A 71,531-nucleotide genomic window follows, 5' to 3' on the forward strand; every position below is an offset into this window, starting at 1 on the left:
AGGGGTGTAGGATGCATTTTTCATGCCCAAAATATTTTTGAGAATTTCAGTGGTCTAGGATGAGGGTTAATGCCCCTTTCAGGCTGCAAATGTTTTTGGGACATTCAGAGCTCTCTGACACAGTTTTTGGGCCACCAATATTTTCTGGACTTTAGGGGCTCTAGGATGCCTGTAAACCCCTTTTTTGGGCATCCAAAGTTTTCAACCTTTTTGCAGGCCTAAGATGCATTTTAAGGCCTTTTTGGGCTGCTAACATATACTGAACTTTCAGGGTGTAGGATGCATTTTCCGTGCCCAAAATATTTTTGGGAAATTCAGTGGTCTAGGGTGCGGGTTAATGCTCCTTTCAAGCTGCAAATGTTTTTGGGTCATTCCGAGCTCTCTGACAGTTTTTGGGCCACCAACATTTTCTGGACTTTAGGGGGTCTAGGATGTCTGTAAACCCCTTTTTTGGGCCTCCAAAGTTTTCAACCTTTTTGCAGGCCTAAGATGCATTTTAAGGCCTTTTTTGCCTGCCAACATATTCTGAACGTTCAGGGGTATAGGATTCATTTTTCGTGCCCAATATATTTTTGGGATTTTCAGTGGTCTAGGATGCGGGTTAATGCCCCTTTCAGGCTGCAAATGTTTTTGGGACATTCAGAGCTCTCTGACACAGTTTTTGGGCCACCAACATTTTCTGGACTTTAGGGGGTCTAGGATGTCTGTAAACCCCTTTGTTGGGCCTGCAAAGTTTTAAACCTTTTTGCAGGCCTAAGATGCATTTTAAGGCCTTTTTTGGGCTGCTAACATATACTGAACTTTCAGGGGTATAGGATTCATTTTTCGTGCCCAATATATTTTTGGGATTTTCAGTGGTCTAGGATGCGGGTTAATGCCCCTTTCAGGCTGCAAATGTTTTTGGGACATTCAGAGCTCTCTGACACAGTTTTTGGGCCACCAACATTTTCTGTACTTTAGGGGGTCTAGGATGTCTGTAAACCCCTTTTTTGGGCCTCCAAAGTTTTCAACCTTTTTGGAGGCCTAAAATGCATTTTAAGGCCTTTTTTGGGCTGCTAACAGATACTGAACTTTCAGGGGTGTAGGATGCATTTTTCGTGCCCAATATATTTTTGGGAATTTCAGCGGTCTAGGGTGCGGGTTAATGCTCCTTTCAAGCTGCAAATGTTTTTGGGTCATTCCGAGCTCTCTGACAGTTTTTGGGCCACCAACATTTTCTGGACTTTAGGGGGTCTAGGATGTCTGTAAACCCCTTTTTTGAGCCTCCAAAGTTTTCAACCTTTTTGCAGGCCTAAGATGCATTTTAAGGCCTTTTTTGCCTGCTAACATATTCTGAACATTCACGGGTGTAGGATGCATTTTCCGTGCCCAAAATATTTTTGGGAAATTCAGTCGTCTAGGATGCAGGTTAATGCCCCTTTCAGGCTTCAAATGTTTTTGGGACATTCAGAGCTCTCTGACACAGGTTTTGGGCCACCAACATTTTCTGGACTTTAGGGGGTCTAGGATGTCTGTAAACCCCTTTTTTGGGCCTCCAAAGTTTTCAACCTTTTTGCAGGCCTAAGATGCATTTAAGGCCTTTTTTGGGCTGCTAACATATACTGAACTTTCAGGGGTGTAGGATGCATTTTTTGTGCCCAATATATTTTTGGGAATTTCAGTGTTCTAGGGTGCGGGTACATGCCCCTTTCAAGCTACAAATGTTTTTGGGTCATTCAGAGCTCTCTGACAGTTTTTGGGCCACCAACATTTTCTGGACTTTAGGGGGTCTAGGATGTCTGTGAACCCCTTTTTTGAGCCTCCAAAGTTGCAACCTTTTTGCAGGCCTCAGATGCATTTTAAGGCCTTTTTTGCCTGCTAACATATTCTGAACGTTCACGGGTGTAGGATGCGAACGTTCACGGGTGTAGGATGCATTTTTCGTGCCCAAAATATTTTTGAGAATTTCAGTGGTCTAGGATGCGGGTTAATGCCCCTTTGAAGCTGCAAATGTTTTTGGGTCATTCAGAGCTCTCTGACAGTTTTTGGGCCACAAACATTTTCTGGACTTTAGGGGGTCTAGGATGTCTGTAAAGCCCTTTTTTGGGCCTCCAAAGTTTTCAACCTTTTTGCAGGCCTTAGATGCATTTTCAGGGCTTTTTTGGCTGCTAACATATACTGAACGTTCAAGGGTATAGGATTCATTTTTTCGTCCCCAATATATTTTTGGGATTTTCAGTGGTCTAGGATGCGGGTTAATGCCCCTTTCAGGCTGCAAATGTTTTTGGGACATTCAGAGCTCTCTGACACAGTTTTTGGGCCACCAATATTTTCTGGACTTTAGGGGCTCTAGGATGCCTATAAACCCCTTTTTTGGGCATCCAAAGTTTTCAACCTTTTTGCAGGCCTAAGATGCATTTTAAGGCCTTTTTGGGCTGCTAACATATACTGAACTTTCAGGGTGTAGGATGCATTTTCCGTGCCCAAAATATTTTTGGGAAATTCAGTGGTCTAGGATGCGGGTTAATGCCCCTTTCAGGCTGCAAATGTTTTTTGGACATTCAGAGCTCTCTGACACAGTTTTTGGGCCACCAACATTTTCTGGACTTTAGGGGGTCTAGGATGCCTGTAAACCCCTTTTTTGGGCCTTCAAAGTTTTCAACCTTTTTGCAGGCCTAAGATGCATTTTAAGGCCTTTTTTGCCTGCTAACATATTCTGAACGTTCATGGGTGTAGGATGCATTTTCCGAGCCCAAAATATTTTTGGGAAATTCAGTCATCTAGGATGCGGGTTAATGCCCCTTTCAGGCTGCAAATGTTTTTGGGACATTCAGAGCGCTCTGACACAGTTTTTGGGCCACAAACATTTTCTGGACTTTAGGGGGTCTAGGATGTCTGTAAAGCCCTTTTTTGGGCCTCCAAAGTTTTCAACCTTTTTGCAGGCCTTAGATGCATTTTAAGGGCTTTTTTGGCTGCTAACATATACTGAACGTTCAGTGGTATAGGATTCATTTTTTCGTTCCCAATATATTTTTGGGATTTTCAGTGGTCTAGGATGCGGGTTAATGCCCCTTTCAGGCTGCAAATGTTTTTGGGACATTCAGAGCTCTCTGACACATTTTTTGGGCCACCAATATTTTCAGGACTTTAGGGGCTCTAGGATGCCTGTAAACCCCTTTTTTGGGCATCCAAAGTTTTCAACCTTTTTGCAGGCCTAAGATGCATTTTAAGGCCTTTTTGGGCTGCTAACATATACTGAACTTTCAGGGTGTAGGATGCATTTTCCGTGCCCAAAACAGTTTTGGGAAATTCAGTGGTCTAGGATGCGGGTTAATGCCCCTTTCAGGCTGCAAATGTTTTGGGGACATTCAGAGCTCTCTGACACAGTTTTTGGGCCACAAACATTTTCTGGACTTTTAGGGGGTCTAGTATATCTGTAAACCCCTTTTTTGGGCCTCCAAAGTTTTCAACCTTTTTGCAGGCCTTAGAGGCATTTTAAGGGCTTTTTTGGCTGCTAACATATTCTGAACGTTCACGGGTATAGGATTCATTTTTTCGTTCCCAATATATTTTTGGGATTTTCAGTGGTCTAGGATGCGGGTTAATGCCCCTTTTAGGCTGCAAATGTTTTTGGGACATTCAGAGCTCTCTGACACAGTTTTTGGACCACCAACATTTTCTGGACTTTAGGGGGTCTAGGATGCTTGTAAACCCCTTTTTTGGGCCTTCAAAGTTTTCAACCTTTTTGCAGGCCTAAGAAGCATTTTAAGGCCTTTTTTGGGCTGCTAACATATTCTGAACGTTCACGGGTGTAGGATGCATTTTCCGTGCCCAAAATATTTTTTGGAAATTCAGTCGTCTAGGATGCAGGTTAATGCCCCTTTCAGGCTGCAAATGTTTTTGGGACATTCAGAGCTCTCTGACAGTTTTTGGGCCACCAACATTTTCTGGACTTTAGGGGGTCTAGGATGTCTGTAAACCCCTTTTTTGGGCCTCCAAAGTTTTCAACCTTTTTGCCAGCCTTAGATGCATTTTAAGGCCTTTTTTGGGCTGCTAACATACACTGAAATTTCAGGGGTGTAGGATGCATTTTTTGTGCCCAATATATTTTTGGGAATTTCAGTGGTCTAGGGTGCGGGTTAATGCTCCTTTCAAGCTGCAAATGTTTTTGGGACATTCAGAGCTCTCTGACAGTTTTTGCGCCACCAACATTTTCTGGACTTTAGGGGGTCTAGGATATCTGTAAACCCCTTTTTTGGGCCTCCAAAGTTTTCAACCTTTTTGCAGGCCTAAGATGCATTTTAAGGCCTTTTTTGCCTGCTAACATATTCTGAACGTTCAGGGGTGTAGGATGCATTTTTCATGCCCAAAATATTTTTGAGAATTTCAGTGGTCTAGGATGAGGGTTAATGCCCCTTTCAGGCTGCAAATGTTTTTGGGACATTCAGAGCTCTCTGACACAGTTTTTGGGCCACCAATATTTTCTGGACTTTAGGGGCTCTAGGATGCCTGTAAACCCCTTTTTTGGGCATCCAAAGTTTTCAACCTTTTTGCAGGCCTAAGATGCATTTTAAGGCCTTTTTGGGCTGCTAACATATACTGAACTTTCAGGGTGTAGGATGCATTTTCCGTGCCCAAAATATTTTTGGGAAATTCAGTGGTCTAGGGTGCGGGTTAATGCTCCTTTCAAGCTGCAAATGTTTTTGGGTCATTCCGAGCTCTCTGACAGTTTTTGGGCCACCAACATTTTCTGGACTTTAGGGGGTCTAGGATGTCTGTAAACCCCTTTTTTGGGCCTCCAAAGTTTTCAACCTTTTTGCAGGCCTAAGATGCATTTTAAGGCCTTTTTTGCCTGCCAACATATTCTGAACGTTCAGGGGTATAGGATTCATTTTTCGTGCCCAATATATTTTTGGGATTTTCAGTGGTCTAGGATGCGGGTTAATGCCCCTTTCAGGCTGCAAATGTTTTTGGGACATTCAGAGCTCTCTGACACAGTTTTTGGGCCACCAACATTTTCTGGACTTTAGGGGGTCTAGGATGTCTGTAAACCCCTTTGTTGGGCCTGCAAAGTTTTAAACCTTTTTGCAGGCCTAAGATGCATTTTAAGGCCTTTTTTGGGCTGCTAACATATACTGAACTTTCAGGGGTATAGGATTCATTTTTCGTGCCCAATATATTTTTGGGATTTTCAGTGGTCTAGGATGCGGGTTAATGCCCCTTTCAGGCTGCAAATGTTTTTGGGACATTCAGAGCTCTCTGACACAGTTTTTGGGCCACCAACATTTTCTGTACTTTAGGGGGTCTAGGATGTCTGTAAACCCCTTTTTTGGGCCTCCAAAGTTTTCAACCTTTTTGGAGGCCTAAAATGCATTTTAAGGCCTTTTTTGGGCTGCTAACAGATACTGAACTTTCAGGGGTGTAGGATGCATTTTTCGTGCCCAATATATTTTTGGGAATTTCAGCGGTCTAGGGTGCGGGTTAATGCTCCTTTCAAGCTGCAAATGTTTTTGGGTCATTCCGAGCTCTCTGACAGTTTTTGGGCCACCAACATTTTCTGGACTTTAGGGGGTCTAGGATGTCTGTAAACCCCTTTTTTGAGCCTCCAAAGTTTTCAACCTTTTTGCAGGCCTAAGATGCATTTTAAGGCCTTTTTTGCCTGCTAACATATTCTGAACATTCACGGGTGTAGGATGCATTTTCCGTGCCCAAAATATTTTTGGGAAATTCAGTCGTCTAGGATGCAGGTTAATGCCCCTTTCAGGCTTCAAATGTTTTTGGGACATTCAGAGCTCTCTGACACAGGTTTTGGGCCACCAACATTTTCTGGACTTTAGGGGGTCTAGGATGTCTGTAAACCCCTTTTTTGGGCCTCCAAAGTTTTCAACCTTTTTGCAGGCCTAAGATGCATTTAAGGCCTTTTTTGGGCTGCTAACATATACTGAACTTTCAGGGGTGTAGGATGCATTTTTTGTGCCCAATATATTTTTGGGAATTTCAGTGTTCTAGGGTGCGGGTACATGCCCCTTTCAAGCTACAAATGTTTTTGGGTCATTCAGAGCTCTCTGACAGTTTTTGGGCCACCAACATTTTCTGGACTTTAGGGGGTCTAGGATGTCTGTGAACCCCTTTTTTGAGCCTCCAAAGTTGCAACCTTTTTGCAGGCCTCAGATGCATTTTAAGGCCTTTTTTGCCTGCTAACATATTCTGAACGTTCACGGGTGTAGGATGCGAACGTTCACGGGTGTAGGATGCATTTTTCGTGCCCAAAATATTTTTGAGAATTTCAGTGGTCTAGGATGCGGGTTAATGCCCCTTTGAAGCTGCAAATGTTTTTGGGTCATTCAGAGCTCTCTGACAGTTTTTGGGCCACAAACATTTTCTGGACTTTAGGGGGTCTAGGATGTCTGTAAAGCCCTTTTTTGGGCCTCCAAAGTTTTCAACCTTTTTGCAGGCCTTAGATGCATTTTCAGGGCTTTTTTGGCTGCTAACATATACTGAACGTTCAAGGGTATAGGATTCATTTTTTCGTCCCCAATATATTTTTGGGATTTTCAGTGGTCTAGGATGCGGGTTAATGCCCCTTTCAGGCTGCAAATGTTTTTGGGACATTCAGAGCTCTCTGACACAGTTTTTGGGCCACCAATATTTTCTGGACTTTAGGGGCTCTAGGATGCCTATAAACCCCTTTTTTGGGCATCCAAAGTTTTCAACCTTTTTGCAGGCCTAAGATGCATTTTAAGGCCTTTTTGGGCTGCTAACATATACTGAACTTTCAGGGTGTAGGATGCATTTTCCGTGCCCAAAATATTTTTGGGAAATTCAGTGGTCTAGGATGCGGGTTAATGCCCCTTTCAGGCTGCAAATGTTTTTTGGACATTCAGAGCTCTCTGACACAGTTTTTGGGCCACCAACATTTTCTGGACTTTAGGGGGTCTAGGATGCCTGTAAACCCCTTTTTTGGGCCTTCAAAGTTTTCAACCTTTTTGCAGGCCTAAGATGCATTTTAAGGCCTTTTTTGCCTGCTAACATATTCTGAACGTTCATGGGTGTAGGATGCATTTTCCGAGCCCAAAATATTTTTGGGAAATTCAGTCATCTAGGATGCGGGTTAATGCCCCTTTCAGGCTGCAAATGTTTTTGGGACATTCAGAGCGCTCTGACACAGTTTTTGGGCCACAAACATTTTCTGGACTTTAGGGGGTCTAGGATGTCTGTAAAGCCCTTTTTTGGGCCTCCAAAGTTTTCAACCTTTTTGCAGGCCTTAGATGCATTTTAAGGGCTTTTTTGGCTGCTAACATATACTGAACGTTCAGTGGTATAGGATTCATTTTTTCGTTCCCAATATATTTTTGGGATTTTCAGTGGTCTAGGATGCGGGTTAATGCCCCTTTCAGGCTGCAAATGTTTTTGGGACATTCAGAGCTCTCTGACACATTTTTTGGGCCACCAATATTTTCAGGACTTTAGGGGCTCTAGGATGCCTGTAAACCCCTTTTTTGGGCATCCAAAGTTTTCAACCTTTTTGCAGGCCTAAGATGCATTTTAAGGCCTTTTTGGGCTGCTAACATATACTGAACTTTCAGGGTGTAGGATGCATTTTCCGTGCCCAAAACAGTTTTGGGAAATTCAGTGGTCTAGGATGCGGGTTAATGCCCCTTTCAGGCTGCAAATGTTTTGGGGACATTCAGAGCTCTCTGACACAGTTTTTGGGCCACAAACATTTTCTGGACTTTTAGGGGGTCTAGTATATCTGTAAACCCCTTTTTTGGGCCTCCAAAGTTTTCAACCTTTTTGCAGGCCTTAGAGGCATTTTAAGGGCTTTTTTGGCTGCTAACATATTCTGAACGTTCACGGGTATAGGATTCATTTTTTCGTTCCCAATATATTTTTGGGATTTTCAGTGGTCTAGGATGCGGGTTAATGCCCCTTTTAGGCTGCAAATGTTTTTGGGACATTCAGAGCTCTCTGACACAGTTTTTGGACCACCAACATTTTCTGGACTTTAGGGGGTCTAGGATGCTTGTAAACCCCTTTTTTGGGCCTTCAAAGTTTTCAACCTTTTTGCAGGCCTAAGAAGCATTTTAAGGCCTTTTTTGGGCTGCTAACATATTCTGAACGTTCACGGGTGTAGGATGCATTTTCCGTGCCCAAAATATTTTTTGGAAATTCAGTCGTCTAGGATGCAGGTTAATGCCCCTTTCAGGCTGCAAATGTTTTTGGGACATTCAGAGCTCTCTGACAGTTTTTGGGCCACCAACATTTTCTGGACTTTAGGGGGTCTAGGATGTCTGTAAACCCCTTTTTTGGGCCTCCAAAGTTTTCAACCTTTTTGCCAGCCTTAGATGCATTTTAAGGCCTTTTTTGGGCTGCTAACATACACTGAAATTTCAGGGGTGTAGGATGCATTTTTTGTGCCCAATATATTTTTGGGAATTTCAGTGGTCTAGGGTGCGGGTTAATGCTCCTTTCAAGCTGCAAATGTTTTTGGGACATTCAGAGCTCTCTGACAGTTTTTGCGCCACCAACATTTTCTGGACTTTAGGGGGTCTAGGATATCTGTAAACCCCTTTTTTGGGCCTCCAAAGTTTTCAACCTTTTTGCAGGCCTAAGATGCATTTTAAGGCCTTTTTTGCCTGCTAACATATTCTGAACGTTCAGGGGTGTAGGATGCATTTTTCATGCCCAAAATATTTTTGAGAATTTCAGTGGTCTAGGATGAGGGTTAATGCCCCTTTCAGGCTGCAAATGTTTTTGGGACATTCAGAGCTCTCTGACACAGTTTTTGGGCCACCAATATTTTCTGGACTTTAGGGGCTCTAGGATGCCTGTAAACCCCTTTTTTGGGCATCCAAAGTTTTCAACCTTTTTGCAGGCCTAAGATGCATTTTAAGGCCTTTTTGGGCTGCTAACATATACTGAACTTTCAGGGTGTAGGATGCATTTTCCGTGCCCAAAATATTTTTGGGAAATTCAGTGGTCTAGGGTGCGGGTTAATGCTCCTTTCAAGCTGCAAATGTTTTTGGGTCATTCCGAGCTCTCTGACAGTTTTTGGGCCACCAACATTTTCTGGACTTTAGGGGGTCTAGGATGTCTGTAAACCCCTTTTTTGGGCCTCCAAAGTTTTCAACCTTTTTGCAGGCCTAAGATGCATTTTAAGGCCTTTTTTGCCTGCCAACATATTCTGAACGTTCAGGGGTATAGGATTCATTTTTCGTGCCCAATATATTTTTGGGATTTTCAGTGGTCTAGGATGCGGGTTAATGCCCCTTTCAGGCTGCAAATGTTTTTGGGACATTCAGAGCTCTCTGACACAGTTTTTGGGCCACCAACATTTTCTGGACTTTAGGGGGTCTAGGATGTCTGTAAACCCCTTTGTTGGGCCTGCAAAGTTTTAAACCTTTTTGCAGGCCTAAGATGCATTTTAAGGCCTTTTTTGGGCTGCTAACATATACTGAACTTTCAGGGGTATAGGATTCATTTTTCGTGCCCAATATATTTTTGGGATTTTCAGTTGTCTAGGATGCGGGTTAATGCCCCTTTCAGGCTGCAAATGTTTTTGGGACATTCAGAGCTCTCTGACACAGTTTTTGGGCCACCAACATTTTCAGTACTTTAGGGGGTCTAGGATGTCTGTAAACCCCTTTTTTGGGCCTCCAAAGTTTTCAACCTTTTTGGAGGCCTAAAATGCATTTTAAGGCCTTTTTTGGGCTGCTAACAGATACTGAACTTTCAGGGGTGTAGGATGCATTTTTCGTGCCCAATATATTTTTGGGAATTTCAGCGGTCTAGGGTGCGGGTTAATGCTCCTTTCAAGCTGCAAATGTTTTTGGGTCATTCCGAGCTCTCTGACAGTTTTTGGGCCACCAACATTTTCTGGACTTTAGGGGGTCTAGGATGTCTGTAAACCCCTTTTTTGAGCCTCCAAAGTTTTCAACCTTTTTGCAGGCCTAAGATGCATTTTAAGGCCTTTTTTGCCTGCTAACATATTCTGAACGTTCACGGGTGTAGGATGCGAACGTTCACGGGTGTAGGATGCATTTTTCGTGCCCAAAATATTTTTGAGAATTTCAGTGGTCTAGGATGCGGGTTAATGCCCCTTTGAAGCTGCAAATGTTTTTGGGTCATTCAGAGCTCTCTGACAGTTTTTGGGCCACAAACATTTTCTGGACTTTAGGGGGTCTAGGATGTCTGTAAAGCCCTTTTTTGGGCCTCCAAAGTTTTCAACCTTTTTGCAGGCCTTAGATGCATTTTCAGGGCTTTTTTGGCTGCTAACATATACTGAACGTTCAAGGGTATAGGATTCATTTTTTCGTCCCCAATATATTTTTGGGATTTTCAGTGGTCTAGGATGCGGGTTAATGCCCCTTTCAGGCTGCAAATGTTTTTGGGACATTCAGAGCTCTCTGACACAGTTTTTGGGCCACCAATATTTTCTGGACTTTAGGGGCTCTAGGATGCCTATAAACCCCTTTTTTGGGCATCCAAAGTTTTCAACCTTTTTGCAGGCCTAAGATGCATTTTAAGGCCTTTTTGGGCTGCTAACATATACTGAACTTTCAGGGTGTAGGGTGCATTTTCCGTGCCCAAAATATTTTTGGGAAATTCAGTGGTCTAGGATGCGGGTTAATGCCCCTTTCAGGCTGCAAATGTTTTTTGGACATTCAGAGCTCTCTGACACAGTTTTTGGGCCACCAACATTTTCTGGACTTTAGGGGGTCTAGGATGCCTGTAAACCCCTTTTTTGGGCCTTCAAAGTTTTCAACCTTTTTGCAGGCCTAAGATGCATTTTAAGGCCTTTTTTGCCTGCTAACATATTCTGAACGTTCACGGGTGTAGGATGCATTTTCCGTGCCCAAAATATTTTTGGGAAATTCAGTCGTCTAGGATGCGGGTTAATGCCCCTTTCAGGATGCAAATGTTTTTGGGACTTTCAGAGCTCTCTGACACTGTTTTTGGGCCACAAACATTTTCTGGACTTTAGGGGGTCTAGGATGTCTGTAAAGCCCTTTTTTGGGCCTCCAAAGTTTTCAACTTTTTTGCAGGCCTTAGAGGCATTTTAAGGGCTTTTTGGCTGCTAACATATACTGAAAGTTCAGAGGTATAGGATTCATTTTTTCGTTCCCAATATATTTTTGGGATTTTCAGTGGTCTAGGATGCGGGTTAATGCCCCTTTGAGGCTGCAAATGTTTTTGGGACATTCAGAGCTCTCTGACACAGTTTTTGGGCCACCAATAATTTCTGGACGTTAGGGGCTCTAGGATGCCTGTAAACCCCTTTTTTGGGCATCCAAAGTTTTCAACCTTTTTGCAGGCCTAAGATGCATTTTAAGGCCTTTTTGGGCTGCTAACATATACTGAACTTTCAGGGTGTAGGATGCATTTTCCGTGCCCAAAATATTTTTGGGAAATTCAGTGGTCTAGGATGCGGGTTAATGCCCCTTTCAAGCTGCAAATGTTTTTGGGTCATTCAGAGCTCTCTGACAGTTTTTGGGCCACCAACATTTTCTGGACTTTAGGGGGTCTAGGATGTCTGTAAACCCCTTTTTTGGGCCTCCAAAGTTTTCAACCTTTTTGCAGGCCTAAGATGCATTTTAAGGCCTTTTTTGCCTGCTAACATATTCTGAACGTTCACGGGTGTAGGATGCATTTTCCGTGCCCAAAATATTTTTGGGAAATTCAGTCGTCTAGGATGCGGGTTAATGCCCCTTTCAGGCTGCAAATGTTTTTGGGACATTCAGAGCTCTCTGACACAGTTTTTGGGCCACAAACATTTTCTGGACTTTAGGGGGTCTAGGATGTCTGTAAAGCCCTTTTTTGGGCCTCCAAAGATTTCAACCTTTTTGCAGGCCTTAGATGCATTTTCAGGGCTTTTTTGGCTGCTAACATATACTGAACGTTCAAGGGTATAGGATTCATTTTTTCGTACCCAAAATATTTTTGGGAAATTCAGTGGTCTAGGATGCGGGTTAATGCCCCTTTCAGGCTGCAAATGTTTTTGGGACATTCAGAGCTCTCTGACACAGTTTTTGGGCCACCAATATTTTCTGGACTTTAGGGGGGCTCTAGGATGCCTGTAAAACCCTTTTTTGGGCATCCAAAGTTTTCAACCTTTTTGCAGGCCTAAGATGCATTTTAAGGCCTTTTTGGGCTGCTAACATATACTGAACGTTCAAGGGTATAGGATTCATTTTTTCGTCCCCAATATATTTTTGGGATTTTCAGTGGTCTAGGATGCGGGTTAATGCCCCTTTCAGGCTGCAAATGTTTTTGGGACATTCAGAGCTCTCTGACACAGTTTTTGGGCCACCAATATTTTCTGGACTTTAGGGGCTCTAGGATGCCTATAAACCCCTTTTTTGGGCATCCAAAGTTTTCAACCTTTTTGCAGGCCTAAGATGCATTTTAAGGCCTTTTTGGGCTGCTAACATATACTGAACTTTCAGGGTGTAGGATGCATTTTCCGTGCCCAAAATATTTTTGGGAAATTCAGTGGTCTAGGATGCGGGTTAATGCCCCTTTCAGGCTGCAAATGTTTTTTGGACATTCAGAGCTCTCTGACACAGTTTTTGGGCCACCAACATTTTCTGGACTTTAGGGGGTCTAGGATGCCTGTAAACCCCTTTTTTGGGCCTTCAAAGTTTTCAACCTTTTTGCAGGCCTAAGATGCATTTTAAGGCCTTTTTTGCCTGCTAACATATTCTGAACGTTCATGGGTGTAGGATGCATTTTCCGAGCCCAAAATATTTTTGGGAAATTCAGTCATCTAGGATGCGGGTTAATGCCCCTTTCAGGCTGCAAATGTTTTTGGGACATTCAGAGCGCTCTGACACAGTTTTTGGGCCACAAACATTTTCTGGACTTTAGGGGGTCTAGGATGTCTGTAAAGCCCTTTTTTGGGCCTCCAAAGTTTTCAACCTTTTTGCAGGCCTTAGATGCATTTTAAGGGCTTTTTTGGCTGCTAACATATACTGAACGTTCAGTGGTATAGGATTCATTTTTTCGTTCCCAATATATTTTTGGGATTTTCAGTGGTCTAGGATGCGGGTTAATGCCCCTTTCAGGCTGCAAATGTTTTTGGGACATTCAGAGCTCTCTGACACATTTTTTGGGCCACCAATATTTTCAGGACTTTAGGGGCTCTAGGATGCCTGTAAACCCCTTTTTTGGGCATCCAAAGTTTTCAACCTTTTTGCAGGCCTAAGATGCATTTTAAGGCCTTTTTGGGCTGCTAACATATACTGAACTTTCAGGGTGTAGGATGCATTTTCCGTGCCCAAAACAGTTTTGGGAAATTCAGTGGTCTAGGATGCGGGTTAATGCCCCTTTCAGGCTGCAAATGTTTTGGGGACATTCAGAGCTCTCTGACACAGTTTTTGGGCCACAAACATTTTCTGGACTTTTAGGGGGTCTAGTATATCTGTAAACCCCTTTTTTGGGCCTCCAAAGTTTTCAACCTTTTTGCAGGCCTTAGAGGCATTTTAAGGGCTTTTTTGGCTGCTAACATATTCTGAACGTTCACGGGTATAGGATTCATTTTTTCGTTCCCAATATATTTTTGGGATTTTCAGTGGTCTAGGATGCGGGTTAATGCCCCTTTTAGGCTGCAAATGTTTTTGGGACATTCAGAGCTCTCTGACACAGTTTTTGGACCACCAACATTTTCTGGACTTTAGGGGGTCTAGGATGCTTGTAAACCCCTTTTTTGGGCCTTCAAAGTTTTCAACCTTTTTGCAGGCCTAAGAAGCATTTTAAGGCCTTTTTTGGGCTGCTAACATATTCTGAACGTTCACGGGTGTAGGATGCATTTTCCGTGCCCAAAATATTTTTTGGAAATTCAGTCGTCTAGGATGCAGGTTAATGCCCCTTTCAGGCTGCAAATGTTTTTGGGACATTCAGAGCTCTCTGACAGTTTTTGGGCCACCAACATTTTCTGGACTTTAGGGGGTCTAGGATGTCTGTAAACCCCTTTTTTGGGCCTCCAAAGTTTTCAACCTTTTTGCCAGCCTTAGATGCATTTTAAGGCCTTTTTTGGGCTGCTAACATACACTGAAATTTCAGGGGTGTAGGATGCATTTTTTGTGCCCAATATATTTTTGGGAATTTCAGTGGTCTAGGGTGCGGGTTAATGCTCCTTTCAAGCTGCAAATGTTTTTGGGACATTCAGAGCTCTCTGACAGTTTTTGCGCCACCAACATTTTCTGGACTTTAGGGGGTCTAGGATATCTGTAAACCCCTTTTTTGGGCCTCCAAAGTTTTCAACCTTTTTGCAGGCCTAAGATGCATTTTAAGGCCTTTTTTGCCTGCTAACATATTCTGAACGTTCAGGGGTGTAGGATGCATTTTTCATGCCCAAAATATTTTTGAGAATTTCAGTGGTCTAGGATGAGGGTTAATGCCCCTTTCAGGCTGCAAATGTTTTTGGGACATTCAGAGCTCTCTGACACAGTTTTTGGGCCACCAATATTTTCTGGACTTTAGGGGCTCTAGGATGCCTGTAAACCCCTTTTTTGGGCATCCAAAGTTTTCAACCTTTTTGCAGGCCTAAGATGCATTTTAAGGCCTTTTTGGGCTGCTAACATATACTGAACTTTCAGGGTGTAGGATGCATTTTCCGTGCCCAAAATATTTTTGGGAAATTCAGTGGTCTAGGGTGCGGGTTAATGCTCCTTTCAAGCTGCAAATGTTTTTGGGTCATTCCGAGCTCTCTGACAGTTTTTGGGCCACCAACATTTTCTGGACTTTAGGGGGTCTAGGATGTCTGTAAACCCCTTTTTTGGGCCTCCAAAGTTTTCAACCTTTTTGCAGGCCTAAGATGCATTTTAAGGCCTTTTTTGCCTGCCAACATATTCTGAACGTTCAGGGGTATAGGATTCATTTTTCGTGCCCAATATATTTTTGGGATTTTCAGTGGTCTAGGATGCGGGTTAATGCCCCTTTCAGGCTGCAAATGTTTTTGGGACATTCAGAGCTCTCTGACACAGTTTTTGGGCCACCAACATTTTCTGGACTTTAGGGGGTCTAGGATGTCTGTAAACCCCTTTGTTGGGCCTGCAAAGTTTTAAACCTTTTTGCAGGCCTAAGATGCATTTTAAGGCCTTTTTTGGGCTGCTAACATATACTGAACTTTCAGGGGTATAGGATTCATTTTTCGTGCCCAATATATTTTTGGGATTTTCAGTGGTCTAGGATGCGGGTTAATGCCCCTTTCAGGCTGCAAATGTTTTTGGGACATTCAGAGCTCTCTGACACAGTTTTTGGGCCACCAACATTTTCTGGACTTTAGGGGGTCTAGGATGCCTGTAAACCCCTTTTTTGGGCCTTCAAAGTTTTCAACCTTTTTGCAGGCCTAAGATGCATTTTAAGGCCTTTTTTGCCTGCTAACATATTCTGAACGTTCATGGGTGTAGGATGCATTTTCCGAGCCCAAAATATTTTTGGGAAATTCAGTCATCTAGGATGCGGGTTAATGCCCCTTTCAGGCTGCAAATGTTTTTGGGACATTCAGAGCGCTCTGACACAGTTTTTGGGCCACAAACATTTTCTGGACTTTAGGGGGTCTAGGATGTCTGTAAAGCCCTTTTTTGGGCCTCCAAAGTTTTCAACCTTTTTGCAGGCCTTAGATGCATTTTAAGGGCTTTTTTGGCTGCTAACATATACTGAACGTTCAGTGGTATAGGATTCATTTTTTCGTTCCCAATATATTTTTGGGATTTTCAGTGGTCTAGGATGCGGGTTAATGCCCCTTTCAGGCTGCAAATGTTTTTGGGACATTCAGAGCTCTCTGACACATTTTTTGGGCCACCAATATTTTCAGGACTTTAGGGGCTCTAGGATGCCTGTAAACCCCTTTTTTGGGCATCCAAAGTTTTCAACCTTTTTGCAGGCCTAAGATGCATTTTAAGGCCTTTTTGGGCTGCTAACATATACTGAACTTTCAGGGTGTAGGATGCATTTTCCGTGCCCAAAACAGTTTTGGGAAATTCAGTGGTCTAGGATGCGGGTTAATGCCCCTTTCAGGCTGCAAATGTTTTGGGGACATTCAGAGCTCTCTGACACAGTTTTTGGGCCACAAACATTTTCTGGACTTTTAGGGGGTCTAGTATATCTGTAAACCCCTTTTTTGGGCCTCCAAAGTTTTCAACCTTTTTGCAGGCCTTAGAGGCATTTTAAGGGCTTTTTTGGCTGCTAACATATTCTGAACGTTCACGGGTATAGGATTCATTTTTTCGTTCCCAATATATTTTTGGGATTTTCAGTGGTCTAGGATGCGGGTTAATGCCCCTTTTAGGCTGCAAATGTTTTTGGGACATTCAGAGCTCTCTGACACAGTTTTTGGACCACCAACATTTTCTGGACTTTAGGGGGTCTAGGATGCTTGTAAACCCCTTTTTTGGGCCTTCAAAGTTTTCAACCTTTTTGCAGGCCTAAGAAGCATTTTAAGGCCTTTTTTGGGCTGCTAACATATTCTGAACGTTCACGGGTGTAGGATGCATTTTCCGTGCCCAAAATATTTTTTGGAAATTCAGTCGTCTAGGATGCAGGTTAATGCCCCTTTCAGGCTGCAAATGTTTTTGGGACATTCAGAGCTCTCTGACAGTTTTTGGGCCACCAACATTTTCTGGACTTTAGGGGGTCTAGGATGTCTGTAAACCCCTTTTTTGGGCCTCCAAAGTTTTCAACCTTTTTGCCAGCCTTAGATGCATTTTAAGGCCTTTTTTGGGCTGCTAACATACACTGAAATTTCAGGGGTGTAGGATGCATTTTTTGTGCCCAATATATTTTTGGGAATTTCAGTGGTCTAGGGTGCGGGTTAATGCTCCTTTCAAGCTGCAAATGTTTTTGGGACATTCAGAGCTCTCTGACAGTTTTTGCGCCACCAACATTTTCTGGACTTTAGGGGGTCTAGGATATCTGTAAACCCCTTTTTTGGGCCTCCAAAGTTTTCAACCTTTTTGCAGGCCTAAGATGCATTTTAAGGCCTTTTTTGCCTGCTAACATATTCTGAACGTTCAGGGGTGTAGGATGCATTTTTCATGCCCAAAATATTTTTGAGAATTTCAGTGGTCTAGGATGAGGGTTAATGCCCCTTTCAGGCTGCAAATGTTTTTGGGACATTCAGAGCTCTCTGACACAGTTTTTGGGCCACCAATATTTTCTGGACTTTAGGGGCTCTAGGATGCCTGTAAACCCCTTTTTTGGGCATCCAAAGTTTTCAACCTTTTTGCAGGCCTAAGATGCATTTTAAGGCCTTTTTGGGCTGCTAACATATACTGAACTTTCAGGGTGTAGGATGCATTTTCCGTGCCCAAAATATTTTTGGGAAATTCAGTGGTCTAGGGTGCGGGTTAATGCTCCTTTCAAGCTGCAAATGTTTTTGGGTCATTCCGAGCTCTCTGACAGTTTTTGGGCCACCAACATTTTCTGGACTTTAGGGGGTCTAGGATGTCTGTAAACCCCTTTTTTGGGCCTCCAAAGTTTTCAACCTTTTTGCAGGCCTAAGATGCATTTTAAGGCCTTTTTTGCCTGCCAACATATTCTGAACGTTCAGGGGTATAGGATTCATTTTTCGTGCCCAATATATTTTTGGGATTTTCAGTGGTCTAGGATGCGGGTTAATGCCCCTTTCAGGCTGCAAATGTTTTTGGGACATTCAGAGCTCTCTGACACAGTTTTTGGGCCACCAACATTTTCTGGACTTTAGGGGGTCTAGGATGTCTGTAAACCCCTTTGTTGGGCCTGCAAAGTTTTAAACCTTTTTGCAGGCCTAAGATGCATTTTAAGGCCTTTTTTGGGCTGCTAACATATACTGAACTTTCAGGGGTATAGGATTCATTTTTCGTGCCCAATATATTTTTGGGATTTTCAGTGGTCTAGGATGCGGGTTAATGCCCCTTTCAGGCTGCAAATGTTTTTGGGACATTCAGAGCTCTCTGACACAGTTTTTGGGCCACCAACATTTTCAGTACTTTAGGGGGTCTAGGATGTCTGTAAACCCCTTTTTTGGGCCTCCAAAGTTTTCAACCTTTTTGGAGGCCTAAAATGCATTTTAAGGCCTTTTTTGGGCTGCTAACAGATACTGAACTTTCAGGGGTGTAGGATGCATTTTTCGTGCCCAATATATTTTTGGGAATTTCAGCGGTCTAGGGTGCGGGTTAATGCTCCTTTCAAGCTGCAAATGTTTTTGGGTCATTCCGAGCTCTCTGACAGTTTTTGGGCCACCAACATTTTCTGGACTTTAGGGGGTCTAGGATGTCTGTAAACCCCTTTTTTGAGCCTCCAAAGTTTTCAACCTTTTTGCAGGCCTAAGATGCATTTTAAGGCCTTTTTTGCCTGCTAACATATTCTGAACGTTCACGGGTGTAGGATGCGAACGTTCACGGGTGTAGGATGCATTTTTCGTGCCCAAAATATTTTTGAGAATTTCAGTGGTCTAGGATGCGGGTTAATGCCCCTTTGAAGCTGCAAATGTTTTTGGGTCATTCAGAGCTCTCTGACAGTTTTTGGGCCACAAACATTTTCTGGACTTTAGGGGGTCTAGGATGTCTGTAAAGCCCTTTTTTGGGCCTCCAAAGTTTTCAACCTTTTTGCAGGCCTTAGATGCATTTTCAGGGCTTTTTTGGCTGCTAACATATACTGAACGTTCAAGGGTATAGGATTCATTTTTTCGTCCCCAATATATTTTTGGGATTTTCAGTGGTCTAGGATGCGGGTTAATGCCCCTTTCAGGCTGCAAATGTTTTTGGGACATTCAGAGCTCTCTGACACAGTTTTTGGGCCACCAATATTTTCTGGACTTTAGGGGCTCTAGGATGCCTATAAACCCCTTTTTTGGGCATCCAAAGTTTTCAACCTTTTTGCAGGCCTAAGATGCATTTTAAGGCCTTTTTGGGCTGCTAACATATACTGAACTTTCAGGGTGTAGGGTGCATTTTCCGTGCCCAAAATATTTTTGGGAAATTCAGTGGTCTAGGATGCGGGTTAATGCCCCTTTCAGGCTGCAAATGTTTTTTGGACATTCAGAGCTCTCTGACACAGTTTTTGGGCCACCAACATTTTCTGGACTTTAGGGGGTCTAGGATGCCTGTAAACCCCTTTTTTGGGCCTTCAAAGTTTTCAACCTTTTTGCAGGCCTAAGATGCATTTTAAGGCCTTTTTTGCCTGCTAACATATTCTGAACGTTCACGGGTGTAGGATGCATTTTCCGTGCCCAAAATATTTTTGGGAAATTCAGTCGTCTAGGATGCGGGTTAATGCCCCTTTCAGGATGCAAATGTTTTTGGGACTTTCAGAGCTCTCTGACACTGTTTTTGGGCCACAAACATTTTCTGGACTTTAGGGGGTCTAGGATGTCTGTAAAGCCCTTTTTTGGGCCTCCAAAGTTTTCAACTTTTTTGCAGGCCTTAGAGGCATTTTAAGGGCTTTTTGGCTGCTAACATATACTGAAAGTTCAGAGGTATAGGATTCATTTTTTCGTTCCCAATATATTTTTGGGATTTTCAGTGGTCTAGGATGCGGGTTAATGCCCCTTTGAGGCTGCAAATGTTTTTGGGACATTCAGAGCTCTCTGACACAGTTTTTGGGCCACCAATAATTTCTGGACGTTAGGGGCTCTAGGATGCCTGTAAACCCCTTTTTTGGGCATCCAAAGTTTTCAACCTTTTTGCAGGCCTAAGATGCATTTTAAGGCCTTTTTGGGCTGCTAACATATACTGAACTTTCAGGGTGTAGGATGCATTTTCCGTGCCCAAAATATTTTTGGGAAATTCAGTGGTCTAGGATGCGGGTTAATGCCCCTTTCAAGCTGCAAATGTTTTTGGGTCATTCAGAGCTCTCTGACAGTTTTTGGGCCACCAACATTTTCTGGACTTTAGGGGGTCTAGGATGTCTGTAAACCCCTTTTTTGGGCCTCCAAAGTTTTCAACCTTTTTGCAGGCCTAAGATGCATTTTAAGGCCTTTTTTGCCTGCTAACATATTCTGAACGTTCACGGGTGTAGGATGCATTTTCCGTGCCCAAAATATTTTTGGGAAATTCAGTCGTCTAGGATGCGGGTTAATGCCCCTTTCAGGCTGCAAATGTTTTTGGGACATTCAGAGCTCTCTGACACAGTTTTTGGGCCACAAACATTTTCTGGACTTTAGGGGGTCTAGGATGTCTGTAAAGCCCTTTTTTGGGCCTCCAAAGATTTCAACCTTTTTGCAGGCCTTAGATGCATTTTCAGGGCTTTTTTGGCTGCTAACATATACTGAACGTTCAAGGGTATAGGATTCATTTTTTCGTACCCAAAATATTTTTGGGAAATTCAGTGGTCTAGGATGCGGGTTAATGCCCCTTTCAGGCTGCAAATGTTTTTGGGACATTCAGAGCTCTCTGACACAGTTTTTGGGCCACCAATATTTTCTGGACTTTAGGGGGGCTCTAGGATGCCTGTAAAACCCTTTTTTGGGCATCCAAAGTGTTCAACCTTTTTGCAGGCCTAAGATGCATTTTAAGGCCTTTTTGGGCTGCTAACATATACTGAACTTTCAGGGTGTAGGATGCATTTCCCATGCCCAAAATATTTTTGGGAAATTCAGTGGTCTAGGATGCGGGTTAATGCCCCTTTCAGGCTGCAAATGTTTTTGGGACATTCAGAGCTCTCTGGCACAGTTTTTGGCCCACCAACATTTTCTGGACTTTAGGGGGGCTAGGATGTCTGTAAACCCCTTTTTTGGGCCTCCAAAGTTTTCAACCTTTTTGCAGGCCTAAGATGCATTTTAAGGCCTTTTTTGCCTGCTAACATATTCTGAACGTTCACGGGTGTAGGATGCATTTTCCGTGCCCAAAATATTTTTGGGAAATTCAGTCGTCTAGGATACGGGTTAATGCCCCTTTCAGGCTGCAAATGTTTTGGGACATTCAGAGCTCTCTGGCACAGTTTTTGGCCCACCAACATTTTCTGGACTTTAGGGGGGCTAGGATGCCTGTAAACCCCTTTTTTGGGCCTTCAAAGTTTTCAACCTTTTTGCAGGCCTAAGATGCATTTTAAGGCCTTTTTTGCCTGCTAACATATTCTGAACGTTCACGGGTGTAGGATGCATTTTCCGTGCCCAAAATATTTTTTGGAAATTCAGTCGTCTAGGATGCGGGTTAATGCCCCTTTCAGGCTGCAAATGTTTTTGGGACATTCAGAGCTCTCTGACACAGTTTTTGGGCCACAAACATTTTCTGGACTTTAGGGGGTCTAGGATGTCTGTAAAGCTCTTTTTTGGGCCTCCAAAGTTTTCAACTTTTTTGCAGGCCTTAGAGGCATTTTAAGGGCTTTTTTGGCTGCTAACATATACTGAACGTTCAGGGGTATAGGATTCATTTTTTCGTTCCCAATATATTTTTGGGATTTTCAGTGGTCTAGGATGCGGGTTAATGCCCCTTTCAGGCTGCAAATGTTTTTGGGACATTCAGAGCTCTCTGACACAGTTTTTGGGCCACCAATAATTTCTGGACTTTAGGGGCTCTAGGATGCCTGTAAACCCCTTTTTTGGGCATCCAAAGTTTTCAACCTTTTTGCAGGCCTAAGATGCATTTTAAGGCCTTTTTTCCCTGCTAACATATTCTGAACGTTCACGGGTGTAGGATGCATTTTCCGTGCCCAAAATATTTTTGGGAAATTCAGTCGTCTAGGATGCGGGTTAATGCCCCTTTCAGGCTGCAAATGTTTTTGGGACATTCAGAGCTCTCTGACACAGTTTTTGGGCCACAAACATTTTCTGGACTTTAGGGGGTCTAGGATGTCTGTAAAGCCCTTTTTTGGGCCTCCAAAGTTTTCAATGTTTTTACAGGCCTTAGATGCATTTTAAGGGCTTTTTTGGCTGCTAACATATACTGAACATTCAAGGGTATAGGATTCATTTTTTCGTCCCCAATATATTTTTGGGATTTTCAGTGGTCGAGGATGCGGGTTAATGCCCCTTTCAGGCTGCAAATGTTTTTGGGACATTCAGAGCTCTCTGACACAGTTTTTGGGCCACCAACATTTTCTGGACTTTAGGGGGTCTAGGATGCCTGTAAACCCCTTTTTTGGGCCTTCAAAGTTTTCAACTTTTTTGCAGGCCTAAGATGCATTTTAAGGCCTTTTTTGCCTGCTAACATATTCTGAAAGTTCACGGGTGTAGGATGCATTTTCCGTGCCCAAAATATTTTTGGGAAATTCAGTGGTCTAGGATGCGGGTTAATGCCCCTTTCAGGCTGCAAATGTTTTTTGGACATTCAGAGCTCTCTGACACAGTTTTTTGGGCCACCAACATTTTCTGGACTTTAGGGGGTCTAGGATGCCTGTAAACCCCTTTTTTGGGCCTTCAAAGTTTTCAACCTTTTTGCAGGCCTAAGATGCATTTTAAGGCCTTTTTTGCCTGCTAACATATTCTGAACGTTCACGGGTGTAGGATGCATTTTCCGTGCCCAAAATATTTTTGGGATTTTCAGTGGTCTAGGATGCGGGTTAATGCCCCTTTCAGGCTGCAAATGTTTTTGGGACATTCAGAGCTCACTGACACAGTTTTTGGGCCACAAACATTTTCTGGACTTTAGGGGGTCTAGGATGTCTGTAAAGCCCTTTTTTGGGCCTCCAAAGTTTTCAACTTTTTTGCAGGCCTTAGAGGCATTTTACGGGCTTTTTTGGCTGCTAACATAAACTGAACGTTCATGGGTATAGGATTCATTTTTTCGTTCCCAATATATTTTTGGGATTTTCAGTGATCTAGGATGCGGGTTAACGCCCCTTTCAGGCTGCAAATGTTTTTGGGTCATTCAGAGCTCTCTGACAGTTTTTGGGCCACCAACCTTTTCTGGACTTTAGGGGGTCTAGGATGTCTGTAAACCCCTTTTTTGGGCCTGCAAAGTTTTCAACCTTTTTGCAGGCCTAAGATGCATTTTAAGGCCTTTTTTGCCTGCTAACATATTCTGAACGTTCACGGGTGTAGGATGCATTTTCCGTGCCCAAAATATTTTTGGGAAATTCAGTCGTCTAGGATGCGGGTTAATGCCCCTTTCAGGCTGCAAATGTTTTTGGGACATTCAGAGCTCTCTGACACAGTTTTTGGGCCACAAACATTTTCTGGACTTTAGGGGGTCTAGGATGTCTGTAAAGCCCTTTTTTGGGCCTCCAAAGTTTTCAATGTTTTTACAGGCCTTAGATGCATTTTAAGGGCTTTTTTGGCTGCTAACATATACTGAACGTTCAAGGGTATAGGATTCATTTTTTCGTCCCCAATATATTTTTGGGATTTTCAGTGGTCTAGGATGCGGGTTAATGCCCCTTTCAGGCTGCAAATGTTTTTGGGACATTCAGAGCTCTCTGACACAGTTTTTGGGCCACCAACATTTTCTGGACTTTAGGGGGTCTAGGATGCCTGTAAACCCCTTTTTTGGGCCTTCAAAGTTTTCAACTTTTTTGCAGGCCTAAGATGCATTTTAAGGCCTTTTTTGCCTGCTAACATATTCTGAAAGTTCACGGGTGTAGGATGCATTTTCCGTGCCCAAAATATTTTTGGGAAATTCAGTCGTCTAGGATGCGGGTTAATGCCCCTTTCAGGCTGCAAATGTTTTTGGGACATTCAGAGCTCTCTGACACAGTTTTTGGGCCACAAACATTTTCTGGACTTTAGGGGGTCTAGGATGTCTGTAAAGCCCTTTTTTGGGCCTCCAAAGTTTTCAACTTTTTTGCAGGCCTTAGAGGCATTTTAAGGGCTTTTTTGGCTGCTAACATATACTGAACGTTCAAGGTGTAGGATGCATTTTTTCGTTCCCAATATATTTTTGGGATTTTCAGTGGTCTAGGATGCGGGTTAATGCCCCTTTTAGGCTGCAAATGTTTTTGGGACGTTCAGAGCTCTCTGACACAGTTTTTGGGCCACCAACATTTTCTGGACTTTAGGGGGTCTAGGATGCTTGTAAACCCCTTTTTTGGGCCTTCAAAGTTTTCAACCTTTTTGCAGGCCTAAGATGCATTTTAAGGCCTTTTTGGGCTGCTAACATATACTGAACTTTCAGGGTGTAGGATGCATTTTCCGTGCCCAAAATATTTTTGGGAAATTCAGTGGTCTAGGATGCTGGTTAATGCCCCTTTCAAGCTGCAAATGTTTTTGGGTCATTCAGAGCTCTCTGACAGTTTTTGGGCCACCAACATTTTCTGGACTTTAGGGGGTCTAGGATGTCTGTAAACCCCTTTTTTGGGCCTCCAAAGATTTCAACCTTTTTGCAGGCCTTAGATGCATTTTCAGGGCTTTTTTGGCTGCTAACATATACTGAACGTTCAGGGTGTAGGATGCATTTCCCGTGCCCAAAATATTTTTGGGAAATTCAGTGGTCTAGGATGCGGGTTAATGCCCCTTTCAGGCTGCAAATGTTTTTGGGACATTCAGAGCTCTCTGGCACAGTTTCTGGGCCACCAACATTTTCTGGACTTTAGGGGGGCTAGGATGCCTGTAAACCCCTTTTTTGGGCCTTCAAAGTTTTCAACCTTTTTGCAGGCCTACGATGCATTTTAAGGCCTTTTTTTGGGCTGCTATCATATTCTGAACTTTCAGGGGTGTAGGATGCATTTTTCGTGCCCAAAATATTTTTGAGAATTACAGTGGTCTAGGATGCTGGTTAATGCCCCTTTCAAGCTGCAAATGTTTTTGGGGTCATTCAGAGCTCTCTGACAGTTTTTGGGCCACCAACATTTTCTGGACTTTAGGGGGTCTAGGATGTCTGTAAACCCCTTTTTTGGGCCTCCAAAGTTTTCAACCTTTTTGCAGGCCTAAGATGCATTTTAAGGCCTTTTTTGCCTGCTAACATATTCTGAACGTTCACGGGTGTAGGATGCATTTTCCGTGCCCAAAATATTTTTGGGAAATTCAGTCATCTAGGATACGGGTTAATGCCCCTTTCAGGCTGCAAATGTTTTTGGGACATTCAGAGCTCTCTGGCACAGTTTTTGGCCCACCAACCTTTTCTGGACTTTAGGGGGTCTAGGATGTCTGTAAACCCCTTTTTTGGGCCTGCAAAGTTTTCAACCTTTTTGCAGGCCTAAGATGCATTTTAAGGCCTTTTTTGCCTGCTAACATATTCTGAACGTTCACGGGTGTAGGATGCATTTTCCGTGCCCAAAATATTTTTGGGAAATTCAGTCGTCTAGGATGCGGGTTAATGCCCCTTTCAGGCTGCAAATGTTTTTGGGACATTCAGAGCTCTCTGACACAGTTTTTGGGCCACAAACATTTTCTGGACTTTAGGGGGTCTAGGATGTCTGTAAAGCCCTTTTTTGGGCCTCCAAAGTTTTCAATGTTTTTACAGGCCTTAGATGCATTTTAAGGGCTTTTTTGGCTGCTAACATATACTGAACGTTCAAGGGTATAGGATTCATTTTTTCGTCCCCAATATATTTTTGGGATTTTCAGTGGTCTAGGATGCGGGTTAATGCCCCTTTCAGGCTGCAAATGTTTTTGGGACATTCAGAGCTCTCTGACACAGTTTTTGGGCCACCAACATTTTCTGGACTTTAGGGGGTCTAGGATGCCTGTAAACCCCTTTTTTGGGCCTTCAAAGTTTTCAACTTTTTTGCAGGCCTAAGATGCATTTTAAGGCCTTTTTTGCCTGCTAACATATTCTGAAAGTTCACGGGTGTAGGATGCATTTTCCGTGCCCAAAATATTTTTGGGAAATTCAGTCGTCTAGGATGCGGGTTAATGCCCCTTTCAGGCTGCAAATGTTTTTGGGACATTCAGAGCTCTCTGACACAGTTTTTGGGCCACAAACATTTTCTGGACTTTAGGGGGTCTAGGATGTCTGTAAAGCCCTTTTTTGGGCCTCCAAAGTTTTCAACTTTTTTGCAGGCCTTAGAGGCATTTTAAGGGCTTTTTTGGCTGCTAACATATACTGAACGTTCAGGGGTATAGGATTCATTTTTTCGTTCCCAATATATTTTTGGGATTTTCAGTGGTCTAGGATGCGGGTTAATGCCCCTTTCAGGCTGCAAATGTTTTTGGGACGTTCAGAGCTCTCTGACACAGTTTTTGGGCCACCAATATTTTCTGGACTTTAGGGGCTCTAGGATGCCTGTAAACCCCTTTTTTGGGCATCCAAAGTTTTCAACCTTTTTGCAGGCCTAAGATGCATTTTAAGGCCTTTTTGGGCTGCTAACATATACTGAACTTTCAAGGTGTAGGATGCATTTTACGTGCCCAAAATATTTTTGGGAAATTCAGTGGTCTAGGATGCGGGTTAATGCCCCTTTTAGGCTGCAAATGTTTTTGGGACATTCAGAGCTCTCTGACACAGTTTTTGGGCCACCAACTTTTTCTGGACTTTAGGGGGTCTAGGATGCTTGTAAACCCCTTTTTTGGGCCTTCAAAGTTTTCAACCTTTTTGCAGGCCTAAGATGCATTTTAAGGCCTTTTTGGGCTGCTAACATATACTGAACTTTCAGGGTGTAGGATGCATTTTCCGTGCCCAAAATATTTTTGGGAAATTCAGTGGTCTAGGATGCTGGTTAATGCCCCTTTCAAGCTGCAAATGTTTTTGGGTCATTCAGAGCTCTCTGACAGTTTTTGGGCCACCAACATTTTCTGGACTTTAGGGGGTCTAGGATGTCTGTAAACCCCTTTTTTGGGCCTCCAAAGATTTCAACCTTTTTGCAGGCCTTAGATGCATTTTCAGGGCTTTTTTGGCTGCTAACATATACTGAACGTTCAGGGTGTAGGATGCATTTCCCGTGCCCAAAATATTTTTGGGAAATTCAGTGGTCTAGGATGCGGGTTAATGCCCCTTTCAGGCTGCAAATGTTTTTGGGACATTCAGAGCTCTCTGGCACAGTTTCTGGGCCACCAACATTTTCTGGACTTTAGGGGGGCTAGGATGCCTGTAAACCCCTTTTTTGGGCCTTCAAAGTTTTCAACCTTTTTGCAGGCCTACGATGCATTTTAAGGCCTTTTTTTGGGCTGCTATCATATTCTGAACTTTCAGGGGTGTAGGATGCATTTTTCGTGCCCAAAATATTTTTGAGAATTACAGTGGTCTAGGATGCTGGTTAATGCCCCTTTCAGGCTGCAAATGTTTTTGGGACATTCAGAGCTCTCTGGCACAGTTTTTGGCCCACCAACATTTTCTGGACTTTAGGGGGGCTAGGATGCCTGTAAACCCCTTTTTTGGGCCTTCAAAGTTTTCAACCTTTTTGCAGGCCTAAGATGCATTTTAAGGCCTTTTTTGCCTGCTAACATATTCTGAACGTTCACGGGTGTAGGATGCATTTTCCGTGCCCAAAATATTTTTTGGAAATTCAGTCGTCTAGGATGCGGGTTAATGCCCCTTTCAGGCTGCAAATGTTTTTGGGACATTCAGAGCTCTCTGACACAGTTTTTGGGCCACAAACATTTTCTGGACTTTAGGGGGTCTAGGATGTCTGTAAAGCCCTTTTTTGGGCCTCCAAAGTTTTCAACTTTTTTGCAGGCCTTAGAGGCATTTTAAGGGCTTTTTTGGCTGCTAACATATACTGAACGTTCAGGGGTATAGGATTCATTTTTTCGTTCCCAATATATTTTTGGGATTTTCAGTGGTCTAGGATGCGGGTTAATGCCCCTTTCAGGCTGCAAATGTTTTTGGGACATTCAGAGCTCTCTGACACAGTTTTTGGGCCACCAACAATTTCTGGACTTTAGGGGCTCTAGGATGCCTGTAAACCCCTTTTTTGGGCATCCAAAGTTTTCAACCTTTTTGCAGGCCTAAGATGCATTTTAAGGCCTTTTTGGGCTGCTAACATATTCTGAAAGTTCACGGGTGTAGGATGCATTTTCCGTGCCCAAAATATTTTTGGGAAATTCAGTGGTCTAGGATGCGGGTTAATGCCCCTTTCAGGCTGCAAATGTTTTTTGGACATTCAGAGCTCTCTGACACAGTTTTTTGGGCCACCAACATTTTCTGGACTTTAGGGGGTCTAGGATGCCTGTAAACCCCTTTTTTGGGCCTGCAAAGTTTTCAACCTTTTTGCAGGCCTAAGATGCATTTTAAGGCCTTTTTTGCCTGCTAACATATTCTGAACGTTCACGGGTGTAGGATGCATTTTCCGTGCCCAAAATATTTTTGGGAAATTCAGTCGTCTAGGATGCGGGTTAATGCCCCTTTCAGGCTGCAAATGTTTTTGGGACATTCAGAGCTCACTGACACAGTTTTTGGGCCACAAACATTTTCTGGACTTTAGGGGGGCTAGGATGTCTGTAAAGCCCTTTTTTGGGCCTCCAAAGTTTTCAACTTTTTTGCAGGCCTTAGAGGCATTTTACGGGCTTTTTTGGCTGCTAACATAAACTGAACGTTCAGGGGTATAGGATTCATTTTTTCGTTCCCAATATATTTTTGGGATTTTCAGTGATCTAGGATGCGGGTTAACGCCCCTTTCAGGCTGCAAATGTTTTTGGGTCATTCAGAGCTCTCTGACAGTTTTTGGGCCACCAACCTTTTCTGGACTTTAGGGGGTCTAGGATGTCTGTAAACCCCTTTTTTGGGCCTGCAAAGTTTTCAACCTTTTTGCAGGCCTAAGATGCATTTTAAGGCCTTTTTTGCCTGCTAACATATTCTGAACGTTCACGGGTGTAGGATGCATTTTCCGTGCCCAAAATATTTTTGGGAAATTCAGTCGTCTAGGATGCGGGTTAATGCCCCTTTCAGGCTGCAAATGTTTTTGGGACATTCAGAGCTCTCTGACACAGTTTTTGGGCCACAAACATTTTCTGGACTTTAGGGGGTCTAGGATGTCTGTAAAGCCCTTTTTTGGGCCTCCAAAGTTTTCAATGTTTTTACAGGCCTTAGATGCATTTTAAGGGCTTTTTTGGCTGTTAACATATACTGAACGTTCAAGGGTATAGGATTCTATTTTTCGTCCCCAATATATTTTTGGGATTTTCAGTGGTCTAGGATGCGGGTTAATGCCCCTTTCAGGCTGCAAATGTTTTTGGGACGTTCAGAGCTCTCTGACACAGTTTTTGGGCCACCAATATTTTCTGGACTTTAGGGGCTCTAGGATGCCTGTAAACCCCTTTTTTGGGCATCCAAAGTTTTCAACCTTTTTGCAGGCCTAAGATGCATTTTAAGGCCTTTTTGGGCTGCTAACATATACTGAACGTTCAAGGGTATAGGATTCATTTTTTCGTCCCCAATATATTTTTGGGATTTTCAGTGGTCTAGGATGCGGGTTAATGCCCCTTTCAGGCTGCAAATGTTTTTGGGACATTCAGAGCTCTCTGACACAGTTTTTGGGCCACCAACATTTTCTGGACTTTAGGGGGTCTAGGATGCCTGTAAACCCCTTTTTTGGGCCTTCAAAGTTTTCAACTTTTTTGCAGGCCTAAGATGCATTTTAAGGCCTTTTTTGGGCTGCTAACATATTCTGAACGTTCACGGGTGTAGGATGCATTTTCCGTGCCCAAAATATTTTTGGGAAATTCAGTCGTCTAGGATGCGGGTTAATGCCCCTTTCAGGTTGCAAATGTTTTTGGGACATTCAGAGCTCTCTGACACAGTTTTTGGGCCACAAACATTTTCTGGACTTTAGGGGGTCTAGGATGTCTGTAAAGCCCTTTTTTGGGCCTCCAAAGTTTTCAACTTTTTTGCAGGCCTTAGAGGCATTTTAAGGGCTTTTTTGGCTGCTAACATATACTGAACGTTCAGGGGTATAGGATTCATTTTTTCGTTCCCAATATATTTTTGGGATTTTCAGTGGTCTAGGATGCGGGTTAATGCCCCTTTCAGGCTGCAAATGTTTTTGGGACGTTCAGAGCTCTCTGACACAGTTTTTGGGCCACCAATATTTTCTGGACTTTAGGGGCTCTAGGATGCCTGTAAACCCCTTTTTTGGGCATCCAAAGTTTTCAACCTTTTTGCAGGCCTAAGATGCATTTTAAGGCCTTTTTGGGCTGCTAACATATACTGAACTTTCAGGGTGTAGGATGCATTTTCCGTGCACAAAATATTTTTGGGAAATTCAGTGGTCTAGGATGAGGGTTAATGCCCCTTTTAGGCTGCAAATGTTTTTGGGACATTCAGAGCTCTCTGACACAGTTTTTGGGCCACCAACATTTTCTGGACTTTAGGGGGTCTAGGATGCTTGTAAACCCCTTTTTTGGGCCTTCAAAGTTTTCAACCTTTTTGCAGGCCTAAGAAGCATTTTAAGGCCTTTTTTGGGCTGCTAACATATTCTGAACGTTCACGAGTGTAGGATGCATTTTCCGTGCCCAAAATATTTTTGGGAAATTCAGTCGTCTAGGATGCAGGTTAATGCCCCTTTCAGGCTGCAAATGTTTTTGGGACATTCAGAGCTCTCTGACACAGTTTTTGGGCCACCAATATTTTCTGGACTTTAGGGGCTCTAGGATGCCTGTAAACCCCTTTTTTGGGCATCCAAAGTTTTCAACCTTTTTGCAGGCCTAAGATGCATTTTAAGGCCTTTTTGGGCTGCTAACATATACTGAACTTTCAGGGTGTAGGATGCATTTTCCGTGCACAAAATATTTTTGGGAAATTCAGTGGTCTAGGATGAGGGTTAATGCCCCTTTTAGGCTGCAAATGTTTTTGGGACATTCAGAGCTCTCTGACACAGTTTTGGGCCACCAACATTTTCTGGACTTTAGGGGGTCTAGGATGCTTGTAAACCCCTTTTTTGGGCCTTCAAAGTTTTCAACCTTTTTGCAGGCCTAAGATGCATTTTAAGGCCTTTTTTTGGGCTGCTATCATATTCTGAATTTTCAGGGGTGTAGGATGCATTTTTCGTGCCCAAAATATTTTTGAGAATTTCAGTGGTCTAGGATGCGGGTTAATGCCCCTTTCAAGCTGCAAATGTTTTTTGGTCATTCAGAGCTCTCTGACAGTTTTTGGGCCACCAACATCTTCTGGACTTTAGGGGGTCTAGGATGTCTGTAAACCCCTTTTTTGGGCCTCCAAAGTTTTCAACCTTTTTGCAGGCATAAGATGCATTTTAAGGCCTTTTTTGCCTGCTAACATATTCTGAAAGTTCACGGGTGTAGGATGCATTTTCCGTGCCCAAAACATTTTTGGGAAATTCAGTCGTCTAGGATGCAGGTTAATGCCCCTTTCAGGCTGCAAATGTTTTTGGGACATTCAGAGCTCTCTGACACAGTTTTTGGGCCACAAACATTTTCTGGACTTTAGGGGGTCTAGGATGTCTGTAAAGCCCTTTTTTGGGCCTCCAAAGTTTTCAACCTTTTTGCAGGCCTTAGATGCATTTTCAGGGCTTTTTTGGCTGCTAACATATACTGAACGTTCAAGGGTATAGGATTCATTTTTTCGTTCCCAAAATATTTTTGGGAAATTCAGTGGTCTAGGATGCGGGTTAATGCCCCTTTCAGGCTGCAAATGTTTTTGGGACATTCAGAGCTCTCTGACACAGTTTTTGGGCCACCAATATTTTCTGGACTTTAGGGGCTCTAGGATGCCTGTAAACCCCTTTTTTGGGCATCCAAAGTTTTCAACTTTTTTGCAGGCCTAAGATGCATTTTAAGGGCTTTTTTGGCTGCTAACATATACTGAACGTTCAGGGGTATAGGATTCATTTTTTTGTTCCCAATATATTTTTGGGATTTTCAGTGGTCTAGGATGCGGGTTAATGCCCCTTTCAGGCTGCAAATGTTTTTGGGACATTCAGAGCTCTCTGACACAGTTTTTGGGCCACCAATATTTTCTGGACTTTAGGGGCTCTAGGATGCCTGTAAACCCCTTTTTTGGGCCTTCAAAGTTTTCAACCTTTTTGCAGGCCTAAGATGCATTTTAAGGCCTTTTTGGGCTGCTAACATATACTGAACTTTCAGGGTGTAGGATGCATTTTCCGTGCACAAAATATTTTTGGGAAATTCAGTGGTCTAGGATGAGGGTTAATGCCCCTTTTAGGCTGCAAATGTTTTTGGGACATTCAGAGCTCTCTGACACAGTTTTGGGCCACCAACATTTTCTGGACTTTAGGGGGTCTAGGATGCTTGTAAACCCCTTTTTTGGGCCTTCAAAGTTTTCAACCTTTTTGCAGGCCTAAGATGCATTTTAAGGCCTTTTTTTGGGCTGCTATCATATTCTGAATTTTCAGGGGTGTAGGATGCATTTTTCGTGCCCAAAATATTTTTGAGAATTTCAGTGGTCTAGGATGCGGGTTAATGCCCCTTTCAAGCTGCAAATGTTTTTTGGTCATTCAGAGCTCTCTGAGAGTTTTTGGGCCACCAACATCTTCTGGACTTTAGGGGGTCTAGGATGTCTGTAAACCCTTTTTTGGACCTCCAAAGTTTTCAACCTTTTTGCAGGCATAAGATGCATTTTAAGGCCTTTTTTGCCTGCTAACATATTCTGAAAGTTCACGGGTGTAGGATGCATTTTCCGTGCCCAAAATATTTTTGGGAAATTCAGTCGTCTAGGATGCAGGTTAATGCCCCTTTCAGGCTGCAAATGTTTTTGGGACATTCAGAGCTCTCTGACACAGTTTTTGGGCCACAAACATTTTCTGGACTTTAGGGGGTCTAGGATGTCTGTAAAGCCCTTTTTTGGGCCTCCAAAGTTTTCAACCTTTTTGCAGGCCTCAGATGCATTTTCAGGGCTTTTTTGGCTGCTAACATATACTGAACGTTCAAGGGTATAGGAATCATTTTTTCGTTCCCAAAATATTTTTGGGAAATTCAGTGGTCTAGGATGCGGGTTAATGCCCCTTTCAGGCTGCAAATGTTTTTGGGACATTCAGAGCTCTCTGACACAGTTTTTGGGCCACCAATATTTTCTGGACTTTAGGGGCTCTAGGATGCCTGTAAACCCCTTTTTTGGGCATCCAAAGTTTTCAACCTTTTTGCAGGCCTAAGATGCATTTTAAGGCCTTTTTGGGCTGCTAACATATACTGAACGTTCAAGGGTATAGGATTCATTTTTTCGTCCCCAATATATTTTTGGGATTTTCAGTGGTCTAGGATGCGGGTTAATGCCCCTTTCAGGCTGCAAATGTTTTTGGGACATTCAGAGCTCTCTGACACAGTTTTTGGGCCACCAACATTTTCTGGACTTTAGGGGCTCTAGGATGCCTGTAAACCCCTTTTTTGGGCATCCAAAGTTTTCAACCTTTTTGCAGGCCTAAGATGCATTTTAAGGCCTTTTTGGGCTGCTAACATATACTGAACTTTCAAGGTGTAGGATGCATTTTACGTGCCCAAAATATTTTTGGGAAATTCAGTGGTCTAGGATGCGGGTTAATGCCCCTTTTAGGCTGCAAATGTTTTTGGGACATTCAGAGCTCTCTGACACAGTTTTTGGGCCACCAACATTTTCTGGACGTTAGGGGGTCTAGGATGCTTGTAAACCCCTTTTTTGGGCCTTCAAAGTTTTCAACCTTTTTGCAGGCCTAAGAAGCATTTTAAGGCCTTTTTTGGGCTGCTAACATATTCTGAACGTTCACGGGTGTAGGATGCATTTTCCGTGCCCAAAATATTTTTGGGAAATTCAGTCGTCTAGGATGCGGGTTAATGCCCCTTTCAGGCTGCAAATGTTTTTGGGACATTCAGAGCTCTCTGACACAGTTTTTGGGCCACCAATATTTTCTGGACTTTAGGGGCTCTAGGATGCCTGTAAACCCCTTTTTTGGGCATCCAAAGTTTTCAACCTTTTTGCAGGCCTAAGATGCATTTTAAGGCCTTTTTGGGCTGCTAACATATACTGAACGTTCAAGGGTATAGGATTCATTTTTTCGTCCCCAATATATTTTTGGGATTTTCAGTGGTCTAGGATGCGGGTTAATGCCCCTTTTAGGCTGCAAATGTTTTTGGGACATTCAGAGCTCTCTGACACAGTTTTTGGGCCACCAACATTTTCTGGACTTTAGGGGGTCTAGGATGCTTGTAAACCCCTTTTTTGGGCCTTCAAAGTTTTCAAACTTTTTGCAGGCCTAAGAAGCATTTTAAGGCCTTTTTTGGGCTGCTAACATATTCTGAACGTTCACGGGTGTAGGATGCATTTTCCGTGCCCAAAATATTTTTGGGAAATTCAGTCGTCTAGGATGCGGGCTAATGCCCCTTTCAGGCTGCAAATGTTTTTGGGACATTCAGAGCTCTCTGACACAGTTTTTGGGCCACAAACATTTTCTGGACTTTAGGGGGTCTAGGATGTCTGTAAAGCCCATTTTTTGGGCCTCCAAAGTTTTCAACTTTTTTGCAGGCCTAAGATGCATTTTAAGGGCTTTTTTGGCTGCTAACATATACTGAACGTTCAGGGGTATAGGATGCATTTTCCGTTGCCAAAATATTTTTGGGAAATTCAGTCGTCTAGGATGCGGGTTAATGCCCCTTTCAGGCTGCAAATGTTTTTGGGACATTCAGAGCTCTCTGACACAGTTTTTGGGCCACAAACATTTTCTGGACTTTAGGGGGTCTAGGATGTCTGTAAAGCCCATTTTTTGGGCCTCCAAAGTTTTCAACTTTTTTGCAGGCCTAAGATGCATTTTAAGGGCTTTTTTGGCTGCTAACATATACTGAACGTTCAGGGGTATAGGATTCATTTTTTTGTTCCCAATATATTTTTGGGATTTTCAGTGGTCTAGGATGCGGGTTAATGCCCCTTTCAGGCTGCAAATGTTTTTGGGACATTCAGAGCTCTCTGACACAGTTTTTGGGCCACCAATATTTTCTGGACTTTAGGGGCTCTAGGATGCCTGTAAACCCCTTTTTTGGGCATCCAAAGTTTTCAACCTTTTTGCAGGCCTAAGATGCATTTTAAGGCATTTTTGGGCTGCTAACATATACTGAACTTTCAGGGTGTAGGATGCATTTTCCGTGCACAAAATATTTTTGGGTAATTCAGTGGTCTAGGATGAGGGTTAATGCCCCTTTTAGGCTGCAAATGTTTTTGGGACATTCAGAGCTCTCTGACACAGTTTTGGGCCACCAACATTTTCTGGACTTTAGGGGGTCTAGGATGCTTGTAAACCCCTTTTTTGGGCCTTCAAAGTTTTCAACCTTTTTGCAGGCCTAAGAAGCATTTTAAGGCCTTTTTTGGGCTGCTAACATATTCTGAACGTTCACGGGTGTAGGATGCATTTTCCGTGCCCAAAATATTTTTGGGAAATTCAGTCGTCTAGGATGCAGGTTAATGCCCCTTTCAGGCTGCAAATGTTTTTGGGACATTCAGAGCTCTCTGACACAGTTTTTGGGCCACCAATATTTTCTGGACTTTAGGGGCTCTAGGATGCCTGTAAACCCCTTTTTTGGGCATCCAAAGTTTTCAACCTTTTTGCAGGCCTAAGATGCATTTTAAGGCCTTTTTGGGCTGCTAACATATACTGAACTTTCAGGGTGTAGGATGCATTTTCCGTGCACAAAATATTTTTGGGAAATTCAGTGGTCTAGGATGAGGGTTAATGCCCCTTTTAGGCTGCAAATGTTTTTGGGACATTCAGAGCTCTCTGACACAGTTTTGGGCCACCAACATTTTCTGGACTTTAGGGGGTCTAGGATGCTTGTAAACCCCTTTTTTGGGCCTTCAAAGTTTTCAACCTTTTTGCAGGCCTAAGATGCATTTTAAGGCCTTTTTTTGGGCTGCTATCATATTCTGAATTTTCAGGGGTGTAGGATGCATTTTTCGTGCCCAAAATATTTTTGAGAATTTCAGTGGTCTAGGATGCGGGTTAATGCCCCTTTCAAGCTGCAAATGTTTTTTGGTCATTCAGAGCTCTCTGACAGTTTTTGGGCCACCAACATCTTCTGGACTTTAGGGGGTCTAGGATGTCTGTAAACCCCTTTTTTGGGCCTCCAAAGTTTTCAACCTTTTTGCAGGCATAAGATGCATTTTAAGGCCTTTTTTGCCTGCTAACATATTCTGAAAGTTCACGGGTGTAGGATGCATTTTCCGTTCCCAAAATATTTTTGGGAAATTCAGTCGTCTAGGATGCAGGTTAATGCCCCTTTCAGGCTGCAAATGTTTTTGGGACATTCAGAGCTCTCTGACACAGTTTTTGGGCCACAAACATTTTCTGGACTTTAGGGGGTCTAGGATGTCTGTAAAGCCCTTTTTTGGGCCTCCAAAGTTTTCAACCTTTTTGCAGGCCTTAGATGCATTTTCAGGGCTTTTTTGGCTGCTAACATATACTGAACGTTCAAGGGTATAGGATTCATTTTTTCGTTCCCAAAATATTTTTGGGAAATTCAGTGGTCTAGGATGCGGGTTAATGCCCCTTTCAGGCTGCAAATGTTTTTGGGACATTCAGAGCTCTCTGACACAGTTTTTGGGCCACCAATATTTTCTGGACTTTAGGGGCTCTAGGATGCCTGTAAACCCCTTTTTTGGGCATCCAAAGTTTTCAACCTTTTTGCAGGCCTAAGATGCATTTTAAGGCCTTTTTGGGCTGCTAACATATACTGAACGTTCAAGGGTATAGGATTCATTTTTTCGTCCCCAATATATTTTTGGGATTTTCAGTGGTCTAGGATGCGGGTTAATGCCCCTTTCAGGCTGCAAATGTTTTTGGGACATTCAGAGCTCTCTGACACAGTTTTTGGGCCACCAACATTTTCTGGACTTTAGGGGGTCTAGGATGCCTGTAAACCCCTTTTTTGGGCCTTCAAAGTTTTCAACTTTTTTGCAGGCCTAAGATGCATTTTAAGGCCTTTTTTGCCTGCTAACATATTCTGAAAGTTCACGGGTGTAGGATGCATTTTCCGTGCCCAAAATATTTTTGGGAAATTCAGTCGTCTAGGATGCGGGTTAATGCCCCTTTCAGGCTGCAAATGTTTTTGGGACATTCAGAGCTCTCTGACACAGTTTTTGGGCCACAAACATTTTCTGGACTTTAGGGGGTCTAGGATGTCTGTAAAGCCCATTTTTTGGGCCTCCAAAGTTTTCAACTTTTTTGCAGGCCTAAGATGCATTTTAAAGGCCTTTTTGGCTGCTAACATATACTGAACGTTCAGGGGTATAGGATTCATTTTTTTGTTTCCAATATATTTTTGGGATTTTCAGTGGTCTAGGATGCGGGTTAATGCCCCTTTCAGGCTGCAAATGTTTTTGGGACATTCAGAGCTCTCTGACACAGTTTTTGGGCCACCAATATTTTCTGGACTTTAGGGGCTCTAGGATGCCTGTAAACCCCTTTTTTGGGCATCCAAAGTTTTCAACCTTTTTGCAGGCCTAAGATGCATTTTAAGGCCTTTTTGGGCTGCTAACATATAATGAACTTTCAGGGTGTAGGATGCATTTTCCGTGCACAAAATATTTTTGGGAAATTCAGTGGTCTAGGATGAGGGTTAATGCCCCTTTTAGGCTGCAAATGTTTTTGGGACATTCAGAGCTCTCTGACACAGTTTTGGGCCACCAACATTTTCTGGACTTTAGGGGGTCTAGGATGCTTGTAAACCCCTTTTTTGGGCCTTCAAAGTTTTCAACCTTTTTGCAGGCCTAAGAAGCATTTTAAGGCCTTTTTTGGGCTGCTAACATATTCTGAACGTTCACAGGTGTAGGATGCATTTTCCGTGCCCAAAATATTTTTGGGAAATTCAGTCGTCTAGGATGCAGGTTAATGCCCCTTTCAGGCTGCAAATGTTTTTGGGACATTCAGAGCTCTCTGACACAGTTTTTGGGCCACAAACATTTTCTGGACTTTAGGGGGTCTAGGATGCTTGTAAACCCCTTTTTTGGGCCTTCAAAGTTTTCAACCTTTTTGCAGGCCTAAGATGCATTTTAAGGCCTTTTCTTGGGCTGCTATCATATTCTGAATTTTCAGGGGTGTAGGATGCATTTTTCGTGCCCAAAATATTTTTGAGAATTTCAGTGGTCTAGGATGCGGGTTAATGCCCCTTTGAAGCTGCAAATGTTTTTGGGTTATTCAGAGCTCTCTGACAGTTTTTGGGCCACCAACATTTTCTGGACTTTAGGGGGTCTAGGATGTCTGTAAACCCCTTTTTTGGGCCTCCAAAGTTTTCAACCTTTTTGCAGGCCTAAGATGCATTTTAAGGCCTTTTTTGCCTGCTAACATATTCTGAACGTTCACGGGTGTAGGATGCATTTTCCGTGCCCAAAATATTTTTGGGAAATTCAGTCGTCTAGGATGCGGGTTCATGCCCCTTTCAGGCTGCAAATATTTTTGGGACATTCAGAGCTCTCTGACACAGTTTTTGGGCCACAAACATTTTCTGGACTTTAGGGGGTCTAGGATGTCTGTAAAGCCCTTTTTTGGGCCTCCAAAGTTTTCAACCTTTTTGCAGGCCTTAGATGCATTTTAAGGGCTTTTTTGGCTGCTAACATATACTGAACGTTCAAGGGTATAGGATTCATTTTTTCGTCCCCAATATATTTTTTGTATTTTCAGTGGTCTAGGATGCGGGTTAATGCCCCTTTCAGGCTGCAAATGTTTTTGGGACATTCAGAGCTCTCTGACACAGTTTTTGGGCCACCAATATTTTCTGGACTTTATTGGCTCTAGGATGCCTATGAACCCCTTTTTTGTGCATCCAAAGTTTTCAACCTTTTTGCAGGCCTAAGATGCATTTTAAGGCCTTTTTGGGGTGCTAACATATACTGAACTTTCAAAGAGCTCTGAATGTCCTAAAAACATTTGCAGCCTGAAAGGGGCATTAACCCGCATCCTAGACCACTGAATTTCCCAAAAATATTTTGGGCACGGAAAATGCATCCTACACCCTGAAACAGTTTTTGGGCCACCAACATTTTCTGGACTTTAGGGGGTCTAGGATGCCTGTAAACCCCTTTTTTGGGCCTTCAAAGTTTTCAACCTTTTTGCAGGCATAAGATGCATTTTAAGGCCTTTTTTGCCTGCTAACATATTCTGAACGTTCACGGGTGTAGGATGCATTTTCCGTGCCCAAAATAATTTTGGGAAATTCAGTCCTCTAGGATGCGGGTTCATGCCCCTTTCAGGCTGCAAATGTTTTTGGGACATTCAGAGCTCTCTGACACAGTTTTTGGGCCACAAATATTTTCTGGACTTTAGGGGGTCTAGGATGTCTGTAAAGCCCTTTTTTGGGCCTCCAAAGTTTTCAACCTTTTTGCAGGCCTTAGATGCATTTTCAGGGCTTTTTTGGCTGCTAACATATACTGAACGTTCAAGGGTATAGGATTCATTTTTTCGTTCCCAAAATATTTTTGGGAAATTCAGTGGTCTAGGATGCGGGTTAATGCCCCTTTCAGGCTGCAAATGTTTTTGGGACATTCAGAGCTCTCTGACACAGTTTTTGGGCCACCAATATTTTCTGGACTTTAGGGGCTCTAGGATGCCTGTAAACCCCTTTTTTGGGCATCCAAAGTTTTCAACCTTTTTGCAGGCCTAAGATGCATTTTAAGGCCTTTTTGGGCTGCTAGCATATACTGAACTTTCAGGGTGAAGGATGCATTTCCTGTGCCCAAAATATTTTTGGGAAATTCAGTGGTCTAGGATGCGGGTTAATGCCCCTTTCAGGCTGCAAATGTTTTTGGGACATTCAGAGCTCTCTGACACAGTTTTTGGGCCACAAACATTTTCTGGACTTTAGGGGGTCTAGGATGTCTGTAAAGCCCTTTTTTGTGCCTCCAAAGTTTTCAACCTTTTTGCAGGCCTTAGATGCATTTTAAGGCCTTTTTGGGCTGCTAACATATACTGAACTTTAAGGGTGTAGGATGCATTTTCCGTGCCCAAAATATTTTTGGGAAATTCAGTGGTCTAGGATGCGGGTTAATGCCCCTTTCAGGCTGCAAATGTTTTTTGGACATTCAGAGCTCTCTGACACAGATTTTGGGCCACCAACATTTTCTGGACTTTAGGGGGTCTAGGATGCCTGTAAACCCCTTTTTTGGGCCTTCAAAGTTTTCAACATTTTTGCAGGCCTAATATGCATTTTAAGGCCTTTTTTGCCTGCTAACATATTCTGAACGTTCAGGGGTATAGGATTCATTTTTTCGTTCCCAATATATTTTTGGGATTTTCAGTGGTCATGGATGCGGATTAATGCCTCTTTCAGGCTGCAAATGTTTTTGGGACATTCAGAGCTCTCTGACACAGTTTTTGGGCCACCAATAATTTCTGGACTTTAGGGGCTCTAGGATGCCTGTAAACCCCTTTTTTAGGCATCCAAAGTTTTCAACCTTTTTGCAGGCCTAAGATGCATTTTAAGGCTTTTTTGGGCTGCTAACATATACTGAACTTTCAGGGTGTAGGATGCATTTTCCGTGCCCAAAATATTTTTGGGAAATTCAGTGGTCTAGGATGCTGGTTAATGCCCCTTTCAAGCTGCAAATGTTTTTGGGTTATTCAGAGCTCTCTGACAGTTTTTGGGCCACCAACATTTTCTGGACTTTAGGGGGTCTAGGATGTCTGTAAACCCCTTTTTTGGGCCTCCAAAGTTTTCAACCTTTTTGCAGGCCTAAGATGCATTTTAAGGCCTTTTTTGCCTGCTAACATATTCTGAACGTTCACGGGTGTAGGATGCATTTTCCGTGCCCAAAATATTTTTGGGAAATTCAGTCGTCTAGGATGCGGGTTCATGCCCCTTTCAGGCTGCAAATATTTTTGGGACATTCAGAGCTCTCTGACACAGTTTTTGGGCCACAAACATTTTCTGGACTTTAGGGGGTCTAGGATGTCTGTAAAGCCCTTTTTTGGGCCTCCAAAGTTTTCAACCTTTTTGCAGGCCTTAGATGCATTTTAAGGGCTTTTTTGGCTGCTAACATATACTGAACGTTCAAGGGTATAGGATTCATTTTTTCGTCCCCAATATATTTTTTGTATTTTCAGTGGTCTAGGATGCGGGTTAATGCCCCTTTCAGGCTGCAAATGTTTTTGGGACATTCAGAGCTCTCTGACACAGTTTTTGGGCCACCAATATTTTCTGGACTTTATTGGCTCTAGGATGCCTATGAACCCCTTTTTTGGGCATCCAAAGTTTTCAACCTTTTTGCAGGCCTAAGATGCATTTTAAGGCCTTTTTGGGGTGCTAACATATACTGAACTTTCAGGGTGTAGGATGCATTTTCCGTGCCCAAAATATTTTTGGGAAATTCAGTGGTCTAGGATGCGGGTTAATGCCCCTTTCAGGCTGCAAATGTTTTTTGGACATTCAGAGCTCTCTGACACAGTTTTTGGGCCACCAATATTTTCTGGACTTTAGGGGCTCTAGGATGCCTGTAAACCCCTTTTTTGGGCATCCAAAGTTTTCAACCTTTTTGCAGGCCTAAGATGCATTTTAAGGCCTTTTTGGGCTGCTAAAATATACTGAACTTTCAGGGTGTAGGATGCATTTCCCGTGCCCAAAATATTTTTGGGAAATTCAGTGGTCTAGGATGCGGGTTAATGCCCCTTTCAGGCTGCAAATGTTTTTGGGACATTCAGAGCTCTCTGGCACAGTTTTTGGGCCACCAACATTTTCTGGACTTTAGGGGGGCTAGGATGCCTGTAAACCCCTTTTTTGGGCCTTCAAAGTTTTCAACCTTTTTGCAGGCCTAAGATGCATTTTAAGGCCTTTTTTTGGGCTGCTATCATATTCTGAACTTTCAGGGGTGTAGGATGCATGTTTCGTGCCCAAAATATTTTTGAGAATTTCAGTGGTCTAGGATGCGGGTTAATGCCCCTTTGAAGCTGCAAATGTTTTTGGGTTATTCAGAGCTCTCTGACAGTTTTTGGGCCACCAGCATTTTCTGGACTTTAGGGGGTCTAGGATGTCTGTAAACCCCTTTTTTGGGCCTCCAAAGTTTTCAACCTTTTTGCAGGCCCAAGATGCATTTTAAGGCCTTTTTTGCCTGCTAACATATTCTGAACGTTCACGGGTGTAGGATGCATTTTCCGTGCCCAAAATATTTTTGGGAAATTCAGTCGTCTAGGATGCGGGTTCATGCCCCTTTCAGGCTGCAAATATTTTTGGGACATTCAGAGCTCTCTGACACAGTTTTTGGGCCACAAACATTTTCTGGACTTTAGGGTGTCTAGGATGCCTGTAAACCCCTTTTTTGTGCCTCCAAAGTTTTCAACCTTTTTGCAGGCCTTAGATGCATTTTAAGGCCTTTTTGGGCTGCTAACATATACTGAACTTTAAGGGTGTAGGATGCATTTTCCGTGCCCAAAATATTTTTGGGAAATTCAGTGGTCTAGGATGCGGGTTAATGCCCCTTTCAGGCTGCAAATGTTTTTGGGACATTCAGAGCTCTCTGACACAGTTTTTGGGCCACCAACATTTTCTGGACTTTAGGGGGTCTAGGATGTCTGTAAAGCCCTGTTTTGTGCCTCCAAAGTTTTCAACCTTTTTGCAGGCCTTAGATGCATTTTAAGGCCTTTTTGGGCTGCTAACATATACTGAACTTTAAGGGTGTAGGATGCATTTTCCGTGCCCAAAATATTTTTGGGAAATTCAGTGGTCTAGGATGCGGGTTAATGCCCCTTTCAGGCTGCAAATGTTTTTTGGACATTCAGAGCTCTCTGACACAGTTTTTGGGCCACCAACATTTTCTGGACTTTAGGGGGTCTAGGATGCCTGTAAACCCCTTTTTTGGGCCTTCAAAGTTTTCAACATTTTTGCAGGCCTAAGATGCATTTTAAGGCCTTTTTTGCCTGCTAACATATTCTGAACGTTCAGGGGTATAGGATTCATTTTTTCGTTCCCAATATATTTTTGGGATTTTCAGTGGTCATGGATGCGGGTTAATGCCTCTTTCAGGCTGCAAATGTTTTTGGGACATTCAGAGCTCTCTGACACAGTTTTTGGGCCACCAATAATTTCTGGACTTTAGGGGCTCTAGGATGCCTGTAAACCCCTTTTTTGTGCCTCCAAAGTTTTCAACCTTTTTGCAGGCCTTAGATGCATTTTAAGGCCTTTTTGGGCTGCTAACATATACTGAACTTTAAGGGTGTAGGATGCATTTTCCGTGCCCAAAATATTTTTGGGAAATTCAGTGGTCTAGGATGCGGGTTAATGCCCCTTTCAGGCTGCAAATGTTTTTGGGACATTCAGAGCTCTCTGACACAGTTTTTGGGCCACCAACATTTTCTGGACTTTAGGGGGTCTAGGATGTCTGTAAAGCCCTTTTTTGTGCCTCCAAAGTTTTCAACCTTTTTGCAGGCCTTAGATGCATTTTAAGGCCTTTTTGGGCTGCTAACATATACTGAACTTTCAGGGTGTAGGATGCATTTTCCGTGCCCAAAATATTTTTGGGAAATTCAGTGGTCTAGGATGCTGGTTAATGCCCCTTTCAAGCTGCAAATGTTTTTGGGTTATTCAGAGCTCTCTGACAGTTTTTGGGCCACCAACATTTTCTGGACTTTAGGGGGTCTAGGATGTCTGTAAACCCCTTTTTTGGGCCTCCAAAGTTTTCAACCTTTTTGCAGGCCTAAGATGCATTTTAAGGCCTTTTTTGCCTGCTAACATATTCTGAACGTTCACGGGTGTAGGATGCATTTTCCGTGCCCAAAATATTTTTGGGAAATTCAGTCGTCTAGGATGCGGGTTCATGCCCCTTTCAGGCTGCAAATATTTTTGGGACATTCAGAGCTCTCTGACACAGTTTTTGGGCCACAAACATTTTCTGGACTTTAGGGGGTCTAGGATGTCTGTAAAGCCCTTTTTTGGGCCTCCAAAGTTTTCAACCTTTTTGTAGGCCTTAGATGCATTTTAAGGGCTTTTTTGGCTGCTAACATATACTGAACGTTCAAGGGTATAGGATTCATTTTTTCGTCCCCAATATATTTTTTGTATTTTCAGTGGTCTAGGATGCGGGTTAATGCCCCTTTCAGGCTGCAAATGTTTTTGGGACATTCAGAGCTCTCTGACACAGTTTTTGGGCCACCAATATTTTCTGGACTTTAGGGGCTCTAGGATGCCTGTAAACCCCTTTTTTGGGCATCCAAAGTTTTCAACCTTTTTGCAGGCCTAAGATGCATTTTAAGGCCTTTTTGGGCTGCTAACATATACTGAACTTTCAGGGTGTAGGATGCATTTCCCATGCCCAAAATATTTTTCGGAAATTCAGTGGTCTAGGATGCGGGTTAATGCCACTTTCAGGCTGCAAATGATTTTGGGACATTCAGAGCTCTCTGGCACAGTTTTTGGCCCACCAACATTTTCTGGACTTTAGGGGGGCTAGGATGCCTGTAAACCCCTTTTTTGGGCCTTCAAAGTTTTCAACCTTTTTGCAGGCCTAAGATGCATTTTAAGGCCTTTTTTGCCTGCTAACATATTCTGAACGTTCACGGGTGTAGGATGCATTTTCCGTGCCCAAAATAATTTTGGGAAATTCAGTCCTCTAGGATGCGGGTTCATGCCCCTTTCAGGCTGCAAATGTTTTTGGGACATTCAGAGCTCTCTGACACAGTTTTTGGGCCACAAACATTTTCTGGACTTTAGGGGGTCTAGGATGTCTGTAAAGCCCTTTTTTGGGCCTCCAAAGTTTTCAACCTTTTTGCAGGCCTTAGATGCATTTTCAGGGCTTTTTTGGCTGCTAACATATACTGAACGTTCAAGGGTATAGGATTCATTTTTTCGTTCCCAAAATATTTTTGGGAAATTCAGTGGTCTAGGATGCGGGTTAATGCCCCTTTCAGGCTGCAAATGTTTTTGGGACATTCAGAGCTCTCTGACACAGTTTTTGGGCAACCAATAATTTCTGGACTTTAGGGGCTCTAGGATGCCTGTAAACCCCTTTTTTGGGCATCCAAAGTTTTCAACCTTTTTGCAGGCCTAAGATGCATTTTAAGGCTTTTTTGGGCTGCTAACATATACTGAACTTTCAGGGTGTAGGATGCATTTTCCGTGCCCAAAATATTTTTGGGAAATTCAGTGGTCTAGGATGCTGGTTAATGCCCCTTTCAAGCTGCAAATGTTTTTGGGTTATTCAGAGCTCTCTGACAGTTTTTGGGCCACCAACATTTTCTGGACTTTAGGGGGTCTAGGATGTCTGTAAACCCCTTTTTTGGGCCTCCAAAGTTTTCAACCTTTTTGCAGGCCCAAGATGCATTTTAAGGCCTTTTTTGCCTGCTAACATATTCTGAACGTTCACGGGTGTAGGATGCATTTTCCGTGCCCAAAATATTTTTGGGAAATTCAGTCGTCTAGGATGCGGGTTCATGCCCCTTTCAGGCTGCAAATATTTTTGGGACATTCAGAGCTCTCTGACACAGTTTTTGGGCCACACACATTTTCTGGACTTTAGGGGGTCTAGGATGTCTGTAAAGCCCTTTTTTGGGCCTCCAAAGTTTTCAACCTTTTTTCAGGCCTTAGATGCATTTTAAGGGCTTTTTCTGCTGCTAACATATACTGAACGTTCAAGGGTATAGGATTCATTTTTTCGTCCCTAATATATTTTTGGTATTTTCAGTGGTCTAGGGTGCGGGTTAATGCCCCTTTCAGGCTGCAAATGTTTTTGGGACATTCAGAGCTCTCTGACACAGTTTTTGGGCCACCAATATTTTCTGGACTTTAGGGGCTCTAGGATGCCTGTAAACCCCTTTTTTGGGCATCCAAAGTTTTCAACCTTTTTGCAGGCCTAAGATGCATTTTAAGGCCTTTTTGGGCTGCTAAAATATACTGAACTTTCAGGGTGTAGGATGCATTTCCCGTGCCCAAAATATTTTTGGGAAATTCAGTGGTCTAGGATGCGGGTTAATGCCCCTTTCAGGCTGCAAATGTTTTTGGGACATTCAGAGCTCTCTGGCACAGTTTTTGGGCCACCAACATTTTCTGGACTTTAGGGGGGCTAGGATGCCTGTAAACCCCTTTTTTGGGCCTTCAAAGTTTTCAACCTTTTTGCAGGCCTAAGATGCATTTTAAGGCCTTTTTTTGGGCTGCTATCATATTCTGAACTTTCAGGGGTGTAGGATGCATGTTTCGTGCCCAAAATATTTTTGAGAATTTCAGTGGTCTAGGATGCGGGTTAATGCCCCTTTGAAGCTGCAAATGTTTTTGGGTTATTCAGAGCTCTCTGACAGTTTTTGGGCCACCAACATTTTCTGGACTTTAGGGGGTCTAGGATGTCTGTAAACCCCTTTTTTGGGCCTCCAAAGTTTTCAACCTTTTTGCAGGCCCAAGATGCATTTTAAGGCCTTTTTTGCCTGCTAACATATTCTGAACGTTCACGGGTGTAGGATGCATTTTCCGTGCCCAAAATATTTTTGGGAAATTCAGTCGTCTAGGATGCGGGTTCATGCCCCTTTCAGGCTGCAAATATTTTTGGGACATTCAGAGCTCTCTGACACAGTTTTTGGGCCACAAACATTTTCTGGACTTTAGGGGGTCTAGGATGCCTGTAAACCACTTTTTTGTGCCTCCAAAGTTTTCAACCTTTTTGCAGGCCTTAGATGCATTTTAAGGCCTTTTTGGGCTGCTAACATATACTGAACTTTAAGGGTGTAGGATGCATTTTCCGTGCCCAAAATATTTTTGGGAAATTCAGTGGTCTAGGATGCGGGTTAATGCCCCTTTCAGGCTGCAAATGTTTTTGGGACATTCAGAGCTCTCTGACACAGTTTTTGGGCCACAAACATTTTCTGGACTTTAGGGGGTCTAGGATGTCTGTAAAGCCCTTTTTTGTGCCTCCAAAGTTTTCAACCTTTTTGCAGGCCTTAGATGCATTTTAAGGCCTTTTTGGGCTGCTAACATATACTGAACTTTAAGGGTGTAGGATGCATTTTCCGTGCCCAAAATATTTTTGGGAAATTCAGTGGTCTAGGATGCGGGTTAATGCCCCTTTCAGGCTGCAAATGTTTTTTGGACATTCAGAGCTCTCTGACACAGTTTTTGGGCCACCAACATTTTCTGGACTTTAGGGGGTCTAGGATGCCTGTAAACCCCTTTTTTGGGCCTTCAAAGTTTTCAACATTTTTGCAGGCCTAAGATGCATTTTAAGGCCTTTTTTGCCTGCTAACATATTCTGAACGTTCAGGGGTATAGGATTCATTTTTTCGTTCCCAATATATTTTTGGGATTTTCAGTGGTCATGGATGCGGGTTAATGCCTCTTTCAGGCTGCAAATGTTTTTGGGACATTCAGAGCTCTCTGACACAGTTTTTGGGCCACCAATAATTTCTGGACTTTAGGGGCTCTAGGATGCCTGTAAACCCCTTTTTTAGGCATCCAAAGTTTTCAACCTTTTTGCAGGCCTAAGATGCATTTTAAGGCTTTTTTGGGCTGCTAACATATACTGAACTTTCAGGGTGTAGGATGCATTTTCCGTGCCCAAAATATTTTTGGGAAATTCAGTCGTCTAGGATGCGGGTTCATGCCCCTTTCAGGCTGCAAATATTTTTGGGACATTCAGAGCTCTCTGACACAGTTTTTGGGCCACAAACATTTTCTGGACTTTAGGGGGTCTAGGATGTCTGTAAAGCCCTTTTTTGGGCCTCCAAAGTTTTCAACCTTTTTGCAGGCATAAGATGCATTTTAAGGGCTTTTTTGGCTGCTAACATATACTGAACGTTCAAGGGTATAGGATTCATTTTTTCGTCCCCAATATATTTTTTGTATTTTCAGTGGTCTAGGATGCGGGTTAATGCCCCTTTCAGGCTGCAAATGTTTTTGGGACATTCAGAGCTCTCTGACACAGTTTTTGGGCCACCAATATTTTCTGGACTTTATTGGCTCTAGGATGCCTATGAACCCCTTTTTTGGGCATCCAAAGTTTTCAACCTTTTTGCAGGCCTAAGATGCATTTTAAGGCCTTTTTGGGGTGCTAACATATACTGAACTTTCAGGGTGTAGGATGCATTTTCCGTGCCCAAAATATTTTTGGGAAATTCAGTGGTCTAGGATGCGGGTTAATGCCCCTTTCAGGCTGCAAATGTTTTTAGGACATTCAGAGTTCTTTGAAACAGTTTTTGGGCCACCAACATTTTCTGGACTTTAGGGGGTCTAGGATGCCTGTAAACCCCTTTTTTGGGCATCCAAAGTTTTCAACCTTTTTGCAGGCCTAAGATGCATTTTAAGGCTTTTTTGGGCTGCTAACATATACTGAACTTTCAGGGTGTAGGATGCATTTTCCGTGCCCAAAATATTTTTGGGAAATTCAGTGGTCTAGGATGCTGGTTAATGCCCCTTTCAAGCTGCAAATGTTTTTGGGTTATTCAGAGCTCTCTGACAGTTTTTGGGCCACCAACATTTTCTGGACTTTAGGGGGTCTAGGATGTCTGTAAACCCCTTTTTTGGGCCTCCAAAGTTTTCAACCTTTTTGCAGGCCCAAGATGCATTTTAAGGCCTTTTTTGCCTGCTAACATATTCTGAACGTTCACGGGTGTAGGATGCATTTTCCGTGCCCAAAATATTTTTGGGAAATTCAGTCGTCTAGGATGCGGGTTCATGCCCCTTTCAGGCTGCAAATAGTTTTGGGACATTCAGAGCTCTCTGACACAGTTTTTGGGCCACAAACATTTTCTGGACTTTAGGGGGTCTAGGATGTCTGTAAAGCCCTTTTTTGGGCCTCCAAAGTTTTCAACCTTTTTTCAGGCCTTAGATGCATTTTAAGGGCTTTTTCGGCTGCTAACATATACTGAACGTTCAAGGGTATAGGATTCATTTTTTCGTCCCTAATATATTTTTGGTATTTTCAGTGGTCTAGGGTGCGGGTTAATGCCCCTTTCAGGCTGCAAATGTTTTTGGGACATTCAGAGCTCTCTGACACAGTTTTTGGGCCACCAATATTTTCTGGACTTTAGGGGCTCTAGGATGCCTATGAACCCCTTTTTTGGGCATCCAAAGTTTTCAACCTTTTTGCAGGCCTAAGATGCATTTTAAGGCCTTTTTGGGGTGCTAACATATACTGAACTTTCAGGGTGTAGGATGCATTTTCCGTGCCCAAAATATTTTTGGGAAATTCAGTGGTCTAGGATGCGGGTTAATGCCCCTTTCAGGCTGCAAATGTTTTTTGGACATTCAGAGCTCTCTGACACAGTTTTTGGGCCACCAATATTTTCTGGACTTTAGGGGCTCTAGGATGCCTGTAAACCCCTTTTTTGTGCCTCCAAAGTTTTCAACCTTTTTGCAGGCCTTAGATGCATTTTAAGGCCTTTTTGGGCTGCTAACATATACTGAACTTTAAGGGTGTAGGATGCATTTTCCGTGCCCAAAATATTTTTGGGAAATTCAGTGGTCTAGGATGCGGGTTAATGCCCCTTTCAGGCTGCAAATGTTTTTGGGACATTCAGAGCTCTCTGACACAGTTTTTGGGCCACAAACATTTTCTGGACTTTAGGGGGTCTAGGATGTCTGTAAAGCCCTTTTTTGTGCCTCCAAAGTTTTCAACCTTTTTGCAGGCCTTAGATGCATTTTAAGGCCTTTTTGGGCTGCTAACATATACTGAACTTTAAGGGTGTAGGATGCATTTTCCGTGCCCAAAATATTTTTGGGAAATTCAGTGGTCTAGGATGCGGGTTAATGCCCCTTTCAGGCTGCAAATGTTTTTTGGACATTCAGAGCTCTCTGACACAGTTTTTGGGCCACCAACATTTTCTGGACTTTAGGGGGTCTAGGATGCCTGTAAACCCCTTTTTTGGGCCTTCAAAGTTTTCAACATTTTTGCAGGCCTAAGATGCATTTTAAGGCCTTTTTTGCCTGCTAACATATTCTGAACGTTCAGGGGTATAGGATTCATTTTTTCGTTCCCAATATATTTTTGGGATTTTCAGTTGTCATGGATGCGGGTTAATGCCTCTTTCAGGCTGCAAATGTTTTTGGGACATTCAGAGCTCTCTGACACAGTTTTTGGGCCACCAATAATTTCTGGACTTTAGGGGCTCTAGGATGCCTGTAAACCCCTTTTTTAGGCATCCAAAGTTTTCAACCTTTTTGCAGGCCTAAGATGCATTTTAAGGCTTTTTTGGGCTGCTAACATATACTGAACTTTCAGGGTGTAGGATGCATTTTCCGTGCCCAAAATATTTTTGGGAAATTCAGTGGTCTAGGATGCTGGTTAATGCCCCTTTCAAGCTGCAAATGTTTTTGGGTTATTCAGAGCTCTCTGACAGTTTTTGGGCCACCAACATTTTCTGGACTTTAGGGGGTCTAGGATGTCTGTAAACCCCTTTTTTGGGCCTCCAAAGTTTTCAACCTTTTTGCAGGCCTAAGATGCATTTTAAGGCCTTTTTTGCCTGCTAACATATTCTGAACGTTCACGGGTGTAGGATGCATTTTCCGTGCCCAAAATATTTTTGGGAAATTCAGTCGTCTAGGATGCGGGTTCATGCCCCTTTCAGGCTGCAAATATTTTTGGGACATTCAGAGCTCTCTGACACAGTTTTTGGGCCACAAACATTTTCTGGACTTTAGGGGGTCTAGGATGTCTGTAAAGCCCTTTTTTGGGCCTCCAAAGTTTTCAACCTTTTTGCAGGCCTTAGATGCATTTTAAGGGCTTTTTTGGCTGCTAACATATACTGAACGTTCAAGGGTATAGGATTCATTTTTTCGTCCCCAATATATTTTTTGTATTTTCAGTGGTCTAGGATGCGGGTTAATGCCCCTTTCAGGCTGCAAATGTTTTTGGGACATTCAGAGCTCTCTGACACAGTTTTTGGGCCACCAATATTTTCTGGACTTTATTGGCTCTAGGATGCCTATGAACCCCTTTTTTGGGCATCCAAAGTTTTCAACCTTTTTGCAGGCCTAAGATGCATTTTAAGGCCTTTTTGGGGTGCTAACATATACTGAACTTTCAGGGTGTAGGATGCATTTTCCGTGCCCAAAATATTTTTGGGAAATTCAGTGGTCTAGGATGCGGGTTAATGCCCCTTTCAGGCTGCAAATGTTTTTAGGACATTCAGAGCTCTTTGAAACAGTTTTTGGGCCACCAACATTTTCTGGACTTTAGGGGGTCTAGGATGCCTGTAAACCCCTTTTTTGGGCCTTCAAAGTTTTCAACCTTTTTGCAGGCATAAGATGCATTTTAAGGCCTTTTTTGCCTGCTAACATATTCTGAACGTTCACGGGTGTAGGATGCATTTTCCGTGCCCAAAATAATTTTGGGAAATTCAGTCCTCTAGGATGCGGGTTCATGCCCCTTTCAGGCTGCAAATGTTTTTGGGACATTCAGAGCTCTCTGACACAGTTTTTGGGCCACAAACATTTTCTGGACTTTAGGGGGTCTAGGATGTCTGTAAAGCCCTTTTTTGGGCCTCCAAAGTTTTCAACCTTTTTGCAGGCCTTAGATGCATTTTCAGGGCTTTTTTGGCTGCTAACATATACTGAACGTTCAAGGGTATAGGATTCATTTTTTCGTTCCCAAAATATTTTTGGGAAATTCAGTGGTCTAGGATGCGGGTTAATGCCCCTTTCAGGCTGCAAATGTTTTTGGGACATTCAGAGCTCTCTGACACAGTTTTTGGGCAACCAATAATTTCTGGACTTTAGGGGCTCTAGGATGCCTGTAAACCCCTTTTTTAGGCATCCAAAGTTTTCAACCTTTTTGCAGGCCTAAGATGCATTTTAAGGCTTTTTTGGGCTGCTAACATATACTGAACTTTCAGGGTGTAGGATGCATTTTCCGTGCCCAAAATACTTTTGGGAAATTCAGTGGTCTAGGATGCTGGTTAATGCCCCTTTCAAGCTGCAAATGTTTTTGGGTTATTCAGAGCTCTCTGACAGTTTTTGGGCCACCAACATTTTCTGGACTTTAGGGGGTCTAGGATGTCTGTAAACCCCTTTTTTGGGCCTCCAAAGTTTTCAACCTTTTTGCAGGCCCAAGATGCATTTTAAGGCCTTTTTTGCCTGCTAACATATTCTGAACGTTCACGGGTGTAGGATGCATTTTCCGTGCCCAAAATATTTTTGGGAAATTCAGTCGTCTAGGATGCGGGTTCATGCCCCTTTCAGGCTGCAAATATTTTTTGGACATTCAGAGCTCTCTGACACAGTTTTTGGGCCACAAACATTTTCTGGACTTTAGGGGGTCTAGGATGTCTGTAAAGCCCTTTTTTGGGCCTCCAAAGTTTTCAACCTTTTTTCAGGCCTTAGATGCATTTTAAGGGCTTTTTCGGCTGCTAACATATACTGAACGTTCAAGGGTATAGGATTCATTTTTTCGTCCCTAATATATTTTTGGTATTTTCAGTGGTCTAGGGTGCGGGTTAATGCCCCTTTCAGGCTGCAAATGTTTTTGGGACATTCAGAGCTCTCTGACACAGTTTTTGGGCCACCAATATTTTCTGGACTTTAGGGGCTCTAGGATGCCTATGAACCCCTTTTTTGGGCATCCAAAGTTTTCAACCTTTTTGCAGGCCTAAGATGCATTTTAAGGCCTTTTTGGGGTGCTAACATATACTGAACTTTCAGGGTGTAGGATGCATTTTCCGTGCCCAAAATATTTTTGGGAAATTCAGTGGTCTAGGATGCGGGTTAATGCCCCTTTCAGGCTGCAAATGTTTTTTGGACATTCAGAGCTCTCTGACACAGTTTTTGGGCCACCAATATTTTCTGGACTTTAGGGGCTCTAGGATGCCTGTAAACCCCTTTTTTGGGCATCCAAAGTTTTCAACCTTTTTGCAGGCCTAAGATGCATTTTAAGGCCTTTTTGGGCTGCTAAAATATACTGAACTTTCAGGGTGTAGGATGCATTTCCCGTGCCCAAAATATTTTTGGGAAATTCAGTGGTCTAGGATGCGGGTTAATGCCCCTTTCAGGCTGCAAATGTTTTTGGGACATTCAGAGCTCTCTGGCACAGTTTTTGGGCCACCAACATTTTCTGGACTTTAGGGGGGCTAGGATGCCTGTAAACCCCTTTTTTGGGCCTTCAAAGTTTTCAACCTTTTTGCAGGCCTAAGATACATTTTAAGGCCTTTTTTTGGGCTGCTATCATATTCTGAACTTTCAGGGGTGTAGGATGCATGTTTCGTGCCCAAAATATTTTTGAGAATTTCAGTGGTCTAGGATGCGGGTTAATGCCCCTTTGAAGCTGCAAATGTTTTTGGGTTATTCAGAGCTCTCTGACAGTTTTTGGGCCACCAACATTTTCTGGACTTTAGGGGGTCTAGGATGTCTGTAAACCCCTTTTTTGGGCCTCCAAAGTTTTCAACCTTTTTGCAGGCCCAAGATGCATTTTAAGGCCTTTTTTGCCTGCTAACATATTCTGAACGTTCACGGGTGTAGGATGCATTTTCCGTGCCCAAAATATTTTTGGGAAATTCAGTCGTCTAGGATGCGGGTTCATGCCCCTTTCAGGCTGCAAATATTTTTGGGACATTCAGAGCTCTCTGACACAGTTTTTGGGCCACAAACATTTTCTGGATTTTAGGGGGTCTAGGATGCCTGTAAACCCCTTTTTTGTGCCTCCAAAGTTTTCAACCTTTTTGCAGGCCTTAGATGCATTTTAAGGCCTTTTTGGGCTGCTAACATATACTGAACTTTAAGGGTGTAGGATGCATTTTCCGTGCCCAAAATATTTTTGGGAAATTCAGTGGTCTAGGATGCGGGTTAATGCCCCTTTCAGGCTGCAAATGTTTTTGGGACATTCAGAGCTCTCTGACACAGTTTTTGGGCCACAAACATTTTCTGGACTTTAGGGGGTCTAGGATGTCTGTAAAGCCCTTTTTTGTGCCTCCAAAGTTTTCAACCTTTTTGCAGGCCTTAGATGCATTTTAATGCCTTTTTGGGCTGCTAACATATACTGAACTTTAAGGGTGTAGGATGCATTTTCCGTGCCCAAAATATTTTTGGGAAATTCAGTGGTCTAGGATGCGGGTTAATGCCCCTTTCAAGCTGCAAATGTTTTTGGGTTATTCAGAGCTCTCTGACAGTTTTTGGGCCACCAACATTTTCTGGACTTTAGGGGGTCTAGGATGTCTGTAAACCCCTTTTTTGGGCCTCCAAAGTTTTCAACCTTTTTGCAGGCCCAAGATGCATTTTAAGGCCTTTTTTGCCTGCTAACATATTCTGAACGTTCACGGGTGTAGGATGCATTTTCCGTGCCCAAAATATTTTTGGGAAATTCAGTCGTCTAGGATGCGGGTTCATGCCCCTTTCAGGCTGCAAATATTTTTGGGACATTCAGAGCTCTCTGACACAGTTTTTGGGCCACAAACATTTTCTGGACTTTAGGGGGTCTAGGATGTCTGTAAAGCCCTTTTTTGGGCCTCCAAAGTTTTCAACCTTTTTTCAGGCCTTAGATGCATTTTAAGGGCTTTTTCGGCTGCTAACATATACTGAACGTTCAGGGGTATAGGATTCATTTTTTCGTCCCTAATATATTTTTGGTATTTTCAGTGGTCTAGGGTGCGGGTTAATGCCCCTTTCAGGCTGCAAATGTTTTTGGGACATTCAGAGCTCTCTGACACAGTTTTTGGGCCACCAATATTTTCTGGACTTTAGGGGCTCTAGGATGCCTATGAACCCCTTTTTTGGGCATCCAAAGTTTTCAACCTTTTTGCAGGCCTAAGATGCATTTTAAGGCCTTTTTGGGGTGCTAACATATACTGAACTTTCAGGGTGTAGGATGCATTTTCCGTGCCCAAAATATTTTTGGGAAATTCAGTGGTCTAGGATGCGGGTTAATGCCCCTTTCAGGCTGCAAATGTTTTTTGGACATTCAGAGCTCTCTGACACAGTTTTTGGGCCACCAATATTTTCTGAACTTTAGGGGCTCTAGGATGCCTGTAAACCCCTTTTTTGGGCATCCAAAGTTTTCAACCTTTTTGCAGGCCTAAGATGCATTTTAAGGCCTTCTTGGGCTGCTAAAATATACTGAACTTTCAGGGTGTAGGATGCATTTCCCGTGCCCAAAATATTTTTGGGAAATTCAGTGGTCTAGGATGCGGGTTAATGCCCCTTTCAGGCTGCAAATGTTTTTGGGACATTCAGAGCTCTCTGGCACAGTTTTTGGGCCACCAACATTTTCTGGACTTTAGGGGGGCTAGGATGCCTGTAAACCCCTTTTTTGGGCCTTCAAAGTTTTCAACCTTTTTGCAGGCCTAAGATGCATTTTAAGGCCTTTTTTTGGGCTGCTATCATATTCTGAACTTTCAGGGGTGTAGGATGCATGTTTCGTGCCCAAAATATTTTTGAGAATTTCAGTGGTCTAGGATGCGGGTTAATGCCCCTTTGAAGCTCCAAATGTTTTTGGGTTATTCAGAGCTCTCTGACAGTTTTTGGGCCACCAACATTTTCTGGACTTTAGGGGGTCTAGGATGTCTGTAAACCCCTTTTTTGGGCCTCCAAAGTTTTCAACCTTTTTGCAGGCCCAAGATGCATTTTAAGGCCTTTTTTGCCTGCTAACATATTCTGAACGTTCACGGGTGTAGGATGCATTTTCCGTGCCCAAAATATTTTTGGGAAATTCAGTCGTCTAGGATGCGGGTTCATGCCCCTTTCAGGCTGCAAATATTTTTGGGACATTCAGAGCTCTCTGACACAGTTTTTGGGCCACCAACATTTTCTGGACTTTAGGGGGTCTAGGATGCCTGTAAACCCCTTTTTTGGGCCTTCAAAGTTTTCAACATTTTTGCAGGCCTAAGATGCATTTTAAGGCCTTTTTTGCCTGCTAACATATTCTGAACGTTCAGGGGTATAGGATTCATTTTTTCGTTCCCAATATATTTTTGGGATTTTCAGTGGTCATGGATGCGGGTTAATGCCTCTTTCAGGCTGCAAATGTTTTTGGGACATTCAGAGCTCTCTGACACAGTTTTTGGGCCACCAATAATTTCTGGACTTTAGGGGCTCTAGGATGCCTGTAAACCCCTTTTTTAGGCATCCAAAGTTTTCAACCTTTTTGCAGGCCTAAGATGCATTTTAAGGCTTTTTTGGGCTGCTAACATATACTGAACTTTCAGGGTGTAGGATGCATTTTCCGTGCCCAAAATATTTTTGGGAAATTCAGTGGTCTAGGATGCTGGTTAATGCCCCTTTCAAGCTGCAAATGTTTTTGGGTTATTCAGAGCTCTCTGACAGTTTTTGGGCCACCAACATTTTCTGGACTTTAGGGGGTCTAGGATGTCTGTAAACCCCTTTTTTGGGCCTCCAAAGTTTTCAACCTTTTTGCAGGCCTAAGATGCATTTTAAGGCCTTTTTTGCCTGCTAACATATTCTGAACGTTCACGGGTGTAGGATGCATTTTCCGTGCCCAAAATATTTTTGGGAAATTCAGTCGTCTAGGATGCGGGTTCATGCCCCTTTCAGGCTGCAAATATTTTTGGGACATTCAGAGCTCTCTGACACAGTTTTTGGGCCACAAACATTTTCTGGACTTTAGGGGGTCTAGGATGTCTGTAAAGCCCTTTTTTGGGCCTCCAAAGTTTTCAACCTTTTTGCAGGCCTTAGATGCATTTTAAGGGCTTTTTTGGCTGCTAACATATACTGAACGTTCAAGGGTATAGGATTCATTTTTTCGTCCCCAATATATTTTTTGTATTTTCAGTGGTCTAGGATGCGGGTTAATGCCCCTTTCAGGCTGCAAATGTTTTTGGGACATTCAGAGCTCTCTGACACAGTTTTTGGGCCACCAATATTTTCTGGACTTTATTGGCTCTAGGATGCCTATGAACCCCTTTTTTGGGCATCCAAAGTTTTCAACTTTTTTGCAGGCCTTAGATGCATTTTAAGGCCTTTTTGGGCTGCTAACATATACTGAACTTTAAGGGTGTAGGATGCATTTTCCGTGCCCAAAATATTTTTGGGAAATTCAGTGGTCTAGGATGCGGGTTAATGCCCCTTTCAGGCTGCAAATGTTTTTAGGACATTCAGAGCTCTTTGAAACAGTTTTTGGGCCACCAACATTTTCTGGACTTTAGGGGGTCTAGGATGCCTGTAAACCCCTTTTTTGGGCCTTCAAAGTTTTCAACCTTTTTGCAGGCATAAGATGCATTTTAAGGCCTTTTTTGCCTGCTAACATATTCTGAACGTTCACGGGTGTAGGATGCATTTTCCGTGCCCAAAATAATTTTGGGAAATTCAGTCCTCTAGGATGCGGGTTCATGCCCCTTTCAGGCTGCAAATGTTTTTGGGACATTCAGAGCTCTCTGACACAGTTTTTGGGCCACAAACATTTTCTGGACTTTAGGGGGTCTAGGATGTCTGTAAAGCCCTTTTTTGGGCCTCCAAAGTTTTCAACCTTTTTGCAGGCCTTAGATGCATTTTCAGGGCTTTTTTGGCTGCTAACATATACTGAACGTTCAAGGGTATAGGATTCATTTTTTCGTTCCCAAAATATTTTTGGGAAATTCAGTGGTCTAGGATGCGGGTTAATGCCCCTTTCAGGCTGCAAATGTTTTTGGGACATTCAGAGCTCTCTGACACAGTTTTTGGGCAACCAATAATTTCTGGACTTTAGGGGCTCTAGGATGCCTGTAAACCCCTTTTTTAGGCATCCAAAGTTTTCAACCTTTTTGCAGGCCTAAGATGCATTTTAAGGCTTTTTTGGGCTGCTAACATATACTGAACTTTCAGGGTGTAGGATGCATTTTCCGTGCCCAAAATATTTTTGGGAAATTCAGTGGTCTAGGATGCTGGTTAATGCCCCTTTCAAGCTGCAAATGTTTTTGGGTTATTCAGAGCTCTCTGACAGTTTTTGGGCCACCAACATTTTCTGGACTTTAGGGGGTCTAGGATGTCTGTAAACCCCTTTTTTGGGCCTCCAAAGTTTTCAACCTTTTTGCAGGCCCAAGATGCATTTTAAGGCCTTTTTTGCCTGCTAACATATTCTGAACGTTCACGGGTGTAGGATGCATTTTCCGTGCCCAAAATATTTTTGGGAAATTCAGTCGTCTAGGATGCGGGTTCATGCCCCTTTCAGGCTGCAAATATTTTTGGGACATTCAGAGCTCTCTGACACAGTTTTTGGGCCACAAACATTTTCTGGACTTTAGGGGGTCTAGGATGTCTGTAAAGCCCTTTTTTGGGCCTCCAAAGTTTTCAACCTTTTTTCAGGCCTTAGATGCATTTTAAGGGCTTTTTCGGCTGCTAACATATACTGAACGTTCAAGGGTATAGGATTCATTTTTTCGTCCCTAATATATTTTTGGTATTTTCAGTGGTCTAGGGTGCGGGTTAATGCCCCTTTCAGGCTGCAAATGTTTTTGGGACATTCAGAGCTCTCTGACACAGTTTTTGGGCCACCAATATTTTCTGGACTTTAGGGGCTCTAGGATGCCTATGAACCCCTTTTTTGGGCATCCAAAGTTTTCAACCTTTTTGCAGGCCTAAGATGCATTTTAAGGCCTTTTTGGGGTGCTAACATATACTGAACTTTCAGGGTGTAGGATGCATTTTCCGTGCCCAAAATATTTTTGTGAAATTCAGTGGTCTAGGATGCGGGTTAATGCCCCTTTCAGGCTGCAAATGTTTTTTGGACATTCAGAGCTCTCTGACACAGTTTTTGGGCCACCAATATTTTCTGGACTTTAGGGGCTCTAGGATGCCTGTAAACCCCTTTTTTGGGCATCCAAAGTTTTCAACCTTTTTGCAGGCCTAAGATGCATTTTAAGGCCTTTTTGGGCTGCTAAAATATACTGAACTTTCAGGGTGTAGGATGCATTTCCCGTGCCCAAAATATTTTTGGGAAATTCAGTGGTCTAGGATGCGGGTTAATGCCCCTTTCAGGCTGCAAATGTTTTTTGGACATTCAGAGCTCTCTGACACAGTTTTTGGGCCACCAATATTTTCTGGACTTTAGGGGCTCTAGGATGCCTGTAAACCCCTTTTTTGGGCCTTCAAAGTTTTCAACCTTTTTGCAGGCCTAAGATGCATTTTAAGGCCTTTTTTTGGGCTGCTATCATATTCTGAACTTTCAGGGGTGTAGGATGCATGTTTCGTGCCCAAAATATTTTTGAGAATTTCAGTGGTCTAGGATGCGGGTTAATGCCCCTTTGAAGCTGCAAATGTTTTTGGGTTATTCAGAGCTCTCTGACAGTTTTTGGGCCACCAACATTTTCTGGACTTTAGGGGGTCTAGGATGTCTGTAAACCCCTTTTTTGGGCCTCCAAAGTTTTCAACCTTTTTGCAGGCCCAAGATGCATTTTAAGGCCTTTTTTGCCTGCTAACATATTCTGAACGTTCACGGGTGTAGGATGCATTTTCCGTGCCCAAAATATTTTTGGGAAATTCAGTCGTCTAGGATGCGGGTTCATGCCCCTTTCAGGCTGCAAATGTTTTTGGGACATTCAGAGCTCTCTGGCACAGTTTTTGGGCCACCAACATTTTCTGGACTTTAGGGGGGCTAGGATGCCTGTAAACCCCTTTTTTGGGCCTTCAAAGTTTTCAACCTTTTTGCAGGCCTAAGATGCATTTTAAGGCCTTTTTTTGGGCTGCTATCATATTCTGAACTTTCAGGGGTGTAGGATGCATGTTTCGTGCCCAAAATATTTTTGAGAATTTCAGTGGTCTAGGATGCGGGTTAATGCCCCTTTGAAGCTGCAAATGTTTTTGGGTTATTCAGAGCTCTCTGACACAGTTTTTGGGCCACCAACATTTTCTGGACTTTAGGGGGTCTAGGATGTCTGTAAAGCCCTTTTTTGGGCCTCCAAAGTTTTCAACCTTTTTGCAGGCCTTAGATGCATTTTAAGGCCTTTTTGGGCTGCTAACATATACTGAACTTTAAGGGTGTAGGATGCATTTTCCGTGCCCAAAATATTTTTGGGAAATTCAGTGGTCTAGGATGCGGGTTAATGCCCCTTTCAGGCTGCAAATGTTTTTTGGACATTCAGAGCTCTCTGACACAGTTTTTGGGCCACCAACATTTTCTGGACTTTAGGGGGTCTAGGATGCCTGTAAACCCCTTTTTTTAGGCATCCAAAGTTTTCAACCTTTTTGCAGGCCTAAGATGCATTTTAAGGCCTTTTTTGCCTGCTAACATATTCTGAACGTTCAGGGGTATAGGATTCATTTTTTCGTTCCCAATATATTTTTGGGATTTTCAGTGGTCATGGATGCGGGTTAATGCCTCTTTCAGGCTGCAAATGTTTTTGGGACATTCAGAGCTCTCTGACACAGTTTTTGGGCCACCAATAATTTCTGGACTTTAGGGGCTCTAGGATGCCTGTAAACCCCTTTTTTAGGCATCCAAAGTTTTCAACCTTTTTGCAGGCCTAAGATGCATTTTAAGGCTTTTTTGGGCTGCTAACATATACTGAACTTTCAGGGTGTAGGATGCATTTTCCGTGCCCAAAATATTTTTGGGAAATTCAGTGGTCTAGGATGCTGGTTAATGCCCCTTTCAAGCTGCAAATGTTTTTGGGTTATTCAGAGCTCTCTGACAGTTTTTGGGCCACCAACATTTTCTGGACTTTAGGGGGTCTAGGATGTCTGTAAACCCCTTTTTTGGGCCTCCAAAGTTTTCAACCTTTTTGCAGGCCTAAGATGCATTTTAAGGCCTTTTTTGCCTGCTAACATATTCTGAACGTTCACGGGTGTAGGATGCATTTTCCGTGCCCAAAATATTTTTGGGAAATTCAGTCGTCTAGGATGCGGGTTCATGCCCCTTTCCGGCTGCAAATATTTTTGGGACATTCAGAGCTCTCTGACACAGTTTTTGGGCCACAAACATTTTCTGGACTTTAGGGGGTCTAGGATGTCTGTAAAGCCCTTTTTTGGGCCTCCAAAGTTTTCAACCTTTTTGCAGGCCTTAGATGCATTTTAAGGGCTTTTTTGGCTGCTAACATATACTGAACGTTCAAGGGTATAGGATTCATTTTTTCGTCCCCAATATATTTTTTGTATTTTCAGTGGTCTAGGATGCGGGTTAATGCCCCTTTCAGGCTGCAAATGTTTTTGGGACATTCAGAGCTCTCTGACACAGTTTTTGGGCCACCAATATTTTCTGGACTTTATTGGCTCTAGGATGCCTATGAACCCCTTTTTTGGGCATCCAAAGTTTTCAACCTTTTTGCAGGCCTAAGATGCATTTTAAGGCCTTTTTGGGGTGCTAACATATACTGAACTTTCAGGGTGTAGGATGCATTTTCCGTGCCCAAAATATTTTTGGGAAATTCAGTGGTCTAGGATGCGGGTTAATGCCCCTTTCAGGCTGCAAATGTTTTTAGGACATTCAGAGCTCTTTGAAACAGTTTTTGGGCCACCAACATTTTCTGGACTTTAGGGGGTCTAGGATGCCTGTAAACCCCTTTTTTGGGCCTTCAAAGTTTTCAACCTTTTTGCAGGCATAAGATGCATTTTAAGGCCTTTTTTGCCTGCTAACATATTCTGAACGTTCACGGGTGTAGGATGCATTTTCCGTGCCCAAAATAATTTTGGGAAATTCAGTCCTCTAGGATGCGGGTTCATGCCCCTTTCAGGCTGCAAATGTTTTTGGGACATTCAGAGCTCTCTGACACAGTTTTTGGGCCACAAACATTTTCTGGACTTTAGGGGGTCTAGGATGTCTGTAAAGCCCTTTTTTGGGCCTCCAAAGTTTTCAACCTTTTTGCAGGCCTTAGATGCATTTTCAGGGCTTTTTTGGCTGCTAACATATACTGAACGTTCAAGGGTATAGGATTCATTTTTTCGTTCCCAAAATATTTTTGGGAAATTCAGTGGTCTAGGATGCGGGTTAATGCCCCTTTCAGGCTGCAAATGTTTTTGGGACATTCAGAGCTCTCTGACACAGTTTTTGGGCAACCAATAATTTCTGGACTTTAGGGGCTCTAGGATGCCTGTAAACCCCTTTTTTAGGCATCCAAAGTTTTTAACCTTTTTGCAGGCCTAAGATGCATTTTAAGGCTTATTTGGGCTGCTAACATATACTGAACTTTCAGGGTGTAGGATGCATTTTCCGTGCCCAAAATATTTTTGGGAAATTCAGTGGTCTAGGATGCGGGTTAATGCCCCTTTCAGGCTGCAAATGTTTTTTGGACATTCAGAGCTCTCTGAAACAGTTTTTGGGCCACCAACATTTTCTGGACTTTAGGGGGTCTAGGATGCCTGTAAACCCCTTTTTTGGGCCTTCAAAGTTTTCAACCTTTTTGCAGGCCTAAGATGCATTTTAAGGCCTTTTTTGCCTGCTAATATATTCTGAACGTTCACGGGTGTAGGATGCATTTTCCGTGCCCAAAATATTTTTGGGAAATTCAGTCGTCTAGAATGCGGGTTAATGCCCCTTTCAGGATGCAAATGTTTTTGGGACATTCAGAGCTCTCTGACACCGTTTTTGGGCCACCAACATTTTCTGGACTTTAGAGGGTCTAGGATGTCTGTAAAGCCCTTTTTTTGGCCTCCAAAGTTTTCAACTTTTTTGCAGGCCTTAGAGGCATTTTAAGGGCTTTTTTGGCTGCTAACATATACTGAACGTTCAGGGGTATAGGATTCATTTTTTCGTTCCCAATATATTTTGGGGATTTTCAGTGGTCTAGGATGCGGGTTAATGCCCCTTTCAGGCTGCAAATGTTTTTGGGACATTCAGAGCTCTCTGACACAGTTTTTGGGCCACCAATAATTTCTGGACTTTAGGGGCTCTAGGATGCCTGTAAACCCCTTTTTTGGGCATCCAAAGTTTTCAACCTTTTTGCAGGCCTAAGATGCATTTTAAGGCTTTTTTGGGCTGCTAACATATACTGAACTTTCAGGGTGTAGGATGCATTTTCCGTGCCCAAAATATTTTTGGGAAATTCAGTGGTCTAGGATGCTGGTTAATGCCCCTTTCAAGCTGCAAATGTTTTTGGGTCATTCAGAGCTCTCTGACAGTTTTTGGGCCACCAACGTTTTCTGGACTTTAGGGGGTCTAGGATGTCTGTAAAGCCCTTATTTGGGCCTCCAAAGATTTCAACCTTTTTGCAGGCCTTAGATGCATTTTCAGGGCTTTTTTGGCTGCTAACATATACTGAACGTTCAAGGGTATAGGATTCATTTTTTCGTTCCCAAAATATTTTTGGGAAATTCAGTGGTCTAGGATGTGGGTTAATGCCCCTTTCAGGCTGCAAATGTTTTTGGGACATTCAGAGCTCTCTGACACAGTTTTTGGGCCACCAATATTTTCTGGACTTTAGGGGCTCTAGGATGCCTGTAAACCCCTTTTTTGGGCATCCAAAGTTTTCAACCTTTTTGCAGGCCTAAGATGCATTTTAAGGCCTTTTTTGCCTGCTAACATATTTTGAACGTTCACGGGTGTAGGATGCATTTCCCGTGCCCAAAATATTTTTGGGAAATTCAGTGGTCTAGGATGCGGGTTAATGCCCCTTTCAGGCTGCAAATGTTTTTTGGACATTCAGAGCTCTCTGAAACAGTTTTTGGGCCACCAACATTTTCTGGACTTTAGGGGGTCTAGGATGTCTGTAAAGCCCTTTTTTGGGCCTCCAAAGTTTTCAACTTTTTTGCAGGCCTTAGAGGCATTTTAAGGGCTTTTTTGGCTGCTAACATATACTGAACGTTCAGGGGTATAGGATTCATTTTTTCGTTCCCAAAATATTTTTGGGAAATTCAGTGGTCTAGGATGTGGGTTAATGCCCCTTTCAGGCTGCAAATGTTTTTGGGACATTCAGAGCTCTCTGACACAGTTTTTGGGCCACCAATATTTTCTGGACTTTAGGGGCTCTAGGATGCCTGTAAACCCCTTTTTTGGGCATCCAAAGTTTTCAACCTTTTTGCAGGCCTAAGATGCATTTTAAGGCCCTTTTGGGCTGCTAGCATATACTGAACTTTCAGGGTGAAGGATGTATTTCCCGTGCCCAAAATATTTTTGGGAAATTCAGTGGTCTAGGATGCGGGTTAATGCCTCTTTCAGGCTGCAAATGTTTTTGGGACATTCAGAGCTCTCTGACACAGTTTTTGGGCCACAAACATTTTCTGGACTTTAGGGGGTCTAGGATGTCTGTAAAGCCCTTTTTTGTGCCTCCAAAGTTTTCAACCTTTTTGCAGGCCTTAGATGCTTTTTAAGGCCTTTTTGGGCTGCTAACATATACTGAACTTTAAGGGTGTAGGATGCATTTTCCGTGCCCAAAATATTTTTGGGAAATTCAGTGGTCTAGGATGCGGGTTCATGCCCCTTTCAGGCTGCAAATGTTTTTGGGACATTCAGAGCTCTCTGACACAGTTTTTGGGCCTCAAACATTTTCTGGACTTTAGGGGGTCTAGGATGTCTGTAAAGCTCTTTTTTGGGCCTCCAAAGTTTTCAACCTTTTTGCAGGCCTTAGATGCATTTTCAGGGCTTTTTTGGCTGCTAACATATACTGAACTTTCAGGGTGTAGGATGCATTTTCTGTGCCCAAAATATTTTTGGGAAATTCAGTGGTCTAGGATGCAATGCCCCTTTCAAGCTGCAAATGTTTTTGGGTCATTCAGAGCTCTCTGACAGTTTTTGGGCCACCAACATTTTCTGGACTTTAGGGGGTCTAGGATGTCTGTAAACCCCTTTTTTGGGCCTCCAAAGTTTTCAACCTTTTTGCAGGCCTAGGATGCATTTTAAGGCCTTTTTTGCCTGCTAACATATTCTGAACGTTCACGGGTGTAGGATGCATTTTCCATGCCCAAAATATTTTTGGGAAATTCAGTCGTCTAGAATGCGGGTTAATGCCCCTTTCTGGCTGCAAATGTTTTTGGGACATTCAGAGCTCTCTGACACAGTTTTTGGGCCGCCAATATTTTCTGGACTTTAGGGGCTCTAGGATGCCTGTAAACCCCTTTTTTGGGCATCCAAAGTTTTCAACCTTTTTGCAGGCCTAAGATGCATTTTAAGGCCCTTTTGGGCTGCTAGCATATACTGAACTTTCAGGGTGAAGGATGTATTTCCCGTGCCCAAAATATTTTTGGGAAATTCAGTGGTCTAGGATGCAATGCCCCTTTCAAGCTGCAAATGTTTTTGGGACATTCAGAGCTCTCTGACACAGTTTTTGGGCCACCAACATTTTCTGGACTTTAGGGGGTCTAGGATGTCTGTAAACCCCTTTTTTGGGCCTCCAAAGTTTTCAACCTTTTTGCAGGCCTAAGATGCATTTTAAGGCCTTTTTTGCCTGCTAACATATTCTGAACGTTCACGGGTGAAGGATGCATTTTCCATGCCCAAAATATTTTTGGGAAATTCAGTCGTCTAGAATGCGGGTTAATGCCCCTTTCAGGCTGTAAATGTTTTTGGGACATTCAGAGCTCTCTGACACAGTTTTTGGGCCACAAACATTTTCTGGACTTTAGGGGGTCTAGGATGTCTGTAAAGCCCTTTTTTGGGCCTCCAAAGTTTTCAACTTTTTTGCAGGCCTTAGAGGCATTTTAAGGGCTTTTTTGGCTGCTAACATATACTGAACGTTCAGGGGTATAGGATTCATTTTTTCGTTCCCAATATATTTTTGGGATTTTCAGTGGTCTAGGATGCGGGTTAATGCCCCTTTTAGGCTGCAAATGTTTTTGGGACATTCAGAGCTCTCTGACACAGTTTTTGGGCCACCAACATTTTCTGGACTTTAGGGGGTCTAGGATGCTTGTAAACCCCTTTTTTGGGCCTTCAAAGTTTTCAACCTTTTTGCAGGCCTAAGAAGCATTTTAAGGCCTTTTTTGGGCTGCTAACATATTCTGAACGTTCACGGGTGTAGGATGCATTTTCCGTGCCCAAAATATTTTTTGGAAATTCAGTCGTCTAGGATGCGGGTTAATGCCCCTTTCAGGCTGCAAATGTTTTTGGGACATTCAGAGCTCTCTGACACAGTTTTTGGGCCACCAATATTTTCTGGACTTTAGGGGCTCTAGGATGCCTGTAAACCCCTTTTTTGGGCATCCAAAGTTTTCAACCTTTTTGCAGGCCTAAGATGCATTTTAAGGCCTTTTTGGGCTGCTAACATATACTGAACTTTCAGGGTGTAGGATGCATTTTCCGTGCACAAAATATTTTTGGGAAATTCAGTGGTCTAGGATGAGGGTTAATGCCCCTTTTAGGCTGCAAATGTTTTTGGGACATTCAGAGCTCTCTGACACAGTTTTGGGCCACCAACATTTTCTGGACTTTAGGGGGTCTAGGATGTCTGTAAAACCCTTTTTTGGGGCATCCAAAGTTTTCAACCTTTTTGCAGGCCTAAGATGCATTTTAAGGCCTTTTTTACCTGCTAACATATTCTGAACGTTCACGGGTGTAGGATGCCTTTTCTGTGCCCAAAATATTTTTGGGAAATTCAGTCGTCTAGGATGCGGGTTAATGCCCCTTTCAGGCTGCAAATGTTTTTGGGACATTCAGAGCTCTCTGACACAGTTTTTGGGCCACAAACCTTTTCTGGACTTTAGGGGGTCTAGGATGTCTGTAAAGCCCTTTTTTGGGCCTCCGAAGTTTTCAACCTTTTTGCAGGCCTTAGATGCATTTTAAGGGCTTTTTTGGCTGCTAACATATACTGAACGTTCAAGGGTATAGGATTCATTTTTTCGTCCCTAATATATTTTTGGGATTTTCAGTGGTCTAGGATGTGGGTTAATGTCCCTTTCAGGCTGCAAATGTTTTTGGGACATTCAGAGCTCTCTGACACAGTTTTTGGGCCACAAACATTTTCTGGACTTTAGGGGGTCTAGGATGTCTGTAAAGCCCTTTTTTGTGCCTCCAAAGTTTTCAACCTTTTTGCAGGCCTTAGATGTATTTTAAGGCCTTTTTGGGCTGCTAACATATACTGAACTTTAAGGGTGTAGGATGCATTTTCCGTGCCCAAAATATTTTTGGGAAATTCAGTGGTCTAGGATGCGGGTTCATGCCCCTTTCAGGCTGCAAATGTTTTTGGGACATTCAGAGCTCTCTGACACAGTTTTTGGGCCTCAAACATTTTCTGGACTTTAGGGGGTCTGGGATGTCTGTAAAGCTCTTTTTTGGGCCTCCAAAGTTTTCAACCTTTTTGCAGGCCTTAGATGCATTTTCAGGGCTTTTTTGGCTGCTAACATATACTGAACGTTCAGGGGTATAGAATTCATTTTTTCGTTCCCAATATATTTTTGGGATTTTCAGTGATCTAGGATGCGGGTTAATGCCCCTTTCAGGCTGCAAATGTTTTTGGGACATTCAGAGCTCTCTGACACAGTTTTTGGGCCACCAATAATTTCTGGACTTTAGGGGCTCTAGGATGCCTGTAAACCCCTTTTTTGGGCATCCAATGTTTTCAACCTTTTTGCAGGCCTAAGATACATTTTAAGGCCTTTTTGGGCTGCTAACATATACTGAACTTTCAGGGTATAGGATGCATTTTCCGTGCCCAAAATATTTTGGGAAATTCAGTGGTCTAGGATGCGGGTTAATGCCCCTTTCAGGCTGCAAATGTTTTTGGGACATTCAGAGCTCTCTGACACAGTTTTTGGGCTACCAATATTTTCTGGACATTAGGGGCTCTAGGATGCCTGTAAACCCCTTTTTTGGGCATCCAAAGTTTTCAACCTTTTTGCAGGCCTAAGATGCATTTTAAGGCCCTTTTGGGCTGCTAGCATATACTGAACTTTCAGGGTGAAGGATGCATTTCCCGTGCCCAAAATATTTTTGGGGAATTCAGTGGTCTAGGATGCGGGTTAATGCCCCTTTCAGGCTGCAAATGTTTTTGGGACATTCAGAGCTCTCTGACACAGTTTTTGGGCCACCAATATTTTCTGGACTTTAGGGGCTCTAGGATGCCTGTAAACCCCTTTTTTGGGCATCCAAAGTTTTCAACCTTTTTGCAGGCCTAAGATGCATTTTAAGGCCCTTTTGGGCTGCTAGCATATACTGAACTTTAAGGGTGTAGGATGCATTTTCCGTGCCCAAAATATTTTTGGGAAATTCAGTGGTCTAGGATGCGGGTTCATGCCCCTTTCAGGCTGCAAATGTTTTTGGGACATTCAGAGCTCTCTGACACAGTTTTTGGGCCTCAAACATTTTCTGGACTTTAGGGGGTCTAGGATGTCTGTAAAGCTCTTTTTTGGGCCTCCAAAGTTTTCAACCTTTTTGCAGGCCTTAGATGCATTTTCAGGGCTTTTTTGGCTGCTAACATATACTGAACTTTCAGGGTGCAGGATGCATTTTCTGTGCCCAAAATATTTTTGGGAAATTCAGTGGTCTAGGATGCAATGCCCCTTTCAAGCTGCAAATGTTTTTGGGTCATTCAGAGCTCTCTGACAGTTTTTGGGCAACCAACATTTCTGGACTTTAGGGGGTCTAGGATGTCTGTAAACCCCTTTTTTGGGCCTCCAAAGTTTTCAACCTTTTTGCAGGCCTAAGATGCATTTTAAGGGCTTTTTTGGCTGCTAACATATACTGAACGTTCAAGGGTATAGGATTCATTTTTTCGTCCCCAATATATTTTTGGGATTTTCAGTGGTCTAGGATGCGGGTTAATGCCCCTTTCAGGCTGCAAATGTTTTTGGGACATTCAGAGCTCTCTGACACAGTTTTTGGGCCACCAACATTTTCTGGACTTTAGGGGGTCTAGGATGCCTGTAAACCCCTTTTTTGGGCCTTCAAAGTTTTCAACTTTTTTGCAGGCCTAAGATGCATTTTAAGGCCTTTTTTGCCTGCTAACATATTCTGAAAGTTCACGGGTGTGGGATGCATTTTCCGTGCCCAAAATATTTTTGGGAAATTCAGTCGTCTAGGATGCGGGTTAATGCCCCTTTCAGGCTGCAAATGTTTTTGGGACATTCAGAGCTCTCTGACACAGTTTTTGGGCCACAAACATTTTCTGGACTTTAGGGGGTCTAGGATGTCTGTAAAGCCCTTTTTGGGGCCTCCAAAGTTTTCAACTTCTTTGCAGGCCTTAGAGGCATTTTAAGGGCTTTTTTGGCTGCTAACATATACTGAACGTTCAGGGGTATAGGATTCATTTTTTCGTTCCCAATATATTTTTGGGATTTTCAGTGGTCTAGGATGCGGGTTAATGCCCCTTTCAGGCTGCAAATGTTTTTGGGACATTCAGAGCTCTCTGACACAGTTTTTGGGCCACCAATATTTTCTGGACTTTAGGGGCTCTAGGATGCCTGTAAACCCCTTTTTTGGGCATCCAAAGTGTTCAACCTTTTTGCAGGCCTAAGATGCATTTTAAGGCCTTTTTGGGCTGCTAACATATACTGAACTTTCAGGGTGTAGGATGCATTTTCCGTGCACAAAATATTTTTGGGAAATTCAGTGGTCTAGGATGAGGGTTAATGCCCCTTTTAGGCTGCAAATGTTTTTGGGACATTCAGAGCTCTCTGACACAGTTTTGGGCCACCAACATTTTCTGGACTTTAGGGGGTCTAGGATGTCTGTAAAACCCTTTTTTGGGGCATCCAAAGTTTTCAACCTTTTTGCAGGCCTAAGATGCATTTTAAGGCCTTTTTTACCTGCTAACATATTCTGAACGTTCACGGGTGTAGGATGCATTTTCTGTGCCCAAAATATTTTTGGGAAATTCAGTCGTCTAGGATGCGGGTTAATGCCCCTTTCAGGCTGCAAATGTTTTTGGGACATTCAGAGCTCTCTGACACAGTTTTTGGGCCACAAACCTTTTCTGGACTTTAGGGGGTCTAGGATGTCTGTAAAGCCCTTTTTTGGGCCTCCGAAGTTTTCAACCTTTTTGCAGGCCTTAGATGCATTTTAAGGGCTTTTTTGGCTGCTAACATATACTGAACGTTCAAGGGTATAGGATTCATTTTTTCGTCCCTAATATATTTTTGGGATTTTCAGTGGTCTAGGATGTGGGTTAATGTCCCTTTCAGGCTGCAAATGTTTTTGGGACATTCAGAGCTCTCTGACACAGTTTTTGGGCCACAAACATTTTCTGGACTTTAGGGGGTCTAGGATGTCTGTAAAGCCCTTTTTTGTGCCTCCAAAGTTTTCAACCTTTTTGCAGGCCTTAGATGTATTTTAAGGCCTTTTTGGGCTGCTAACATATACTGAACTTTAAGGGTGTAGGATGCATTTTCCGTGCCCAAAATATTTTTGGGAAATTCAGTGGTCTAGGATGCGGGTTCATGCCCCTTTCAGGCTGCAAATGTTTTTGGGACATTCAGAGCTCTCTGACACAGTTTTTGGGCCTCAAACATTTTCTGGACTTTAGGGGGTCTGGGATGTCTGTAAAGCTCTTTTTTGGGCCTCCAAAGTTTTCAACCTTTTTGCAGGCCTTAGATGCATTTTCAGGGCTTTTTTGGCTGCTAACATATACTGAACGTTCAGGGGTATAGAATTCATTTTTTCGTTCCCAATATATTTTTGGGATTTTCAGTGATCTAGGATGCGGGTTAATGCCCCTTTCAGGCTGCAAATGTTTTTGGGACATTCAGAGCTCTCTGACACAGTTTTTGGGCCACCAATAATTTCTGGACTTTAGGGGCTCTAGGATGCCTGTAAACCCCTTTTTTGGGCATCCAATGTTTTCAACCTTTTTGCAGGCCTAAGATACATTTTAAGGCCTTTTTGGGCTGCTAACATATACTGAACTTTCAGGGTATAGGATGCATTTTCCGTGCCCAAAATATTTTGGGAAATTCAGTGGTCTAGGATGCGGGTTAATGCCCCTTTCAGGCTGCAAATGTTTTTGGGACATTCAGAGCTCTCTGACACAGTTTTTGGGCTACCAATATTTTCTGGACATTAGGGGCTCTAGGATGCCTGTAAACCCCTTTTTTGGGCATCCAAAGTTTTCAACCTTTTTGCAGGCCTAAGATGCATTTTAAGGCCCTTTTGGGCTGCTAGCATATACTGAACTTTCAGGGTGAAGGATGCATTTCCCGTGCCCAAAATATTTTTGGGGAATTCAGTGGTCTAGGATGCGGGTTAATGCCCCTTTCAGGCTGCAAATGTTTTTGGGACATTCAGAGCTCTCTGACACAGTTTTTGGGCCACCAATATTTTCTGGACTTTAGGGGCTCTAGGATGCCTGTAAACCCCTTTTTTGGGCATCCAAAGTTTTCAACCTTTTTGCAGGCCTAAGATGCATTTTAAGGCCCTTTTGGGCTGCTAGCATATACTGAACTTTAAGGGTGTAGGATGCATTTTCCGTGCCCAAAATATTTTTGGGAAATTCAGTGGTCTAGGATGCGGGTTCATGCCCCTTTCAGGCTGCAAATGTTTTTGGGACATTCAGAGCTCTCTGACACAGTTTTTGGGCCTCAAACATTTTCTGGACTTTAGGGGGTCTAGGATGTCTGTAAAGCTCTTTTTTGGGCCTCCAAAGTTTTCAACCTTTTTGCAGGCCTTAGATGCATTTTCAGGGCTTTTTTGGCTGCTAACATATACTGAACTTTCAGGGTGCAGGATGCATTTTCTGTGCCCAAAATATTTTTGGGAAATTCAGTGGTCTAGGATGCAATGCCCCTTTCAAGCTGCAAATGTTTTTGGGTCATTCAGAGCTCTCTGACAGTTTTTGGGCAACCAACATTTCTGGACTTTAGGGGGTCTAGGATGTCTGTAAACCCCTTTTTTGGGCCTCCAAAGTTTTCAACCTTTTTGCAGGCCTAAGATGCATTTTAAGGGCTTTTTTGGCTGCTAACATATACTGAACGTTCAAGGGTATAGGATTCATTTTTTCGTCCCCAATATATTTTTGGGATTTTCAGTGGTCTAGGATGCGGGTTAATGCCCCTTTCAGGCTGCAAATGTTTTTGGGACATTCAGAGCTCTCTGACACAGTTTTTGGGCCACCAACATTTTCTGGACTTTAGGGGGTCTAGGATGCCTGTAAACCCCTTTTTTGGGCCTTCAAAGTTTTCAACTTTTTTGCAGGCCTAAGATGCATTTTAAGGCCTTTTTTGC

The sequence above is a fragment of the Ambystoma mexicanum genome, chromosome 14 (assembly GCF_040938575.1).
Source record: "Ambystoma mexicanum isolate Mex_15411 chromosome 14, UKY_AmexF1_1, whole genome shotgun sequence".
NCBI lineage: Eukaryota > Metazoa > Chordata > Amphibia > Caudata > Ambystomatidae > Ambystoma > Ambystoma mexicanum.